Source organism: Tripterygium wilfordii, chromosome 11 (genome assembly GCF_013401445.1).
Source record: "Tripterygium wilfordii isolate XIE 37 chromosome 11, ASM1340144v1, whole genome shotgun sequence".
Taxonomy (NCBI): Eukaryota; Viridiplantae; Streptophyta; class Magnoliopsida; order Celastrales; family Celastraceae; genus Tripterygium; species Tripterygium wilfordii.
The window spans coordinates 4407026-4477694 of NC_052242.1; the positions used below are offsets into that span (position 1 = coordinate 4407026).

The following is a 70669-nucleotide window of genomic DNA, read 5'->3' on the forward strand; positions in this document are numbered from 1 at the left end:
TCATGGGTGGGGAATTCGCGAATCACCGAGAAGAGTCTTTGATGCAGTGTTGTTCAGTAATGAAGTAGACATTCTTACCCTTCGTTGGAAGGAATTGTATCCTTATATAACTCAGTTCGTGCTTTTTGAGTCAAACTCGACATTTACTGGCTTGCCCAAACCATTGCTCTTCTCGCTGAATCGTGATAAATTCAAATTCATAGAGTCACGGCTAAGTTATGGGACAATTGGGGGTAGATTTAAAAAAGGAGAAAACCCGTTTATCGAAGAGGCATATCAAAGAGTAACATTAGATAAGCTTCTTAGAAGAGCTGGAATAGAGGATGATGACTTGTTGATAATGTCTGACGTTGATGAGATTCCTTCAGCCCACACAATTAATCTCTTGAGGTGGTGCGACGACATCCCTCCCATTCTTCATCTTCAATTCAAGAACTACTTGTACTCTTTTGAGTATTACGTTGACAACAACAGTTGGAGAGCTTCAGTTCACAGATATCAGACGGGAAAGACCAGATATGCACATTATCGGCAGACAGATGTCCTCTTGTCCGATTCTGGGTGGCATTGTAGCTTTTGCTTTCGGCATATCAGTGAGTTCATATTTAAGATGAAAGCATACAGCCATTATGACCGGGTGAGGTTCTCTCATTTCTTGAAACCCTCTAGGATTCAGGAGGTGATTTGCAAAGGGGCTGATCTGTTTGATATGCTTCCTGAAGAATACACATTTCAGGAAATAATTGCAAAGATGGGACCTATCCCTCGTTCCTATTCCGCTGTGCATCTCCCTTCATATTTGTTGAATAACGCTGAGAAGTACAAGTATCTATTACCTGGTAATTGCAAAAGGGAAGGTGGCTGATTCTATTTGAAATAACAAGGTTGAGGATGCAGATTTTGCTTTGGGCTGTGTTTGAATTTTTGATGGCCATGTTGTGGCATTAATTGGTAGAGAGCTATAACTTGTCTGAAAAATTCTCGATCATTCTTTAGACACCGGAAGAGCTTGATGGGTCCTTGATTTTGGGGGAAAAATTATGTACATTCCGTTTTGGTTTCTTCCAACATGGAGGTATATATTGTTTATCTATTCAGGGATTGTATTTGAGGTTCAATAGCACCTTTGAATGCTTATGTACCACCACCTCTCGTTAGCATGTCTCGATCTCCTTAGCTCATGAGATTAGAATTGATATATCCCAGGTTTCTATGGTTGAAATTTTGTTGTGATGCTTTTGTTTTTTTGGGTAGTAATCTTATGATTTGCTTCTAACGGTGACTACAATGTCGATTTATCATCTCTTCCCATTTTGTTTTTTGTTTGCTTGATGACTGGTTTAGTTTTGGCATGTTGTATACTCATTTTTCATCCATGAAGCACCTGTTGTAGGAGGAATCTTCCTCATTTTCCACAAGACAAGGTGTGCTTTTGATTTCTTCCACCACTTGTCAGCTTCTGTGTATCTTGACCTCAAGGAGTCTTGGTCTCTTGTTAAAGTGTTGGTTTTTGCCCTTGTTTCTTCTGTATTAAGTTTTTTGTGTACAAGTTGACTTGGTCTCTCTCTTGGTGGTGGGAAGCTACCTCACCAGACACTCACTCAAAGCACGTCAGGAGATTCTCCCTCTAAATAACCCTCTCATTTTCCAACATTTGGGTTTGGCTAAGGCTGTGTTTGGATTAGCAATTGCGGCTCTGAATACTCTTGACAGAAGGGTGTTTTATCACCTGAACCAAACAGATCCCATATGACCATATGGGTTGACTGGTGATTATCTAGCCTCTGTGTGTCTGGTGGTGCTGCTACTGGTGTAGTTTGGAATAAGTTTTTAGTACTAATTTCCCCAAAATGTTAATTTATTTTCTTCCTTTGAAGTGGTTGTTGTCATGCAAGTTGGAAATTCATTGGCCCATTAATGCCATGGAAAAACACATCATGAGTCATGACTTCGGTTGAAGACTTCGCATTTTTGTGGCTCCAACTGATACACAAATAGACCAGTAAGACCTGGTCGTCGTAAGCATCCTTTGGAATAATAAATGGTTTAAGAAAGTTGATAAGTTAGTAATTATTTGGATAATAATTTAGTGTTGAATCTCTGCAAGACTAGGTTCATATGGATTCATAAGATCTTGAGTTCAATTCCGAATAAGAGCAACACTCTTGTAGTCATGTGTTGAAAGTTTAGGTTCATATTAGGTATCCAAATGATAAACATATATGGTATTCTTTTCGGTTATAAAAAAAATGATAAATTGTAAAAAAATGAAACAAATTATTGAAATTGCGTGTTTAAATTAAAAGGATGTCGTTTTATAGGAAGAGTGATGAGGGATTGACTGGTGGTGGAAGGGTCGACCAGTCTACTTTCAGGAATTTGACTTTGCCCGTGAAAGAGGGACTCAGCCTTTTTGTTGCCGTATAGAAGATAGTGGGTATTGAACGATGACGCGTGGATCATAAAAAATGACCATGACCATGACCATGACCATGACCATGACATTGTTAGTACTAATTAGTGGACGACTTTGGTCGAACCATAATATTTTATTTAACTTTTTCCCATTAACACCCTTCAAGTCGTGTGTACGAGAGAGAGGGGAGATACGAGCAACCACAACCCTAGTTTTTTTATGCGGTATGGATAATGTATGAGAATTTATATTTTGTTAATATAGTTAGGGCAACAAAATATATTGATATAATGATGTAAATTTATTGATTTGATTTTTATATAAAAATGTGAGTGTGTTAGTGGCAGGACTCATATGTAGAGCAAACATGGGGGCAATGGTTTTGCCATTCCCCCACATTGGTGCAAGCAAATTTGCCCCAACAAAAGTGCACAATTGCTATGCACTTTGAGTTAGCTGGGCCATCAAAAGTATTCCATGGGCTAACAAAAGTGTACCATTGGAAGTGATCACGGTGTAGCAAGAATTTGCAATGAGGAACAACCTTTGAAAACTCATAAATATATATAGTGAATTTTTTTTAAAAAAAATCCATGCCCCCTGTTCCCTTGGTGGTTCCATCCCTGTTAGTACATGAGAATTTAGGTGGAGTTAGAAACAGTGAAACACCGATGTAGGAGCCGATTTCTACAATAGTTGAAAGGTCAATCTTTCTTCCTGTGGGGTCCGTTTGCAGCCTTGGATCCTGCAAGCTTCACAACAAGGCAAACCGTGAAAGCTCCTTAACCGGCTTGGGGGGTGCCGGTCGTGGAGGCTCCGACGATCAAGTTAGTACTTGTCGGAGATGGAAGACCAGCTATAGTCTTAGGTGTTTTGTCTGAATAGGTTTTCTCTGGAATTGGTAGAAAATGTTTCTGTTGTGTTGTCTAGTTTGTTTAGAAAAAATGTTCTCTCCCCTCATATGAAAATAGAGGGGTCTTTATAGAGAATGAGGATCGACCTCGGGAATTGTGTGTCCATTCCAGGTATACTATTGGACCAAACTGTACGAAGGAAGTGTACAAGAAGTCCACTATCCCGGTTGTGTCAGGGTAAGCGGTAAAGTAACAATATGTCATAATTAAGACAGGTGTCGATGATAGTATGGAAGTTTTGTAGGCGGTATTTAATGAATAGATACGTATATGAAGGAAAGCCATACCTAAGGATGTGAGCCAGTCACACCTGTAAATATCGGCTGTAGATTAGACTGACAAGAACTGCTTTATGAGTGATGTAGTCCGAGTAATGGCGCTTATAGATGGTGTCGCCATTACTATGTTCTGGCGACTGTACTGGGTCGCCAACACCTGCGGATGCTTTGACACCTAGTTCCATCATGCTAAGGAAGGATCATAATAAAGTGACCAGTCTATAAAGCTATAAAGATCCTGTAGATAAGTATCAGAGAATATGACAGTAGTGGTGTCAGAATACTGTTTATATTACGTAGCAAGTAATGTAAAGATTGTATATGGACCCAAAGATTGGCTTTTAGTTTCGGGCCTAACTGCGATAGTTAACCTGGGGGGCCTAGACAATCCAGCTCATCTTGTCGATGTGGGACCAGGTGGGGCCATACCATTTTTGGCACCTACAATTGTCCCCCACTCTCTAAGCATGAAAACAAATTCATCTTGGAGAGTTTGCGTAATGAATTTCCTGCAATGAACAAGAAACAAAGGGATGAGTATAACTGAAGATGAAATGTATAGCAAAGGCGACCCAAGATGCTGGTTTCTGTGAAGATCCTGATGGAGTATGTCGTGAAAAGGCGTGTGTAACCCAGTATAATGTTATTCACTGATGCTGGTGAAATACAACTTCTTTGTTCGAAGCTGTATAGGGGACACCCTCGTTTGTTTGAGGGTGTCAAGGTATACAACCTCGTTTGTTTGAGATTGTACATAGCCAGCGTGGGCGTTAGCGTAGAAGCTAATTTGGAGTCATAGCTGTGGCCTGCATTGGCGCTAGCATGATGACTGAGGTGAAGCTATTGCTGTGGCCTGAATTGGCGCTAGCATGCTAGCCATTCGATGTAACCGATTTGTGTTCAGAAGCGATGACTAACACCTGTAAAAAGAACACTTGATGGCGACTTTGTAAGTATGAGTTTTACTCAGTGTAGTACAAGAGCCTATGTAAACGGAAAGTGAAAAGACTGAAACTATTATTCTGCGACTGCCATTTGCAATAAACCCAAAGGATATCAGATATATGAACAGTATTTATAGTGACAGTAATACTGTATGAATGCCATTATGCTAAGATCAAAATATTGCAGATAGAGGTCGTGACACGTGTCAATCGTAACGCGATAAGCATTTAATGCGTCTGACGTGCACATTGAAATTTTGAATTGCTACCGCCATCGTTCCTTGGAGAGCACGTTTCGGTAAGCGTGCACCATGATGAACACAAGGGTATTATGGATAATCGTACAAAACTAAAACTCAAAGATCGTGCTCTTAGTTTTTCAGAAAAACTTTCAACCGAAATTTACAGAAATTGCTCAGATTTGCTGAAGACGGAAGAAAGGAAGGCATCAATTGACGCTCGTACCGTACTAATTGAAGGTAATTCTCACTCTCGTGCCTTGAGTTTGTATTTAATAGAATGATGCGACCTCATGATCAAGAATCGGAGGATGAAAGAGTATCCGGCAGCGGTAGAACTCCCACCGACCAAAACAGAGATGAACAAGAAACCAGTGTAAACTACTCATGGTCTGGGTCGGGGAGTCAGGGACCTGGTGGCGATAGAGCCGGAACCAGCGCACCAGTTAATGAAGGAGAAAGATCAGAGAGGAATGGCCACATTGAAGGGCCGTTAATACCGAAAGGGTTAAACCCTAAATCGACTTTGGCAGCAAGTGATATGGACTTCTACCGAAAGAAATATAGAATCCATTCATCCATTGAGATAAGACCTGGAGCTGACACAGAGGGAGTCGATTTTCAAGTTCCTGGATGGACGCCGTTTTACCTATTGTCCTTCAGCATAGGATTGAGATTCCCCATACCAAGGTTGCTTGCCGATGCTTGTAGGATTTGGCAAATATGCCCAAGTCAATGGATGCCTAACAGCCTCAGAATTTTGTTGAGCATTCAGTGCTTGGCTGAACTAGAAAACCTCGAATTCGGGATCAACGAATTGGCGGTGGTTTATTACGCCAAAGAAAGTGGTCCAGGAAGGTATTGCCTGGTTCGTCGGAGAAACAGGGAGGAACTAATTCTTGACACCGTCTCCAACGACCATATTGTTGACTGGAAAGATAGATATATCTTTGCTAGGGGCGCCTTGGTATATGGTCTTCATAGGGATCTGCCTTTAAACTGGGTTGAAGGAAATAGTAAGTTCCGTTCCTTCTTTATCTGTTGATGCTTGTTACTGAATCTTATGCACCGTTTCTTTGCAGCATCAAAGAATTTGCTAAGCAAGTGGAAAAGCGGCCCCGAAGTGCTTCAAAGAGTGGAAGAGTTTTACAACCTTGGGGCACGTAAAAGATCCAGAAAAAACATTCTAACAGCACGTAAATTGGAGAAAACATCTCTTTGGAGATACATAAGTAAGTACATTTCAACTGTCCAAACGAACAAACAAACATGCTCAAGATATTCGTCTTACTTTATCATATGTGCAGGTGACGAAATGTTTGAGAACGTGTTTGCTGATATAACTGATGCAGACGACCTGTATGAAGCTCTGATGCAGGATGCTGAAAGAAATCAGCAGAGCCAGGAAACGGTGGGTGGAGGTTTCGAGGCAGCTATGCGTGCTGCAGAAACGTCCAAAGCCAAGAAAGCGGGAGAGAAACGAAAATCAACCGAGGAAATACCTGAAAGAAGGATGAAACAGAGAGAAGATCCTCCTAGTAAAGGAAAATCGAAAAGCACTGGGGGCAGCGGGAAGAAAGCAACTGAAAAGGCGACTGCTAACGTCAGCGATGGGACGGAAATGCCCAGAAAACTCCTTCACGACGCCATTGCCTCGGGACCCAGAGGCAGGGGAGGTGGTCTTATCAGTACCACTGCGAGTGCGTCGGCTGCCATTGTTCTGGATGATGATTCAGACAACAGTGAAAGGGACACGATGCCTTTAACTAGGAGGTTACCAAGCATTAGGACAGCCAGGGTAGAGACTGCTGAACCAGTGGAGACACGAGCTACCGAGAATCGTGGAGAATTTGACCCCACAACTGACAGCTACGTTGATGCAAACGCGGTATCAGAAGTTGCCAGGAGTGAAGCTATGGCAAGCGGATCTAGGACTGAGTTGGCGACAGCGGGTAACCAAGAAGTGGAGGACACTGCCCAAGGTGGGGAGAATATTCAGCCTAGGCTAAGGTTGAACGTCACGGGAAGTGAAATGGAAGAAATATCAATATGGATTCCCAAATCTTTGACCGTCTCTTCTGCTCCCGTACTTCCGCCCGTTGGGATTAGGAAAATGGTCTTCCCTGAGGACGCCAAAAAATTAGATGCCATGCCTCTTCCTAGTCAGTTCAACTACTCAGTGGCTCATTGCTTTACTGTAAGTGTTTCAGGAGCATATCAGTATATCGTCATTAGTTTACACGACTAATACCACCTTTGTTGTGTTCTTAACAGGCACTCCAAGGAGTACTCAGGTCTGGAGAGAATGCCATTGGCAGTTTGAGCAAAGAGAGGACTGAAAAGGAGAGACTAGAAGGCATGGTAAAGGGGCTGGAAGACAACTTGGCCAATGTCACGTCTGCACAAAAAGATTCAGAGCATCAACTGATTGGGGAGAAGAACAAGAATACTCAAATGTCTGCTCAAATCTCAAGATTGGAAGAGAAATTGAAAGAAGCAGATGAGCAGCTCCTGCAATCAACTGAATCATTGAGTGCATTGGAAAAGAAAATACATGACGATGCATATAAAGCCACTCAATTCGAGTCAAGGATCGACCAAGCAATCAGAGATGCTCAGTACTTCAAGGATTGCTGGGAAGGAGTCACCAAACAACTGGAGAGTGCCGAGGCCAAAATGAACACACTGGAATTCCAGGTACACCACCTGGCTGACCAACTTGGTGATGTTTCCAGAGAGAAAGACCTGTTAAACAAAGCGTTGGCAGCGCAGACAATGAAGACAGCAGAAAAGGTTGAAATGGCCAAGAAAATGGAGGAAAACTACCTTATCAAGATAGGGGCCATGGGAGGTGTCGGTCAAGCTGCAGAGAGGTTCAGATTGCTAACCCAGTACAAAAAGAATGAGCATCCGAAATGGGATGTGGACTTGATGCTCAAGAAGGCTGTGGTAGTACTTGAAAACTACCAGCCTAATAAAAGATGGGTTGTGAATGAAGAAGCAATTGGAGAACCTAACATCGAAAAAGACCTGGCGCCTCCAGAGAGTGATATCCCCACTGTTGAACAACTGCCCATTGAGGCCCGTGAATCGCCAATACCTGGCACTGTCACAGAAGATGCTCCATCTGAAGTTCCTCCGACTCCTAGGATTGAAAATTCAACTTCTGAGCCTGAAAATGCAGATGAGGATATCCCACGTGCGAATCCTCCCATTACGTCGGAGGCCATTGAGATTGAAGCGACAACAGAGACTATTTGAACTTGTTTGGTTTTGAATTTTGGTTTTTTTTTTTTTTTTTTTTTTTTTTAGTATTTCCAATTTCCTTTTAGTTTAAATGCCCTATCATAGCAATCTGCAATAAATAACCTTACTCTTGGTAGCAATTTAGAGTCGATAGCCTTACTCTGTCCCCCAGTTTAAGTTGGACTGTTAGAACGTAACTCTAAAAGTTCAATTGAAACTGCGAATAATGACGTGTAAAGAAACTAGAACTAACCAGGTGGGACGCGTGGCCTCAATTATTTCCATCTGGAGAGAATATGGCAGGGTGAATCTCCGAACAGAGTAACAAAATCTTGACTGAACAAACTCCAAGAACTGAATAGGTATGCCAAGTGGCAGGCAAAAATTTACAAAAATCAACACGTGTCTCAGAACACCATTGGTGGACTTGATAGAGAATTCAATCCGTGAGAATATTGCGTTCTATATAAGGAGGATAGAACAACTCGATGAGCAAAGGTTGAAGATGAGTTGGTGATATTGGTACCGATGATCAGGCTACACTGTCAGTTTCGGCTAAGCTCATATGGGTTGCCTAGTACTGACGGTGAGTCTGATCAGCCGTGCCTTGTATCATTGTTCTGGTCAGGAAACGCAGAAAGTCTTGGTGCTGCTTTGGCGACGTTACGTCTTGGCGTCGGTAATTTATACGTAGTCAATGTTTCTACATTGTTAATACTGAATGAACCTTTGTCCCCCAGTAATAAATGCGTTTTTATGACATGCGCTGATTGGGATAATCTAGGTGGTCATTTAATACCTTTTTGACTATAACAAATACAGTTTTAAGTACCTCTTATGGTTTTTTTAAGATTAACTGAATTTAGAGATTTTAGAATTTTAAATACGTTTAGACTTCTTTTCCTATCTTAAATGTTCGTGTAGATTTTTGCGGTTGTAAAGTTTATCTTGACTCTTGGGCTACCACAAAGAATTAATTGCAGAATTAATTTCGGGTGTTCTCAAGAAGATGAAAAGGTAAGGTTCGCAACTATATAAAAGCTAATTCTCTTTTGGCAATGGAATTATCCTACAGACCAGATAACTACACCCAGTCTTTACAAAAAATGGCTGCTTCTCAGAGCTCTGTAAACTCTCCTTCTGACTCTGACGACAATAGGGACGTAAGTTCGTTCCTTCCTCCTGATTGCCGAAACCCTGCACAGTATATCGTCGACCTAAAGGAGGCGATGAACGAGATGGAGAAGGGCATGAAAGAGATGAGAATAGAGATGGAGGACCAAGAGGAGCAGATCACAGATCTTACCAAAGCTCTGCAAACCGTTGGCTGTGCCATGCTCCAACTGGAAGAGCTTGCGGAATCGCAAGCTATGGAGCAGAACATAGCCAAGCTCCAAGACTCGCTCCTTAACCTTTCTGTTTTGATTAAGGAAGCGAGAAATAAAATGAACGAAAGCTTAAACATTTGGTCGTAAAGACCATATGTTTTATATGTATGTTTTTCTTTTTTCTCTCTTTTTTTTATATATAAAATCAGTATTTCTTTCTCTAATGCCTCAAATATTTTGCAAATATAGTACGCTGCAAAACTTGAAGTAGTAAAACTCGTAAAAACAGTAAAACTTGTACAAACAGTAAAATTTAAGAAAGCATGAAAACTTATCTGGTACGATGGCGTCCCCATGCCGTGGCATCCGAACAAACGACTGTCCTTAGTTTTTCGGGCCTTACAATCCCTGCGCTCAAAAGAACGATCAAAGGTAGTCGATGGGACTCCCATCGACACTCCGAAGCTTAAATTAGTTCACATAATAACACATATAATGAACTACAGAAATTTAAATATACAAAGATACTAAAGGAAATATTTAAACTACAATTATAGCGATATAAAGACAAAAAATCATGCGTGTTTAGAAATGGTACAACTTTAGATGAACGGCGTTCCAAGGATGCAAGATCGCTTCTCCATTTTCCCTGTGTAGTCTGTAGGCGCCGTTTCCTAGTACCCTGTCGATCAAATATGGGCCTTCCCAGTTCGGACCCAGCTTCCCAGCGTTTAGCTCTCTGGTATTCTCAAAGACTCTCCTGAGCACATAATCTCCCTCTCGAAATGCTCGAGTTCGAACATTTTGGTTGAAGTACTTTGAGACTTTGTCATGGTACGCAGCTGTTCTTGTTAGCGCCTGATCTCTGAGTTCATCAATAGTATCCAGCTGATCATTCAACTCCTGCCAATTCCTTTGTTCATTAGACCACTGAAACCTAGCAGATGGGAGTCCAGCTTCAACTGGTATAACGGCCTCAGACCCAAATGCAAGAGAGAAAGGAGTTTCCCCCGTAGGCGTTCGTGAAGTTGTCCTGTAAGACCACAACACTCCAGGTAATTCATCAGCCCAAGCACCTTTAGCTTTCTCCAGACGCTTCTCCAGGGTCCTGATCAAAGTTTTATTAGAAGCTTCAGCTTGGCCATTACATTGGGGATGCCTTGGCGTCGCAAAATCTACCTTGATTCCCCAATTCGCACAGAACTCCTGAAACTTATGACTTGCAAACTGTGGGCCGTTATCCGTCACGATCTCTTTAGGCACTCCAAACCTGCAGATAATATTCTTCCAGACGAACTTCTTCACATCCAGGTCTTTGATCAGTGAGTAAGACTCAGCCTCAATCCATTTGGTGAAATAGTCAGTCATGGCCAGAAAGTACTGTCGTTGCCCGGATGCCTTGGGCAAAGGACCAACTATATCCATCCCCCATTTCATGAAGGGCCAAGGTGCCACGATAGGAGTGAGTTTTTCCGGTGGCATGCGTGGAATCTGAGCGAATCTTTGGCATTTATCGCACCTCCTTACATAGTCAATTGCGTCTGATCTCATAGTCGGCCAATAATACCCCGTAGTCAGTGCTCGATGAGTTAAACTCCTTCCCCCAGAATGATTACCACACTCTCCTTCATGCAATTCTGCCAACACATACTGGGCTTGTTCTGAATTTACACATCGCAACAAAGGACCTGAATAAGATCTTCTATATAGCTGCCCATCATGTACTGCATACCGCGCAGCTTTAGCGACCAAACGTCTAGACTCATTCTTTTCTGCTGGTAGAACACCATCAACCAAGTATTGAACAAACGGTGTCATCCATGTCTGGTCTGAACTAACAGGAAGAATCTCACAATCATTCTGCTTCTCTACTTCTTTCTGATTGCTAATTGACGGCCACTTCAGGTGTACCAGAGGAATCGTCTGCTCCTGGTTAGATTGGATTGACGACCCGAGATGGGCCAGCGCATCCGCATACGAATTCTCTGCTCGTGGGATCTGAGTTACGGAGAACTCCACGAACGCCAGTTGCAGTTCCTTTACTAGCTCCAGATAACAAGTCATCTTCGGATCTTTGGCCTGATAAGAACCAATAAACTGATTTACTATCAACTGCGAATCTGAGTAAACCTTCAAACTTGTGACTCCCAGTCCTTTGGCTAGCTCTAGACCAATAATTAAGGCTTCATACTCTGCTTCGTTATTGGTCGCATGGAAACCGCATCGGACTGCCCGTTGAATTACACTCCCCTCTGGAGAGATCAGCACAATTCCCAGACCACTGCCTCTGACGTTACTAGATCCATCAACGTACAAGGTCCATACCTTTGGGGCTTGATCTACCATGCAAAGCAACTCTTTATCTGCCTCTAGCTGTGTTGACGGAGCAAAGTCAGCAACGAAATCAGCCAGGACTTGTGACTTGATTGCGGTTCTCGGTTGATATGTAATATCGTATTCACTAAGCTCCACCGCCCACTTGATCATCCTCCCCGACAATTCGGGTCTATGGAGTATGCTCCTCAACGGGAAATTTGTCACCACAGCAACCGAGTGGCATTGAAAGTACGGCCTCAGTTTTCTGGCGGCAACCACCAAAGCTAAAGCTAGCTTTTCCAGTAAACTATACCGGGTTTCCGCATCTAGCAGACTCTTACTCACATAGTATACTGGCAACTGCTTCTTATTTTCTTCTCTGACCAAAACCGCGCTTACAGCTACCCCAGAGACAGCCAAATACATGTACAGCTGCTCCCCAGTGCTGGGCTTGGACAGTAGTGGAGGGGAAGTAAGGTAGGCTTTCAACTGGTTTAAAGCGTCTTCACACTCAGGTGTCCACTTGTAGTTAACAGACTTTCTTAAGGTGGAGAAAAAATGACAACACTTGTCAGATGATCTGGAAATAAAACGACTAAGGGCCGCCACTCTCCCGTTGAGCCTCTGAACATCCTTGACACAAGTCGGAGGGGGAATGTTAAGTATGGATCGAATCTGATCGGGATTAGCCTCAATTCCTCGCTTCGTGACCATATACCCAAGGAATTTCCCAGATGCCACTCCAAAGGAACACTTGGCGGGATTCAACTTCATATTATACTTAATCAGCAAATCAAAAGCTTGCTGAAGGTGCTCGAGATGTTGATCGGCAGCTAAGGATTTTACCAGCATATCGTCAATATACACTTCCATGGTGTCCCCTAAATACTTCGAGAACATCTTATTCACCAATCGCTGGTATGTGGCTCCGGCATTCTTCAACCCGAAGGGCATCACCTTATAGCAATAAATTCCTCTATCGGTAATGAAAGCTGTTTTCTCCTGATCTCCCAAAATCTCCCTAACGCCATTATTGGTAGGATAGCGCAGGATTTGATGATATGTGGAAGGTACGGCCCGTATCGCGTGCAACCAAGGTCGTCCTAAAATAGCATTATAAGCAGAGGGTGAATCTACGATGGAAAACCGAGTCTGCTTGTTCAACCCTGGAGCATAGATAGGCAACACAACTTCTCCCACTGAATGGCTCACCTCGCCATTGAACCCGATAAGAGCCATTGACTTCCGTAATATCAAGGTCTCATCTAGGCCCATTCCTTTGTAGGCGGCCAAGAACAACACATTGGCGGAACTCCCATTGTCGATTAAAATTCGCTTCAGGTTGATGTTCGCAACCTGAAGTGTGAGCACCAAAGCATCATGGTGCGGGTGCAACAGTTGGGTAGCTTCATCATCCGTGAAGACCATCACCTGATTAGTGAAAGTTCCAAGGGAACGTGCCATTCTAGCAGCGGGGTTTGCTGCTTCCTTCTCGTGCTTCTTGGCAGAGGTGTGGGACAATCCACTGATCTCTGATCCCCCAGAAATCACACAGTAAGTTTGAGTAATTGGTGGCGGCAGGGGCAATGCTTCTGGGTCATCAACTTTTCTCTTTTCCCATATTGCTCTACCGTGCTCAGAAAGCAACTCTCTGAGGTGACCTCTTTTCAGCAGGTAATCCACTTCGTATCTAAGTCCTCTGCAATCAGGAGTAGTGTGGCCAATGTCCTGATGAAAGTCACACCACTTCTTGGGGTCTTTCCATCCTTCGGTCTCTTTCTTAGGCGGCCACTTCACCTCGCTGCCCATCTTTTTCAAGACTTGTACAGCCTCGACTTGGTGTATCTTGAGAGGGTACTCGGGACAGTTTTTTGCATAATCTGACGCTCCAGATTTGCGGGAGCGCCAGTTACTGCTGGGCTCGCCAAAGGTGGACTGATCTTTCCTAGGACGTTTGTCCTCTCGTTTCTCTTCTTTAGGAGGATTAACTGGCTTTCTCCTCGCATCCTCCTCCCAGCGAACAAATACGGTAGCTTTCATCAGAGCTTCTTCATAACTCCTAACATCACATTTCGTGAGTTCTTCATAAAACTCCCCATCTGGGAGTAAACAACTCCGGAGCGCTTGAATAGTTGTTCCTGGGTCACAATAGGGTATAGATACTTTCTCCGTGTTGAATCTTGACAGGAAGTCACGGAGAGATTCTCCCACACGTTGGGGCAGTCGGTATAAATCATCAGAGCACTTATGAATCTTCCGACTGCTCGAGAATTGCACCATGAACGTCTCGATTAGCTTCTCGAAAGAAGCAATACTGCCGTTGGGTAAGTTGATGTACCAACGCAGAGCCGGACCGGTAAGAGTCGATCCGAAACCTTTACACATGCACGTCTCGTGCATGCCGTACGGTATGGCGATAGCGCCCATCTTTAACTTGTAGTGAGCCACGTGATCCTCGGGGTCATCAGTCCCGTTATATAACTTCATGCTCGGGACGCTGAACCTGTGCGGCAGATCCGTTTGGTATATACTGTCCACAAACGGTGATCCCGTATAGCAATTGGCATTAATTTTGGCCAAAGCAGGAGGTGCTTTAGTCAATTTATCTATATCTCCCCGCAGTTCGATGATCTGCTTGGCCATCGCAGCTTGGGCGACTGAAGCGATAGTGGGTCCCGCGAAAGGTGCAGCAGGAAAACGTGGTGGCTGTGGGAGTCTACTTCTTGGAGAACCGGTCAAATCTACAGGGGCATCCCTGTCAACATTTTGCTGAATTTCTTCTGTCGCAGGTCCCTTACCCCGTGAAGTAGAAGTATCATATCCCCCGGGGGTACTCCCGGGAACAAACTGGGCACTCAAAGGATAAGGCAAAGGGTCTCTAGGAGGTGGTGTTTGTTCAAGGCGAGGAAAAGGTGGAATTCGGACTGAAGTGGGATCATGGCCTTGGGAAGTAGTTTGGCTTCTCAGCTGCGAAACCTCTTCGCGGAGTGCTGCGTTATCGACCGACATTGATTCTAACCGCGCATCCGTTTGCTGTTTATTCTTCGACATGTCTTCTCTCATGGCTTGCATGAGTTGCAACAGCTGGCTGTTAGTGACCTCACTGGTATCAGCCATAACGGGAAGTTGCCGTGAAATCTTTTCGGCCAAATACTTGCAAAATGCCCCCTATCTGGCGCGCCAAATTGTAGGAGCCGATTTCTACAATAGTTGAAAGGTCAATCTTTCTTCCTGTGGGGTCCGTTTGCAGCCTTGGATCCTGCAAGCTTCACAACAAGGCAAACCGTGAAAGCTCCTTAACCGGCTTGGGGGGTGCCGGTCGTGGAGGCTCCGACGATCAAGTTAGTACTTGTCGGAGATGGAAGACCAGCTATAGTCTTAGGTGTTTTGTCTGAATAGGTTTTCTCTGGAATTGGTAGAAAATGTTTCTGTTGTGTTGTCTAGTTTGTTTAGAAAAAATGTTCTCTCCCCTCATATGAAAATAGAGGGGTCTTTATAGAGAATGAGGATCGACCTCGGGAATTGTGTGTCCATTCCAGGTATACTATTGGACCAAATTGTACGAAGGAAGTGTACAAGAAGTCCACTATCCCGGTTGTGTCAGGGTAAGCGGTAAAGTAACAATATGTCATAATTAAGACAGGTGTCGATGATAGTATGGAAGTTTTGTAGGCGGTATTTAATGAATAGATACGTATATGAAGGAAAGCCATACCTAAGGATGTGAGCCAGTCACACCTGTAAATATCGGCTGTAGATTAGACTGACAAGAACTGCTTTATGAGTGATGTAGTCCGAGTAATGGCGCTTATAGATGGTGTCGCCATTACTATGTTCTGGCGACTGTACTGGGTCGCCAACACCTGCGGATGCTTTGACACCTAGTTCCATCATGCTAAGGAAGGATCATAATAAAGTGACCAGTCTATAAAGCTATAAAGATCCTGTAGATAAGTATCAGAGAATATGACAGTAGTGGTGTCAGAATACTGTTTATATTACGTAGCAAGTAATGTAAAGATTGTATATGGACCCAAAGATTGGCTTTTAGTTTCGGGCCTAACTGCGATAGTTAACCTGGGGGGCCTAGACAATCCAGCTCATCTTGTCGATGTGGGACCAGGTGGGGCCATACCATTTTTGGCACCTACAACCGATAATTCTGTTTTTTTTTTTTATAACACAAAAGAAAGAGAGCCAATATTTATCCAAAGGAATGAGAATGGCAGGATGAGCAGAGTGACATCTAAAGTTATGATATGTGTTATTTGTTTTATAGAAATATCCTTAATTATTTAAACAAATTTCATCTTTTCTCTCACATGACGTCAAATTCTTTTTTACCTTTTCTTTTCTTAACGAAAACTTCAAAATATTTTATCTCTCAAAATACATGTTAGATTCCGGGAAAAAATTATATATTCCGAAACCCTACATAAGATTAAATTATACATCCACTTAATTCAATGATTAACGATTAACTTATATATTGAATAGTAAAATTATACTATCCTATACGGAGCTCCAAAAAGAGCATAAGATTTTAAAATTTAGATGAATGTCAAAAGAGGATAATAATCATTGCCCATATACATGTACATAAATATACACGGACATTGATCAAACCCTAGTTAAAAATGAAATTAAGTTTCCGTTTGTGTCAAGAAAAATCAAACTTTTGGAAAATCTTTAATTTTTGCAAGGAAAAATAGTTAGTTATTTTATATTTAAAGGAAAACTACTTGAAACAAATACGAATTTTCTTAAAATAAACAAAATAGAAAGGGAAAAAAATTGCAGTGGGCTTGGTTTCACAAGCCTAGGCGACCCAATACATTGGGTATCCATCACACTCGGCAGCAACCTCATAATAGTCATCATTACTCTGAGCTGCATCGTGCTTTTCGTTTTCTTAATTATATTCCATGTAGTAAATGTTATCCATCATTTTAAGCATATATAAAACATATTTTTCAACAATATTTTAAAATAAAATCATTTTAAGCCACGTCAGTTAAATCGGTCAAAATTGAAATTCAAATACCACATAAGTAATTTTTGGTGAGTGACCGGACGGAATAGATTAATTGAAAATAATCTGAAAAATGAGTGATGAAATTGGGAACTTTTTGTGAAGTTTCCGTGTTTTGTAATTACTTTTTTTTTGTTATTGTGTTCTTGCAAAAGCAACTAAGCTAGAACTTAACCTCTAATGCTATGTTTATTGTTTAGCATCAGTTAGTTTGGCATAATAGTTGAGTTTGGTACTTAACATTTGGTATTAGACCTTTTTATGCATGGGTTCCAGTCCAGAAGAGAGAATCTATGGATCATAATGGTTTGTCATGTGCCTATGGCTATAGCATGCTTATAACCATCTACACATTACAACAAGCCAAGCTAGCCATAAATGTTGAAATATTTATAGTATGACTGTAATACAGATATCGTCAACAGAAACAGCAAAACATAGTAGAAATTATTTCCCAAGAAAAGTTGATTTCCCATTGCATTCTCTTCCTTCAAAGAAATTTAAGGGATAGTACAAACAATTAACATATCACAAGCAATCACTGTAGGATCATTGGAGACAAGATTAGAAGATAAAAAAGAAAATATGTTCTTCACATTTTTTAAGGGCTTGCCTCCCTTGTAAAATAATATACCAAGATGGGATTTAGAGATAAATTAAAATAACCTATTAGTGAATGGTTAACAATATATAGCAAAACCAACTACTTCCTCAGTAACTATATCTCCCAGCTCTTGATGTGATGGTTCTCGCCAACGGAGAAGATTTTGATCTTGCTATATATGATTCACTACATATCTTCTGAACTATAATCTTCCTCAGTAAACTCTTCCTTAGAGTGAGCATCACTCTCCAAAGCAGAACTGCTCCTGGCCCTGCCAACATTTTGCTGCTTTCCCATTGCCCTTGTAGGGTAATAATTCTCACCTTCATCGCTGCTAGTCTTGTAATTTTCTCCTATTTCTGAAATTTCTTCCTCAGTATCTGATTTCCAACTTGCATTTTCAAGATCACTAAAAGAATCTGACTCGAACTCAAATTTAGATACGCTTCTTCTCAAATTCGAATCTGCTTTGTTCCTGAAACCTTCGTTATTGATTGCTTTAGCAGTTCTTCCCCGCTTACCCTGTCCCCCTCTAGATCTTTGGAAATCAATGGGTGCTTCATCAGAATCATCATCATCACTCTCAAGATCCCTCGCATTTCGAACATCATCAGGATGCCAGTCATGCTCATCCTCAGAAGTTATATATCGATCAACATTCCTTCGCACATCACGTGCATCCTTCCCAGCCCTCGCCCCTCTACCCTCCTCATAATAATCTTCATGTCTATGCAGCTCAGACCTTCTGGATCTACCACCAATGTCTTCTCTGTTCCAATACCTAATTCTGCCAGTTTCTTCTTGTTCTGCGGCTTCCTCTGCAGCCCACTCTTGATCTGCTGCATTCTCAATATCAGCTATGAATTTGTCTAACTCCTCCTTCTCAGCATCCGACTGAGGTTCTGAAAGTTCCAATATATTATTACGCTCTGTCACAGCTTCTCTGTCCCCTTGGAATACATAAGGAGTACCTTCCCTTTTGTCAATTGCATTGAAGAATGTGGAGGCTACTCTCTGGATGCTGGCCATGGCAACTGGATCCTCAGGGTTCACACCCATCCGCCGGAGCTGCTGTTCTGTTTTCTTGATGTTTAGCTTCTGAGATTCAAGGGCTTGTTCAAATCTAGCTTTAAATAATGCCTGCAGGACAGAATGAAATTCAACACTAGAAATTCTACTAGGCTTCTATCAGAAAATTGACTTTCTACTGTTATGGAAAAAGTCATGATAAGATAAACTTTACACAGAGAAAAGGCAAGATATAACAGTGGATCACTCTCCACACGACAATGATTAACTTCACCCTAACCCAATCTTCATTATCTTGGCGTCCGACGGAAAATAGGCTTAGACTGAAGTAGAGTAGTTTCTATTTATTTTACCCTAAAGGCAGAAGGCATAAAAAAGAGAGCATTTCCTCATAGTTCAAAACTCTCTCCTTTGTTTCCTATAATCTACAATACCTAATTCAAACATAAATACAGTTCCCAACAAAAACAGGCTACCTTTCTCTTTGTGAGGGTGTTTATAGGAATCAAATTTTTTGGTTGGCGATAGTTTCTGCCCCGGAACATGATAATTGTTTTCACATTATGAACGTTTATCACAATACCACCGCTTAGTCTTGCAAGCATGGTTGCCATTTCTCTAATTTTTTCTTTGGGAAAGTTATCACAACAAACTTGTACAGTCTCATGGAACTTCCAGTGGAGATGCATATTTTGGACAACTCCCCCAAAGACTCCACGGACACCAACAGGAACATAATTTCTGTTTCTGAAGCCGATCTTCTTAAATGCCTGAACCTGCTCGGAGGTCAACAGCTCAGGATCATGCACTGGGGATGGAAGTTCGGGTAACTCATATTTCTTGAGCTTCTGTAGAAGCAATGCCACTTTCTTCTTGGCCTGCAATGGTGAAATGACAAGCAATGGTAGAGCTGATTTAATGCATACTCATCAAAAGTGCAGCAAGCAAAAGAACTAGTAAAATTGAAAGCTAATATACCAAAATAAATATTATCATATAGTTTGTGGAAGTAGAGAGTCGCTTCAAATAATAATAGCTTGCTAGAATGTGGACTTTCTTAAACAACTGTCAGCTAGCCAATATGTGGGTGGTAAAACAATGATGATGAGAAGTAGTGATGAAAACAAAGTAAAACTTGAGAAAGCCTCTTCAAATATTATAGGTTATTCTTCTTGTAAAGCCTCTTCAAATATTTCTAGCTAAGTAGCCAAGACTAAATGCATAGCTCAGTCCATGTTAACCAAACTATCAATTGGAGAAAGATGATTCCAAGATCTATGGATCTATTGACAACCTATACATCTGGCACTTTATTTAATCTCTCACTCAAAAAAGTCTCTACAGTCTACATATCTATGTTTGGCAGATTATGGTTGTTAAAGGGATTATGAACTGCGACTAAGTACAGGAAAAACAAATTTGAGACAATCAGGTGTAGCAAATTAACAATTTGTTTGTTCAATCTCATTACGGTTGGAATGTAAGATAGCCGCAGACTAAGTGAAAAGATGCATGAATAGCAAACAGAGTAGACACTACCACATACTGTTAATCCATAATTTTTCAACATCGTTTAGATGGCTCTTAGAAACTTCCAGTTACCAGTTACTCTTCCATCGAACATAGTATAATAACAAAACCAAGTGGTCAATAACAAAATTCTCCTCAAATCAACTTTATCAATAAAATACTATCATGATTCACTTAAAATGACACAAGACCATAAGGTGCAGCAAGCAAAAGAGCTATGAAAATTGAAATTGATGGATTTAATATCATAAGACATTGAAACAAACATTTCATGGGTTTTGGTAAAGGCAAGAGAACATACTCTTTTAAGGTTATAAATAAGTCTCTCCTCATCAGTCATCAATTTCTTCTTCAATTTTGAGGCTCTCCGAACCTCTTTTACCGTTTTACCTGACTCTTTCTGCATCCGCCTCTCCACCTTACTTCGCATGCTCCTTCCCCTTGAGGTTGACATTGCACGAGACCACCCATTCAATGAATGAGTACATGGTAACAAGGAAACACCACCTTCTCGAGGAATTCCAGCTTGCATCACTTTGTTCGAGACCGGGCTTTGAGAATCATGTTTTAATAAAACAAGATTCCTCTGTGAAAAACTGTAGAATATAAAATCAAATAAGAGAGACACAAAAATACCCAAACGAGAACTGTCTGGTTACAAAAACATATTAGTGATATTACATTACACCAAAATTATTATACATATCAAAAACAGGATACTCAAGAGTAAAATAACCAACATCACCTATATGGGTGCAGAGCAAACGGCGTAAAGCAAAATAATTTTCCCGGAAAGGAGTTTCATTTTTTGTGGAATTATCCATATACACAAGAACTCTTTTGTCCATCGAGCAAAGTGTCATCCAAAAATTGATTTAAGCCATCGAAGATAGATACACAGCTGTGCACTCCTTCAAATGCAAAGAAAATACGAAGGCAAACAAATGAATAGAAAAGTTGAGAGTGAAGCGTACTTGTAGAGATTGGATTGGAGAAGAGAAGAGAGAGTCTTCAAGCTCCTGCGCCTTTGAAGGCTCCTTGTAGCAAACATTCGATCAGTCAGCGCTGTCACTGCTTTCCGTCTCTCGAACTCCACACGCACAACACTCTAGCTGCACTGAAACTTCTCTAAAGAGGGTTTTGGGGTTTTTTGGCCGTCCACTTAGACACACAGAGAGAATTAGATAAATGTTGAATTTACCGATACGGGCCCAACATTATACATAATCTAAAAAGTGACCCAACTAAACGACACCGTTCTCCGATTAACAACAAAAACGGATGCGGGTTACGGATCTGCGGCTGCCAGTTCACTTTTCATTGAACACCTGAGAGTGCCAGCGACGTAAACCTCTGCGTTTCTGTCAAAATAGCTGACGCTGCACAACAAGGGGAAAAGTAGGTAATCTAGCGGAGATCCGATTCAATGGGTCGTTGCTCCGTTTTTCCCTTGTAGTTCATTGAGGAGTTTATTCTCTCTGGTGACCTAATTCCTTTTCTCTTGATTGTTATTAGTTTGCGCGATTATTTGTGCTGGTTTTTCTAAGTTTATCTGTGCGAGATGGATTTGGTGTCTGGGTACAAGGTTAGACTTGCTCAATTGATTAAATTTCACTTGTTTTCTGTTACTGATTGACGATTAATCTGACTATCGTAGTGGACGATTGTATGATACTGTTTTTACTGCGAATTGCGTGTGAATGATTATTATCCAATGTTGTTTTCTGAGAATGATGCAAATTATTCATGCTTTTAATCTTAAATAACTGGTTGGTTCTCCATTTTTTTTTTCAGCTGATATAAATGTTTCTAGTCCTATTAGCAGATAGAGTGTATTGTGAATATGGGGTCTCCGTATGGTTGGTGCTAACATTGATGTGTAACTGGTATAAATATTTGTGATGCAGGGGGTTGTGGGCCTTGTTTTTGGCAATGAGAATTCAGCTTCGAATGAAGATAGGTATGATATAGGTTACCTTTTTATGTTAGTTATCAAGCATCTTATGGGATGAAGTATTTATCTTTGTTTTATGATAAAAAATATGAAATACTTGACTCTGTAAAGCTGTCTTCAAACCCAGGACATTCAGATTTGAAGGAGTCTCTTATGGTTTTACAATAATCTTTTTTAAGTACATTATTAGAAAATTTTAGAGAAGGCTGTAGTTATGATGCTCACTAGTCTATTCTTGAATTTTGAATTTTCCCTCATATGTTAGAGTAGAAGGATATAGAAATTATTTGGGATTCTTTATTTAGGGACCCTTCCCCTTCCCCTCCCCCTCCCCTTCCCCCTTGCGATGCTGGTGTTGTGCCAGCTCAACCTAATGAAGGTTCCCATTTTGAGATTCTTTAGGGAATTATACTGTTCTTCCAAATTTTCGAGATTAACTTTTTGCAGAGTACTTCTCGTCCTTATTTTTTTAAATGCCAACTAAAGTCTTCTTTGATCGACCTTACTGGATAATTTTCAGTATACTGTAGTATTCTGGGAAATTTTTTTTTTCGCGATGTTGCTTATTTATATATTTTTAGACCTGTGTTAATTGGTATATTTGATTATGTAAAGCAAAAGGATTGGTAAAAGTGGCACATGAAGCCTTGTTAGATCCTCCTCTTGTAATAAACTAACGCCAATTGCCTTGGTGACAGAAGAATTTCTCTCTTAAAATTTCAGAGAAACTCCTCCAGAGGGTTATGTATTGTAGTTGAAGTTATGTGAATTCAACCATCTGAATCTGACAGGAGATTCCGGCTAACGATTTCGTTATTATCTAATGGATCCATGGAGTATGTAGTGAGTTTGAATTGACCCGGTTAGCTAGAAGGTTCCTTTCGCTACCGTCCTAAGGTTCAACCAATTTGCTTTAACAAGATTGAACTTCAGTGAACCCACGACGCGAAGTTGGTGAAACCTGAGCGTAATGAAATATGGATCCAGCTATAGTACAGAGTTTAAGGGGGGAATATATATATATATATATATATATATATATATATATATATATATGCTTTTCCAGGGGGACCGAGAAAAAAAAAGGAAATATGGATCCAGTGAGTGGCATTGTTGATGTATCCCCTTGCTCTATTTTCTTTGTTTCTCTTATTGTACTTGCTTTCATTTTGGCACCTTCTTGGTGTTTTGACTTTTTCATTTGAAAAAAGTAATAGTGTTGTCGTTATATTAATGAGGAAGTTTTTATAGATTTTGGAAAATTATGTGTAAGCTGGCCACACATAGGCAGTGGCTGTGTAGATAGCTAAATTTGAGAAAAATGTAATTGTCATGGAAAAATGTTTGGCAACATATTGGCTACTTTAGGTGGCCAGCAGTGTAATTGATCAATAAAACATCCTCACGATAAATGCTCCAATTGCCCCATAATTTTTTTTGAAGATTCTCCCGGAAATGTCAGTGGAAATGATTATTTTACTTCATGTTGAATTCTTTATAAAGAACCTTGTGATGGCATTCATTACTTACCTTTCATCAAGTGGGGAATATTTGATATTCTTTTTTTTGTCAAAGTTTTTAATTGAAGAACTTTGCATCATGTTTCTGACTCCGACATGCATATTATTAACCTTTGGATCCATCCTCTCTTTTAACTTTGCATTAACCGTTTATGGTCTATTTGGTTTCTCATCAATAGCTATGTTGAACGCTTGCTTGATCGAATAAGCAATGGTGTCCTGGCTGAGGACAGGAGAAATGCTCTGGTAGAGCTTCAGTCTATTGTAGCTGAAGGTCATGCTGCCCAGTTAGCTTTTGGAGCAATGGGTGGGTGCTTTTGTCATGTTTAATTGTATCCCAGTGCGCATATCTCTATGAAATTGTCAATTTAATTTTTTCCCCATAATTTCCATGTTGCAGGTTTTCCTATAATTATGGGTGTTTTAAAGGAAGAATCGGATGATGTTGAGATGGTTTGAGTTTCTCTCCTCCTTGTTTTATTTTTGTCATCTTTTCTCCTTTTTGAGTGATACCCTTATTCAAGAAAACATGTATAAGACTCTTTGTTTGTGATAGTAAAATGATGGTTGCAAATTCAAACATTCATGGTTCGGTGATTTATCTTTCTGCTTCTTTTGATGTTACTATGCCACTTATCAACTAATTCACTACCTACCAAATAAATGCATGCAACACCTGTTCACTACTGCTTTGCAGTGAGCTAAAGTGCTCTACAGATTTCTTAGAAAATCCATGATATTGAAAAATTAATTTAATAGGTGATGGAGGATGGATTCCGGAATTTCTGCAGTACAAGTGTTTTTGGGTAATTTAGGTTTTGGAGAAGGGTTTAAAGCAAAATTGTCAAGCTACAACTTGCTGGAAAACTGTGGCCATGGAGAAAAGTTGTTTTTTTTTTTTGGTGGATTCAGGTGTGAAATTTATAGGAAAGATGAAATATATTGAAGGAAAATCTAGCAGAAAACAAAAGAACTTGTGGGTTGTGTGAACAAAAAATTTGTACAAGAAAGAAAGAAAGAAAGAAAGAAAGTAGGAGTGAGAGAAAGAAATAAGAGGAACATAGAGAAATCTGTGGGTACTTTTGCCAAAATATCCGCCTCCTAATCGATAGAATGTACATGGCTATATTTTGACTCTTTAGTTTTCCGTCAAATATAACTAGGACTCTATTATAAAAGTGCTTCCTAATGGAGACTCATTAAGAGTTCGTTGACTTCAAACAAGTACCTATAGACTCAACATAGAAACTCAACCAGTTAATAAGATTCATCCTGATACCTATAACCTACTCTACCAAACTAAAGTCTGTTCATAAAAATACATAGAAATCCCCTAAATTTAACTTGTGCATTGGTTCCAGCATCTTACTCCCCATCAATAGGTGTTTGGCTGTTTGCTAGAATTTAACAAGCTCACTAATAAGAAGATGTTGAAGTCTCGTCATGAGGGTACACTGTTGCAAGTAGTATTGCACCCTCTTTAACTGTCTTTCGAACCCCAGGTTAAATTTTCACCAATGTTAACATTTCCTGAGTTGGTGTTAAACATATCTTTGAGGGGTATGTTAGTGGGTTTAAAACAAAATATTTTCCCCTTTCTTTAAGCTCCGTAATCTTCTCTCCTAATTTTTTGTCCTTTTTTTTTAAAATTCTATTTTTGTCTTTCTTTGGGTAAGATAGGAAGAGTTTTAAACTCATGCCGATATCGATGCGCAAATATAGGTGTGCATATATACACAAACATTTATTGGCAGACACATCGATATTGGCATGAGTCCAATACTCTTCTTAACAGAAATTTGTTACCCCCCCAATTGTAACTGTTTTTACACAACTTACCCTGAGAAAGTCCTTTAACAGATATACATCAAACAGAATAAAAGGTATTGCTTTTGCAAAGAGAGCTTTGACACAAATTTAAAGACCAAATGCAACTAACATTTTCACGAACCCTTCTTCCCAGAGATGTTTCAGTAAAGTGCTTCTCCTACAGTCACCTCTACCAAACGAGGCATATGTTGTTCTTTCAAATTTAGGACTTCAGAGTTTCTATTTAAATTGAAATGGTTTTTAGATATGTATCTAGTTATCTGCCATTAGGAAGACTTGGATCTAGATTTAAGACTTTTTAGGAAAGGACTTGGAGTAATTTTTCATGCAAGGTGAAGAATTGGAGGTGGTTGTAGTTGCTCCGACTACGAATGTCAAACATAGCCAAATATAAAGAAAAATAATAATTTAAAAGAGGGAATCCCTAAAATATTATTAAATGATACGATTACATAGACATTGTGGATTCAAGAAATAATCTCTATAAGAGGCAATTACTTTGTGACGAAAAAACAATATAACAAAGGCTCATAAATGAACTTGGACTATGAGAGGAGTGAGATTTCTATGACATAGCAATGTTGGACATGTTTCTAAAACTTCTAGACATGGCTACGTTTCTTAAATTTCAAGAAATTCATTGTTAACATCACATATTCACACATGATACTACAATTCACAGATAAGGCTGAATTGCTTAACTTTTTCAAGCTATGTATCTGCATCAAATTATTGCTGAACATATGACAGTTAGGCTGTTGAACAGTTAGTAAGGTCCAGTGGTTGGGTTGTCATCTTGTTGTTTGAGTAGACCTCTCTGAATTGTGTTCTGCGCCTTTTCTTTCTTTTCTTTTCTTTTTCGCTTGCTGTTTATGGCTTTTCTCGCGTGACCATGGTTGTTTCCTTAATTCAGAATTTAGCATGGCTTCCTTGTAAATTCTCTTGATGATAATTCCATTAAAGAGGTGATATCTGGCATTCTATGCTTGAGAATTTTATCAAACTAATATAAGATGATTTGAATATATGCTACCTAGTTGTTGCTGCAAAAATATTCTGCATTAATTGCTGTTTCTGGTGGCTGTATTATCAAAAAATGGTGATCATATCTGTCTCCTTCTTCAATAGATAAAATAAATCTGATGGAAATGAATGCTTCGCTTGATTTATAATGACAACGATTTGAGTCCATCCATTCATCCATTTCTGCAGGTTCGAGGAGCTTTAGAAACTCTTGTGAGTGCTTTGACTCCTATAAATCACGCAAGAGGGCAGAAGAATGAGGTTCAACCTGCTTTAATGAACACTGATCTGCTTTCCCGAGAAGCAGAAAGCATATCCCTTCTTTTAAGTTTGTTGGTATGAGTTCTATATATATGGGACATTTTTTGTTATATTTTATAAATTGGTGGATTATGCATTGCTGGATGCAAATTTTCATTTTTGGTATTTTTACAGTCAGAGGAGGATTTCTATGTGCGGTATTACACTCTTCAAATTTTGACGGCACTTCTTACAAACTCTCCAAATAGGTATGAATATTATGGTATACAGTATACTTGTTCCTCAGATTCCCCTCCCCACCAAGTTATGATGGAAGACTTGTGCTGAGTGCTTCTCCAGGTTACAGGAAGCCATTCTGGCCATTCCTCGTGGTATAACCCGGCTTATGGATATGCTTATGGATCGCGAGGTACCAAACTCTTTCACTAAATAGTATTTGCTTTGACTTATATTATATCATTAACACTATTTGATTATAATAATATGCTTAATTATATCAAAGGGTTACTTTCTGCATTCCTCTTCAGATTCTCACCCATTATGTGATATAAATTTCTGCTTGTTATCCCATTCTTTACAAATATATTGTCAAGAATCCATGAATCATTTGCATCTATGAATCATTTGCATCTTGTAGTTTCAAAGGGAATAGCTAAGCAATTGTGTGGAGGTTGCTCTTTCTTGTAAAATCACCATAACCTTTTGTTTTTTTCCCCAACAGGTGATAAGGAACGAGGCCTTATTGCTTCTTACTTACTTGACTCGTGAAGCTGAGGTGAGGGTTTTTTTTTTTTTACGTTATCTTTACAGCTCGTAATATGTATAGTTATTCATATGTCTAAATTGTGCTTGAATTACTTACTCATGAACTTATGATTGCAGGAAATTCAAAAAATTGTGGTCTTTGAAGGTGCATTTGAGAAAATTTTCAGTATTATCAGAGAGGAAGGAGGATCCGATGGTGGTGTTGTTGTGCAGGTGATTCATTTTCCATTGGTTTCAGTGAGGTTTATGTGAACTAGTTCAACCTTTCTGTTGCTTGCAATTTTTAGTTGGTTTTATATTTTAGTTTGGCATCACATATGACATGCATTGACAACAGATAATCAACTCTCAACATGTACAAGCATATAGTATTGTATGAAAGATTCTACTTCTATGGTCATGCTCGGTTATGATCTGGAATGTCAAACTATCATTGGCAGCAATGATGAAGATTATAAACTGACAAGGTGGTTTTGTTTTTGTAATCAGAACGCATAGTTGGGACCAAGGAAATAACATCTAGTAAACCTTTTCATTTTAGAACTCTATCATTTATGAACACAACTATTAAAGAAGCTTCACCAGTGAGACTTTTGGATCTCTTTTTTGGATGGTGCATAAGCAGTAACTCTTTCCAAACTAATAAGGCCGTCAAATACAATTGCAGTCTGGTCCGTTTTGTTTTTACAAGCCTCAAAAGACTATGTGAACTGGCAATGAACTGACATGTTTGCCATCGCAGGATTGTCTTGAATTGCTGAACAATCTTCTTCGTAACACTGTATCGAATCAGGTTTGTAGTGTATTTCATTGTTATTGGTAAAAAAGGTTCTTATTATTCCACTCACTTAAAATTGTGGTTTAGATACTGCTGAGGGAGACTATTGGGTTTGACTCCTTAGTCTCAATCCTGAAGCTACGAGGAAGTACTTACAAATTCACCCAACAAAAGGTTAGATACTTGAATCTTTATGTTTCCTATATTGCTGTATTTGCTGACATTTTTGCTCACAAGTCTTACTGGATAATTTTTCTTGTCCATGCCAGTAGACAACTAATTTACTCAGTGCCTTAGAAACCATTAATGTGTTAACAAATGGAGGTTCAGAGGCTGACCCTGGAAGAGATGCAAATAGGCTGACTAATAGAATGGTCCTGGTTCAGGTTAATTCAAACTCACATATACTCATATTAACAATTTAAGAAACTACTGATTCGGAACTATTTGATCCCTTATCAAGTTGGTTTGATTGTAGAAAAAAGCGTTGGATCATCTTTTGCTTCTGGGCGTGGAATCCCAATGGGCTCCAGTGCCTGTGCGTTGCATGGTAAGTGAGGCTTTTTGAACTTCTTCTTCTTCTTCTACCATTACTATTGCTACTAGTTCTTCTTCTTTTTCTTCTTCCTTCCTGCTCCTCCTCTCCCCCTTTCGCCCTCTGTCTATCTATCTCTCTTGCTTTCACATGATACTCGCACACATCCAAAAATCAGCCAATCACATTTTATATCTGGAAAGCGAGCAACTTTATCTCCCATATGAAGAAAACATCTCCAGCGGTGACTTTGACAGGTTTTAAATGATTTTGGATTTTGAAGATCTAGTTTTTGAACTTAATTACAAAGATTTATTTCGTCGGCAGGCATTGCATTGCATTGGTGATTTGATTGCTGGACATCCCAAGAATCTTGATGTCCTTGCAAGCAAAGTTCTTGGTGAAGAACAACAAGCAGAACCTGCGCTGAATTCCATTCTCCGAATCATTTTACGAACATCTAGCCCTCAAGAGTTTGTTGCTGCTGACTATGTTTTTAAAAGCTTTTGTGAGGTTGATAATATTTTCCATTTTGTTCATTGTCTGCGATGTTGTTGCACCTTTTGAGCATCTTTAGTTTAATGCTTTATTAATATACTAGGGCCAGAGATTCACCTTGTTATATGTTTTTTGATTGTCTATTCCAATGTTCTTTTAATTTTTGTTTGGTCTTTGCTCAGGGAAACATTGATGGCCAAACAATGTTAGCATCAACGTTAATTCCTCAACCACATTTAATGACTCATGCTCCAATTGAGGAGGATGTGAACATGTCATTTGGAAGGTTTGTTTCAAATATGCATATCGTTGTCTGTATCTTATCAGTCTAATTAGAGATTGCATATATTTTTGAGTTTTCGCTCCCTTAGTTGAATTATTTTTTGAGATTTTTAGCCATTTCATGGTTTTGAATGTGTATGTTATTAATGATCATATGAGAACTATTCATATCGCAGCATGCTGCTACGTGGTCTTACTTTGAGCGAAACTGATGGTGACCTTGAGGTAACACAGAAGTTCAACAGTAACTGTTGAATGTTATAAGAGAACTTCAGTGGTGCTAAAATTTCGTTGACTGTAAAATAATTGAGTTGCAAGACATAAATAAAGAACATGATTTCTCGTTGGGCGATTATCCAGCTAATACTTTGAATTGCAGAGTTGTTGCAGAGCTGCTAGTGTTCTTTCTCATATTCTAAAGGACAATATCCAGGTCAAGGAAAGGGTATGTCAACTTAGTTTCCCTCGCATTTCTTGTTTTTTTTGTGTCATGGGGTTATTCTTTTCTTTTTTATAGAGGGAGTGGGGAAATCGAACCTTGACCTTGTGCAATTGTAAGAAGCTGGCCACAAGAACTCCTTAACCACATTTCTTGTGTTGACTACAATTAATTATCTCTTATATGTCAAGGATGCCTGATTATAATTATTATGGAAGACATGGACAGCACTGTAGCTATCCAGAAATTAATGTGAGAAATGCAACCCCTTTAACCTAATAGTTGCATTTGAGAAAACAGATGGGGAAGCTTTCTATTGTAAAAGTGAAGAGCTTGTGAATGCTATATAATATGAACTTAGCGAATATTTTGTGGTTTATTTGTACTAGACATGTACTTTCAATATGTTTGAACTTTGAAGAACCTTTTTCTCATGCCTTTTAACTGGTTGAGATGTCCAATTATTCAACTCTCTAGCTGCCAGTAAGTTATCCATGCGCCTGATTCATTTTAAGTGCATACTAATTCCTATATAACCACCTAGAGAAGACAAAGTAAATTTTGAAATGTTAAGGGGCTTGGTTATTCTTTCTTACGAGCTTGGGCATGTTTGATTGAATAAAATGCATGAGGGATGGATATGTGAATGGATTGTATATTTCTAATATATACAAACATCGAAATTGAGAAAAGTGGGCCCACAAATTCTTTTAACTTCAGCTATAATGATACAACTTTTGATATCCAGTCTTTATCCCACATATTTTGGATGGATCAGCTATCCATCTGAATGTGGGCCCTTTGGATTAAATATGGATCTGGCTATAGTATATCCGCAGTATGGAAACTTTTTAATTTCCAGCCATCTCTTGATTTGTTTCCTTTTATAACTAGCCTCAAGAGAACATTTACAGGTTCTACGGATTGAACTCGAGGAACCCACACCTTCCTTTGGAGCTCCAGAGCCTCTGATGCATCGAATGATGAAATACTTGGCTCTTGCCTCTATGAAGAATAAAGATGGAAGCTCAAGTACAACATCAAACTTGTATGTTCAGCCAATTATTTTGAAGTTGCTGGTCACTTGGCTGGCCGACTTTCCTAGTGGTGTGCAGTGCCTCCTTGATTCACGACCCCATTTAACATATTTACTTGAGTTGGTGTCAAATCCATCTGCAACTGTATGCATTAGGGGGCTTGTAGCAGCTCTCTTGGGAGAGTGTGTCCTTTATAACAAGTCTAGTGACAAGGGAAAGGATGCTTATACTATAGTCGATGCTATAAGTCAGAAAGTTGGGCTTACATCATATTTTTTGAAGTTTGATGAGATGCAGAAAAGCTTTATTTTCTCATCTGCAAAGTCTTCCCAGTCCCATAAACCATTGACAAGATCTGCTGCTGCTAGCATGGAAGAGATTGAGGATGTTGATGAGAATGTTTATGATCAGAAGAACAAAGATCACCCTATTCTTTCTTCCATTTTCAATTCTCGTTTCATAGACTTTGTTAAGAGGTTGGAGGCAGATATTAGAGAAAACATTGTAGATGTATATAGTCGTCCAAAGAGTGAGGTAGCAGTTGTGCCTGCAGAATTGGAGCAGAAGAGTGGGGAAAATGACAAGGATTATATCCAGCGACTGAAATCTTTCGTGGGGAAACAGTGCTCCGAGATCCAGGTACTTTTTTCATGATCAAGTCCTTTACTTTTTCTTTTACTATCATTTCCATTCAAATTTTGTACTTCTGTAATACGGAGGAAATTGGCAATGCGGAAGATCCATTCTTCTGCACCTCCTATGGTGGGACTTGTGACCTAAGATTAATTGGGGTAGAAAATGATTAGCTGTCCCTTTTCATTCTTGCTTTGGTGAAATTAAGAGATCAAGGGACCTAGCCCTGGTCACAAGTGGAGGATTCTTAGAATCTGAGATAGCTTTTGAATGTAAATGGACTCATTGGTTTACTCATGCTACTGGTTATTAGCTACAACAGCTTTGTAAAATCGTAAACAGGTGTCAAGCCATTATAGATGTGGCTAAAACGTTCCACGGAAAGAAGAAAAAAGTTGTTGATCAGGGTAATATCATAGAAATTCACCCGATAGTAGATGTGGTGGGGAGCAAAGGAATGGAACTAAAAAATAAGTGTAGAATATATGGGTTTCTGGTACCCAGTATATGTTGAGTTTCTAAAGTCCTTTTCGGGCACGTCTATTACATGTGTATGACAGCTCAATGTTCCATGAACATTGCTAAGTTTTCAGTCAATTGCTACAATGGTGATCCTTGCTCTCCATGCAATGATAGTTTTTCTCTGCTACCTCTACCTGTTTTTTGCTGTTATTCAACTTGTCATAATTTTTAGGCAGACATTGGTATCGTGTCTTATTGTGTCAGTGGTGGCTGTCATATAAAGAATTTATCTTACAGGATAGTTCTGCGTTGTGCATGGTACAATGATATTGAATTTATATTTGATTTGTTATCCGCACCTATTTTTTCTTAGAATCTTCTGGGCCGGAATGCGTCTTTAGCTGAGGATCTGGCGAAGACTGGTGGTAATGGCTCTTCTCAACATGAGCAAAGGGTAAGCAGTGGGTCAGATAGAGTCCAGGTAGAGACACTTCGGAAGGATCTTCAAGAAGCATTGCATAGGATAGAGATACTCAAGGTAGAGAAAGCTAAAATTGAATCTGAGGCATCCATGTACCAAACATTAGCTGGGAAGATGGAAGGTGATCTCAAAAGCCTATCTGATGCATACAACAGTCTTGAACAAGCCAACTTCCATCTGGAAAAGGAGGTGAAAACACTTGCAAGTGGAGGGACTTCAACATTTCCCGATGTAGAGGCAATGAAGGCAGAAGCAAGGGAAGAAGCGCAGAGGGAGAGTGAAGCGGAACTGAATGATTTGCTCGTGTGCCTGGGGCAAGAGCAAAGTAAGGTGGAAAAGCTGAGTGAAAGGTTGATGGAGCTAGGGGAGGATGTGGACAAACTGCTTGAAGATGTTGGAGATGATATGGGGGTACCAGGAGATGGTGATGAGGAGGAAGACTAAAGGGGTGGTTGATTTGTTTGTTTGAAGTTGTTCCATTGTTGTCTTCCCATTTCTGTTCAATTATAGCTGGTGGTGCTGACTGTCCCGTTGTACATCTCTTAGTGAATTGTACAGTACTAGTATTATCAGCTGTGGACGTGTTTTGAACTTCTAAATTATCAAAGGTTGCTGCACAAGAACTGCATTACTTATCAGAAGTAAAAACATTCAGAAGTAACAGTTGCCCGGAAATAAAGCTTGAAAAATACTCGGTTCTTTTGACTTTAGATGTCTGGACCTTTTCATTAAGGTTCATGGAAACTTGATTCAAATGTCTCGACTTTTTCATTAAGTATGAATTAGGGGAGTGGGATTGTAGCAATTGTTGGAAATATATAAGGGATAACATCCAAAATGACCCCTCTATTTTGACAAAAGTGCTATTTTGGTCCCTCTATTTTTATTTGTTAAAAATAAGCCCTTATACTATGTGAATTGGAACATTTAAGTTCTTATGATGAACTTCTGTTACATCGTTGCCCACGTGGAATAATGTCACCGTTAACTTATGACGTGGACATTACAGGTGGTACACAAATTACACTTAAGGAACGGCAAAATCATACTTTATATCCCTCAAGTTTTACACGATTCTCGTTTATGTCCTTAAAGTTTAAAATCTATCGCTTTTATCCTTGACGTTTCAAAAAGGTATCCAATTTTGTCCGGAACCCCACTTCCCGATCGTAACTCGCCGGATTATGCTTATGTGGCAACCGCACGTACAGGTGGCATGAAACATCTAATTTTCGGGAAAAAAACCAATTTATATTAAATTAATGAATTTTACTTTTTAGAATAAAATAGTTTAAAAAACAAAAAATTTCTTCATCCTTCAACTTCTCTGTCCTTTTTCTCGTTCTCCCTGATCTTCTTCATCACCAAATCAAAGTACCCCAAACGTCAACTCCGTCGTCATCGCCGCAGCTGCTGCTCCTATATCTGAACAACCTTCATCGTCATCGCTCTCCTCTTCCTAATCGCTATTTGTGGCACCGTCCTCTGTGTAACCCACTGCCCTGCCTTTTGCCATCTCTGACATTAAAGTCTCTTCCCTCAACCTCATCTCATCATCAAAACTAATTTCCAACATAAATCTCAACATCACAACCCGGATTTGAGCAGCAAGAACGGAGTTCCATTGAAGATTAAGCTTAAGACTAAAGTGAAAGGGGCTGTGGTTCAAAATCTGGATTTTCTTTATGAAGTTCAAGATCTAAGAGTCGGTCAAGATTCAAGATTTGGAACTGGACTTTATGAGGTTACAAACCAAAAACAGGGGCTGTAGTTCTTTTACGAAACTCATGTTCAGTTGGTGGAAAATCTTGTTTGGTAGGTGAGAAAACATGAGCTTAAAGGGATATTGATTGCATGTCCTTCATTGCTCTTTGATCTTTGGATACTGCTGAGCTAAATCAATGGGTTTAAAGGGAAAGATCTGGAAGAAGAAAAGAAAAAGAAAAATATTGATTTTTCTTTCTTTCTTAACTAGCAAAGGTTTTTGGTTTTTTAAAGTTTTTAATTTCAATTTCTGATGTGGAATATATTATAAATATGAAAATGATTTGGCTTATCCATGTACCACTCCGATGTCCATGTAAGCAAAAACCGACACAATTTCGCCGGAATCTTGAAGCCTGGACAGAAATAGCTAGTTTTTTCAAACATTAAGGATAGATTAGATAAAATTTAAACTTTAAGGATATAAATGAGAATTCGATGAAACTTCAAGAACATGAAATATGATTTTGCCCTTAAAGAACAAATAAGTCCTTCAACTTTAAGGAAAGGAACAAATAAGTGTCTCTACTATTAAAAAAATAACATTCAAAATAGCATGAATAACATTCAAAATGACATAAATAACATCCAAATTAGTTGTCCCTTGACATCCAAAATAATATCAAAAATAACATCCAAAATAACATAAATAATATCCAAATAGCAGCCATAATCATGATGCTGACATAAGAAAGGGAAACTAAAGTTTAAACCCTCCAGCGATGATAAGACACTACAACTACTGAAAAAAACCACAAAACCCCACCATCAAACATGAAATACAAGGAATAGAAGAAAAAAAACAAAAGAAACTTTATTAAAAGCCATATAATTAGCCTTTCTAGAGGCATAATTTTAAGCTACCGACAATAATGGTGAAGATTATAGAAAAACTGGCCCGTCCAAATTAGACTCTGTACAAGGAGATTCTCTACAACTTAAAAAAAATCATGTCAATTTAAAAAGTTTAGAACAAAAGCTATCAATATAGAGAAAACAAAGGAAGCGACCGTCAGCGTAACATTATGTAACTGAAAACTGAATGAAAACAATCGAATAGATTCGCAAAGGAAATTGAAGCTCTCGCATAAAAAAAAAGACTTAGAAAACACAATGACTACACATCAAGGATGCATACCAGTAGGGGAAGAAGCAGGTGTCGAAGCAGGCTTGCTCTTTGTCTTTAGGGTTTTAAATTTTCAGAGAGTGATTTGGGTTTTTCGTTTACACTACTACCAATTCATTTTTTATGTTTTTTTTATAAATAAAATCCATTATGCCATTTCATCATCCAAGTTAACGGTTATGGATGACAATGATTTAAATGTTCCGGTTTGCATAGTATAAGAACTTATTTTTAACAAATAAAAATAAAGGGGTCAAAAGGCAATTTTACCAAAGTAGAGAGGTAATTTTGAATCTTATCCCAATATATAACTCTAAAGAAAGAATGATATGCAGTACTCTTGTTTTTCTTCTTCTCTCTATTTCTTATTTTAGGGTAGAGAGGAGTTTTGACTTTGAGAGACTCACTTCCTTAACAGCTTATTCGGCAGGTTGACATGGAAAGTACAATTTGGGACCAAGAACGTCTGACTTTTATTCGCCCGGTTGGCATGGAAAGTGCAGTTTGGGACCCACAAGGACAAAAGAAGCAAACACTACAATCTCTTAATATGTAAGCGCTTTTTTTTTTTTTTAGAAGAAAATTCATTAGAAAAACGACAACTACAAAGCAATCAATTTTCGATTTTTTGACATAAATTTATCTACCTAATAGATCGATTAAATTTATATTAAAAAATTGAAAAAAACCTGACCGAAATCGATGATAGACACGTCTATACAAAACAAAAGGCTCAGATAAAACAAAAGGAAAGGATCCTCATCTCATCGTCACTGACTCGGCTAACACGTCATGTTGATAGGATCATTAATTGACACGTCATGTTGATTTGTATTTGGTTACATATATCCATCTGATTCTGTCATTCTGATACGATGAGGACTCAGGACTGAAAATCATGGATCACGTTAACGGAGAAGCCACGACTCCATCAATTATACAACACGAGGTCTACGCCCGGGTTGGCCTTCTCGGTAATCCCAGCGACGTCTACTACGGCCGCACCATCTCCTTCACCCTCGCCAACTTCTACGCCACCGTCACTCTCCACCCCTCCGATCACCTCCTCATCAACCCCCACCCCACTCACGATCTCGTTCAATTCACCTCCCTCGATCACCTCGTAATTTTACAATCCTATCATATTCATTTTCAATTCACATTGCATTCAATAATCAATCCATTTTGGTTTTGGATGAAATCTGTATCTGATTTGATTCCTGCAGGTTGGTCGCTTGCGAACTGAAGGCTACTATGGAGGAGTACGGCTGCTTATGTCGATCTGTAAGGTGTTCTACGGTTATTGCAGAGCTAATAACATTGATCTTCACAAACGAAACTTCACGCTCTCTTACGATACCAATATTCCTCGCCAGGTATCTTAATTTCCTGGTTTCATTGATTGCTAGGTTCTGAATTCTGATACAATAATTACGTGACTGATCTGGATTACAATCCAGACAGGATTATCGGGATCTAGTGCTATTGTGACGGCTGCCTTGAACTGCCTCCTTGATTTCTACCAAGTGAGGCATCTAATCAAAGTAGAAATCAGGCCCAGCCTTGTACTTAGAGCGGAGAATGAGCTTGGAATTGTTGCAGGTCTTCAGGATCGGGTGGCTCAGGTCTATGGTGGTCTTGTATACATGGTAACGTGAATGATTTTATGTGATTTGGTGTTTGGGAAAAACAGGGCAAAGACGGAGGCTGATGACACGAGCCTAGCCTTCTTCCTGTGGCTTCTGCCCAGTCTTACTTGCTTCATGACTAAATTGGTAGTCCATTTGTGCATACGGAGTGATTATTCCGAGTTTAAAACTAGCCCATGAATCACAAAGTGACCGTTAGACTAGGACTTTCCGATAAAAAAAAATGTGTTTGGGAATTCATTAATTATGTTTGTCTACTCTTGGTGTAGGATTTCAAAAAGGACCACATGGAGAAGCTGGGACATGGAATTTATACACCCATGGATATTAATCTTCTTCCACCTCTCCATCTTATCTACGCCGAGAATCCAAGTGACTCTGGCAAGGTTTAGAAAACTGTAGCACCCTGTTGAAGAGACCTAGAGATTGTCTGTCTATCAATGCATAATTAAGATTTTAGTGATAGGCTTGTGAGATTGATTTCCCAACACAATTGTTTGACTTCAGGTACATAGCTCAGTCAGGCAAAGATGGCTTGATGGAGACAAGTTCATAATATCGTCAATGGAAGAAGTTGGAAATTTAGCTGCACAAGGACGAACTGCATTGCTGGAAAAGAACTATTCCAAATTTCTACATCTCATGAATCGTAATTTTGACCTTCGAAGGTAAGATTTTCTTCTGCACCTTTCTATTTTGCCTGTTTGGTTTCATCATGCATAACACTGTCCATATATGGCTCTGCTTTGAAGAGGGCATATGAGGAAATGTTGATTATGGTCCTGAAATGCAAGTGATTTGATGATATAGGAGCATGTTTGGAGATGATGTGGTGGGAGCTCTAAACCTAGAAATGGTGAAGGTGGCCAGAAAGGTTGGTGCTGCTTCGAAATTCACAGGTAGTGGAGGAGCTGTGGTGGTATTCTGCCCCAATGGGCCATCACAAGTGAAGCTTCTGGAGGAAGCCTGCCACAAAGCTGGGTTTATCATTCAACGGGTGAAAATTGCTCCTTCCTGCTTAAACGACGATGATTACAAAACCCTCACAAAAGTAGGACATCAGTAATACTATAGGGCAATTAACTCAGCAATGCCTTAGTTTTTTATACAGAAAAAGAAAACGCAGTTTTTGCCTCGAAATTGATTCTTTGATTTATTTATTTGTTAAGCGGAGCTTTTTTTTAGTACTACAATTCTTGCTAGGGATGCAGAGCTCTTCTAGTTTCAAAAGGATTAAGGCATACATAAAACATGGGTAAGTAACCATATATGATATATGACTGGGAGGGCGACATTAACATGAAGCATAACTTGATATAACTAATTGGAATGAATGTTGGTTATTCCACAGCTTGTGCCCTAAAATTGGTACTCCCAAATCCTACGGTACAAACCAAGACGATTAAAGGTCTGTTTGGTATACTTGTTTTTTATGCGTTTGGTTGTCCATTTTGACAAAACATAAAAGTAGTTAAAATCACTTGAAAACGGAAAAATGAAAAAATCACTTGAAAATAAAAAATGAAAACAGAAAACAAACCCGAAGGAACACAGAAAATGAAAACAGAAAACAACCACCCAAGGGACCCTAAGTTTTATTGAGAGTCTTAAAGGTCAATCCTTTGAAGCGCCAATCAGGTTGAAGATGCTGCTGTGGAGGATTTTCTACCAAAAATGAGTGGATGATATCTGCTAGCTCAAAACTGCAAGGGAAGCTGCGACGGCTTCAGCTATTAGAGAGCTAGTTGTAGAAACTTGAAATCGATCGAGCTTGGTGCAATTATATTCTTTTTGCGGTTTCTGCAAACTCACCAAACTGTAGCTGATATTGAACCAAACTCTGCAAACTGCATCTGATGTTGAACCATTAATGCAGACAGCTGCATCAATATTGAGTTGAAAGCTTCAACTCAATTAGTTGGAGGCGGCGTCCAACATTCGTTAGGAGTCCCTTGGATTTGGAGTAGAGCAGCTGCATAATCCTTGCATTTGAGGGAGACTTGCTCTGCTACTCATGCACTGTCTTTCTCTGGGTGTCCAAGATAGCTCCAATGTAGTCTCTGTCTTGCAGAACTTTTTAAATGTGTGGCAGCCCCATGGTAGCCTTCAATATGTTACTATCTTTTACATTCTCAAGGAAAAAAACAACAATATAACATAATTTCTTACCAAAAGACGCTTAAAAGTCGGCCAAGAAACCAGAGAAATGCAAAGGGATTCTAGCAGAAAACAATCATATAGATTGCTGTTGCACACCGTTAATCTACTAGACTCTGTAAAATGAACATATTGGAAGAGAAAACGATCAAATAGAGATGGATGGGCACGACTATGATACAAGGGGTACCCAATGGAGGTCTAACCAAATCTATTACATGGTCTAGTATTCATTTTCCTAACCAATCGAAATGTTGCATTTAGAGCAGTTTAACAGGACATCAATGCTGCAACTTCAACAATTCAATCTAAAAGTCGAATATTCTATTTCAGATGGTAAGTCAGTTAAAAGCCAACGTTACATCTTATTGTAAAATGCAAGTCCATAACTAAAAATCAATGAAAAACGCTCGGCACCAAATCTAGAGTAGGGAGTCTTTGTTCAGATTTCAGAAGAAATTAGGGACTTGCATTCTAGCAAGAAATACTGACCAGGCAAAAAGTAATGAAATCTATTGGCCTAGACTAAAACCAAAGTACCAAAGAAAAGAGAAAAAAAAAAACATGATCAACCTGTAAGGGGATGCATAGACTTTGATAAACTATCTTCTTCAAACTTCAAGGAATCAACCTTCCAATAACTTTTACAATGTTCAACATACTCTGCTAAGACTATACATTGAAACAACAGAAAATATTTTGAAAGCAACACATGTAGATCCTAAGCATGACAAATCAAGAACATGTACACAGCTGTAGCTCAACCAAACATTTCTACAGTCTACTCTGCTCCAACACCCTCCCTATGTCCACTTAACCCATCTCATGGCTTATTCCATGACCCAATTCCTACTTAATTACATAAACAGGAAGATAAAAACAAACAGGGAAGCCGCACCTATCACTTGGACTAGGTATTCTACATGGCAAAATTGCATCTAAGCCCTCTTCAAGCATTAACATAAAACTACAGTAAGATTCAAATTACGCCAGTGGAAAACCAAGGTTCACGTTTTCCTGTTAATTGCTTAGAGTAAACACCCTTCAAAGAAACTTACTCATCACAAAGTGATGCCATGAGCTCTTCAGGGGAAGCCCATATTGGAAGATCGAAAAACTGCTGCTTTAATCGTTCCTCATGGGCATTACACATAGCTTCCGCTACATCACATAGATTTGAAACATCATGGATTATTGCTTCCTGTGCCACCATCTGCAATTCAAAACTCAAAATTAGTCAAAATGGAGAGCTTATACATAGAGCTCATTATTCAGGAAACTTAAAATGCATGTAACATCATGGAAAGTGTATTTATGACTCAGATTTAAGATCAAAATTAATTAAACATCCATTCAGTTTGTGCCGCTAGTTTGATCAGGAAATATACCCATTAAAAATACCTAGAAATTCATTCAAATCTTAATCTTCTTCTATCATCAAACCTAAGGGAGATCATTTGGGTCAATATCACTCCTCTCCACTTTGAGACCGTAACTCTTGGAATATAAAGTGAGATGATTAATTTAATTCAAAGCATCCAAGATCCAGTACACAAAAGAAAAACAGAAAAGGCCAGCGAATTGGGGAAGAAAATTTGTGACCTGCAAAAGGAGCTCATCGACTAAAGACCCCCCACTATCCTTGCCCCCTCGAACTTCTCTGGGAGGGGAATTCGAAAGAAACACCGTATCATCCTTCTCTTGCTGTTCTAGTTGCAAATTAATCTGATGTTGCGTCTTATCCTGCATCGCGTGCAAGGTGTTCGACAAATTCTCCCACTGGTTGATCTCACTCTGGTACTCCCTCTTGAGTCTCGAAAGAGTCCTCCTCTTACGCTCTCTCCTGCTTCTCCTCTCTAACTCCGGATCCGGTGCCGTTGAGACGGGCTCTGGGTCATCGACCCACAGGCGCTTCTTGCGCTTGTATATGAAGCCGTCATCATTGCAGAGCTCCCACTCGTCATCGGCTCGCAGAACTGGCGCTGCTGATGGGGTTGAGTCCATGGAAGCTCCACAGAAGCGGGAAAATTTAGAGCAAGACAATTGAAAGTTTTTTTTTTCAATCTCGTTCGGGATCTGAATTTCGGGAGAGACGAAACGCGGGCTCCACTCCCTTCTGTAAGCTTTTTTTTGGCATTTCCTTTTGGGCAAAAAAATACTTTTCGTCCCTCAACTATGAGACGAGTTTCATTTTTGTCCCTAAACTTTTTTTTCTCCCATTTACGTCCCTTAACTATTTAAAAGTATCATTTTTGTCCTTTTAAGTGAGATTGAGGTTGGGAAAAACCTGATCTGACGAACAATATGATGCCACGTAGGATTTTTCAATGGCCGGATTTATTCGAGGGATAAATATGGCACTTTTCCATAGTTGGGGGACGAAAAAGGGCAAAAAAAAAACTAAGGGAAGAAAATGAAACCCGACCAATAGTTGAGGGATGAAAAATACTCTTTTGCCTTTCCTTTTGTAAGCTAACACAAGACGCGTTGGGCTCAAGGGCCACCCCAAAAAAAAATTGAGAAAATTTCACGCCGATACCATTTTTGAAATTTTTGGATACTTAAGTTCAATCTAAAAAATTTTATTTCTCTAAGATATCATTAATATGCTAATTACTTTTTTACCCTCTTCTTCTTCCTCCAACACCACCAACCCTTCTCTACTACATGAAAACCAATTCATTACATATGAAATCAGTTAAGCTAAAACTTCTTACCAGGTTTGACAAATTAGTGTACATTTAAAAAACTAGTAAATTTGGAATATATATTCAAAATTTACAAGTCGTTAGATATTCAAACTCACGCAAGTCTTTTACTTTTTTTTAATACTCGCAAAGTTTTATGAGCATAGGAATCTTAAGCTGCCTGCAATATTGATGTCAAGTGATCTTGCCGTCCATGACAAGCAGCTTGACTAACAATATAAAAATCAAGGTTCACATATTATGGCCAAATTGAGGACAATAGCAAGCCTCTGACCCTTGAATTTTAGTTAGCTTTCAAAACCATTGGAAATTGTTGCTTATTAGAGAGAAAGACAAGTACTTGCACCCCCACTGGAAAAAGAAGAAGAAAATAAGCAAAACAAGGTCTATGTTCCAACTCGATTGAACAAGTCACTATTCTCCTGACGTTCAGAAAACATTGGTGGGTCAATTTTACTATTTCAAAACAGTAACATTGTCGATCAGTGTTACTATTTGAAAAAAACTTCAGATCCTGTAGCTTTTGGAGGCGGTTCGTCATACTACCACTACCGTTGGACTCCCCTCATTGAGACGCACAATGCCTAGCCAGGTACTACCCAAAACGGCCACTAGATATGGCCGTTTTAAAACAGTAACATTGGTGGGTCAATGTTACTATTTCAAAACAGTAACATTGGTCGGCCAGTGTTATTATTTGGAAAAAACTTCATATCCGACTGGTGTCGACGACAATTCGCAACACCACCATCACCATTGGACTCCCTTCATAGAGAGCATAATGCCCAGCCAAATTTGGACCAAAAGGATAGCCATAAAAAGAGATGAGAGAGAGAGGGACGACATAGTAAAGAGCGATGTTGTAAAAAGAGAGAGATGCAGCAGGAGAGAGAAAGTTGTTGTGATGAGAGAGAGATGCAATAAAGAGAGAAGATGTAGTGAGATAAGAGAGATATAGCATATAAAGAAAGTAATAAGAGAAAAATCATATTAGATCTAATCATCTTTGAAAAAATGGCAAAAAAGGGATTAGATAAAATTTAAATTATTTAAATATTATAAAAAAAAGAACTTATGAGGGATAAAGTTTTTTGGAGTGGATCTAGATATCCAACAATTTTAAAAGTGGTATTAATATATAATTTTCCAAAACAATATTCGCATGAAACGGGGACCCAAACGGACCCATTGTTTGAAACATCATGTTGTTTACTTCATTCTTTTGATCTATATAAGAAGATACGAATCATCTACATCATGTGAAATAGGGATGGTTCAAGTGTAGCTGAGATGCTTATTATCAGAGTATCAATAAGATTTTTGTTTATTATTATTAGAGAGAACAAATTACTTATTTTGACAAATTTATCTGCAAACAATGCAAAACAGGCTAATAGTGACTTGTACGTTCACTTAAAAATTGATTGATGGAGTTTAATTACAGATCACATGTCAAAGTACAAATTTATTCACTCACTACTCATTGATCATACACTATTATAGTCCCAGCATCATTAATTTGGGGATGGAGATATTATTACATGTTATCTCATAATTTGCTTCCTTAAACTGCACAAGACTTGAGTACTATTTTCAGAAGACAAACCTTTCACAAGCCATGATGACCTTCAAATATTCAGTTGGATAGTAACTTAGAAACGAGTTGCATGGCCGGCCTACATTGTGGATTCACATCTATGCATGAAATGGCCACCTCTAAGATGCGGTCCAGTTTATCAAGAATCTTGTACTGTGGAGGTGAAAGGCGCTGGTCTAACAAATCATTAAGTTTAACTTGTAGAGTGGCAGAAGATGAAGATGATGCACTTGATATGATATCGCCTGGATGACTCCCTTTGAGAACTTCTAGTGTCAACACTCCAAAGCTATATACGTCACATTTTTCAGTCACCTTCATTGTATAAGCAAGCTCTGTAGATTAAAACAAAATGATGAATATGATTCTATACATTTAAAATCAATACAATAGAAGGATGTAAATTTACCTGGTGCGATGTATCCATATGTTCCAGCTAGTTTTGACCAATTAGATGAGTCCTGCTTGAGAAGCTTAGCGGTGCCAAAGTCAGAAACATGAGCTTCGTATTCCATGTCTAGTAAAATATTTTTGCTCGATATGTCTCGATGAATGATTGGCAATGACAAATCATGGTGCATGTAAGACAAGGCATGCGAGACACCTTTGATGACATTCATCCTCCTACACCAATCCAATTCTTTCGCTTCCTCGTCGTTGCTTAGAATTTTGGCCAGGCTACCTCTCTGAAGATAATCATAGACTAAGAATGTGTATTTTGAATGTGTGCAGAAGCCATGGAGTTTCACAATATTCCGATGCTTTATCTCTGTTAAGGCCTTGACCTCATTGAAAAACTCCTTTTGATCTACTGAATTGCTACTGTCAAGTAAACAGTGGAATCTCTTGACAGCTACAATATCACCTGATGGAAGGTCAACTTTATAGACAATTCCATGAACTCCTTCCCCAATGCAATACATGACATCGAAGTTGTTGGTTGCTTCCAAGATATCTTCAAATCTCATTGCGCTATCAAGAATAGATAATGTAAGTGATTGCTCGTTGTTCTCAGGGTCGCCCTTCCTTCGTGTTTGGAAATTACAAAACACAATAATTATCACAAAGGATATAGCAAGTGCTCCCAAGAGAGGAAACACAACTATAAACACAATCTTATATCTCTTCTTTGAACCATTTTTATCTTCCTTGTGTGGCAGCTGGCATGGTTGCAATCCACTCACATTGCCACACAATCCTTTGTTTTCTTGGAATGCTTCCGCCGGAAAACCTTGAAATACTTTGGTGTTTGGAATAGGACCCGAAAGATTATTGAAGGAAAGATTTAGGGTCACCAGGTCTTCCAACTTGGTGAATTGTGCTGGTATTTCTCCGATAAGCATGTTATGACTCAAATCAAGTTGAGAAAGGTGAATTATTTCTGAAATTTGAATTGGAATTCTTTGGCTGAATTTGTTGCAACTCAAATTCAAGTCATGGAGATTCGACAAGGCTCCAATGCTATCTGGCATAAAGCTCAATATGTTCCTTGATAAGTCGAGAACTTTGAGATCGGTAAGTGATCCGAGCTCAGGAGGAATATGGCCAGAAAGATGATTTCCATTCAACCTCAGATTCAACAAATTAGTCAACTTTCCCAACTCTATTGGAATCTCCCCGACCATATGATTCATAGAAAAATCAAGATCATGTAGCTGTGTCGAATTTCCAATCTCTGGAGGTATCTTACCACTAATGTTATTCCTAGTAATCCATAGAGTGGCTAATTGTGAGCATAGACCCCATTTAGGTGAGATTTCTCCAGAAAATCGATTGCGACTCATGTCAATAAAGATCAAGTTTGGATAGACTCCAAAGTCAGCATCTATATTTCCTTCTAGTTGGTTGTCTTCAAGGCGAACTCTAGTCAAGCTTGTGCAGTTTCTAATGTCTTTGGGTACGGAGCCTACCAAATGGTTGTTGCTTATGCCAAAACGCTGGAGTGATCTACCGCTACAAATAATTTCCGGTAACTGACCAGTGAGCAGATTGTCAAACAAATGAAGATTTGTCAACTTCGTCAAGTTTCCTATTTCTATAGGAATGGACCCAGAAAATAAATTTCGACTGAGCTGCAAATTATCTAACCTGCTCAACTTTCCAAGGGAAGCTGGAAGTGAACCACTAAGTTGATTACTACTCAACTGCAAGTGCAGAAGAGCCGTCAAGTTTCCAATCTCTTTAGGTATGCTGCCAGATAGATTGTTACCGTACAGGTAAAGATAATAGATGCCTTTTAGACCATCAAATGATGTTGGAATTTGACCACTGAGTTGATTATCGCTCACATCTAGAGCATAAATAGAGCTCATATTTCCCATTTCCCGAGGAATGGAACCGTTTAGCTGATTTTGTTGTAAATGAAGGATCCGAACTCGAGTCCACAAGCCAATTCCAGGTGGGATTAACCCCGAAAGTCTATTTATTGACAAATCAACAGTGTCAAGCTTGGAGGGCTTACCAAGTTCTGGTGGGATGGAACCGGATAGTGAATTATTGAAGAGAATCAAGTGAGTCAAGTTACTCATATTACCTATTTCTTGAGGAATTGAGCCATTTAGTTGATTATCAGTCAGCACAAGAAACTCAAGATGAGTTAGCTGGCCAAGTGTAGGTGGAATTGACCCGGAAAGTCTGTTCATTGACAACTGAAGGATGACAAGCTTGGAGAGCTCACCAAGTTCTGGTGGAATAGAACCGGAAAGTGAATTATTGGCGAGATTCAAATTAGTCAACTGACTCATATTTCCAAAAGAAGTTGGAATGGATCCATCTAGAAAGTTGTTGTCCATGACAACCCCTTTGAGGGACTTTAGCTCATGACCTATTTCTTGAGGAATTGAGCCATTTAGTTGATTGGTACTGAGCGCAAGGGACTCGAGATGAGTTAGCTTGCCAAATATAGGCGGGATTTGCCCTGACAACTGATTCTCTCTGAGCCAAAGAATCACCAGATTAGTTAGCTGGCCAAGTGTAGGTGGGATTTGCCCTGACAACTGATTTTGGTGTAATTGAAGGGCCTTCAGATTAGTCAACAAGCCAATTGCGGGTGGAATTAACCCAGAAAGTCTATTGAATGACAACTGAAGGATGACAAGCTTGGAGAGCTGACCAAGTTCTGGTGGGATGGAACCGGATAGGGAATTATTGTAGAGATTCAAATTAGTCAAGTGACTCATATTACCCAAAGAAGTTGGAATGGATCCACCTAGAAAATTATTGTGCAGGTGAAGCTCAATGAGGGACTTTAGCTCATGACCAATTTCTTGAGGAATTGAGCCATTTAGTTTATTATCATTGAGCACAAGAGCCTCAAGATGAGTTAGCTGGCCAAGTGAAGGTGAGATTTGTCCTGAAAACTGATTGCTTGACAAATCAAGACGGATGAGGTTGGAGAGATGATTGAAATCAGGAGGGATGGAACCATGGAGTGCATTCATGCTAAGATTAAAATATGAGAGGTTGGAAAAAGCTGAGAATGAAAAGTTATAAAGCGTACCAAGAATGCCACAACTCGTAAGGTTAATCATAGTGATACTTCCAGCAGTGTTGCAAGAAACACCGAACCAAGTGCAATGGGTTGAATTGAGAACGGACCATGAAGATAAGAGAGGCTGAGTATGATTTTGAAAACTGGCTTTCCATCTGAGAAGAGCATGTGCTTCCTCTGTAGAATCAGAAGCAACAATCAGAAACAAAGTAGTGAAAAGGAAAATGGAGAAGGCAATAGACTTCATTGTGTATGTCATTGAGCAACTTAAGTATGTGATATTGCTACTTCATTATGTACACATATAAATAGGATGTGTTAGCACTAAAAATCATAAAGATTTGGAAAAGGATGCCCACCTAATTACAATTGCCCATAATTTCCTTGCAGAAATTCCCCTGCCACTTGCACTCTGAATTGACAGGATTGGTAGTCGTCAAGATGTATAATTCTTGGGGATCACTGTAGATGGTTACGGTTATTATCCATGATCATGTAGAGCATGTATGGAATTTCATACCCTTTTGACAATATATTTACAAAATCAAAATTATAATTATTTTATAATTAGTTGAGGTTTAAAATGGGAATAAGAAATAAATATTTTCATATTAATAGTTTCCCTCTAAATAAGTTTGGTGGTTCTAATGAGGGATTTAAGTATATAGTTTTATTTTTACCAAATGAAGCTAAAGATCCTCTAAAAAAAGGGTCGTAATTTTTATTAAAAGTCAACAAATTTTAGTCTTCTTACGCGCAACGTTCAATGAAGTGTCTGAATAAGCATTTTTGCCGGATTTAATGTCCATTTATGTCATTTATAGGGTGGGATTGAAGAAATTTCCAACTCCACTATTAATGGAACGATTGGATGTGTGATGTTTTGTTTGTTTCAAAGAAAATTGATGTTTATGTTTTAAGGTTTAGGATTTAGGATTTATGGCTTATTTTTAGTGTTTAGGGTTTATGGTTTAGAATTTAATTTTTAAATTCTTTTTCACTATCTACTATATTTTAATATTATGAACAATTGAATACGAAAATACTCAATTATACATTTTAATTCATAATTTAATGTAATTTTAGGGTATAATTGGAGTCAAAATTAGAGTTAGGAATTGGAGCCCTATCTTCTTCTTTTTTTCTTTATTGACTTGCCACATTTATGTAGCAGTAAATGACATTATGTTTTTTTTTTTTTTTGAAATTTTTTTCCCATTTAGAAAGCTGGGTTCTTGTCTTGAATTGGCTTTCTCATTTTGGTTCTTTAGATATGCATAAATCATAAAGTTAATATTTGTTTTGTAATTTGATCCGTAGTTAGTGGAATTAACTGCTTCACTATCTTATCCTTGATAGTTAATATTGTTAAAAAAACATTTCTTAAGAGAATTTTGTTTACAGTCGCCTTAGATTAAAAACATGGAATGGAGAAAATGAAGCAGAGGAATTCTAGGAGTAAGCAAGTTTGATGGACTGTTTGTTACTTCAAGTTCTGCCATGGAAGCAAGGTAAGAAAATAAACCATCTAATACTTTTAAACATGATTCATTGGTAAAAATAATTCTCAACGAGTTTAATGTTGAATGCGAGTTCGTTGAGAACCATCTAGAAACAATAAAGAAAAACATAAACATGGATTATTAGTATCACATCTTTGAGAGAATGCTAATTTGAAGAATGAAGCATATGATGAGGAAGTTTCCCGCAAGATCTCATCGAAAGTGGAGTCACCCTTCACACTTGTAATACTCCCTCTCTTTTCAAGGTCTTGGTCTAGGCAAAGACATTAGCGCTAAAAGCCATAGTCAACATAACGTTATTTACGGGCTATTGTACGGGTCAATTTCTTTAAAGTATTAATAGACTTCATTATGTTCACATATATAAATATGATGAGTAAGCACTCTTGGTCTTGAGCCTAGTTACGGTTCTCATATATACAACATCATCTAGACTCTAGCGCATGTATGGAATTCCACACCCCTTTGACAATGTTTACACAAAAACAAAATTACAATTAGAATCTTGTTAACCAATGCCCTAAGAAAAATGTTTAAGGATTCATCAAAGTATGTCATATTTGATCAACACTTCTCACCTGATTTTTTAAACTTAAAATACAAATTCCAATAGAATATTTTTTTAGACTCCGTACCACTTTTACGTCATTTATCCAATGCCTTAATGACACTAGATAGCATTTCCCTTATAATTATTAAGTAGAATGTGTAATAACTAAGACTATTTAGTATTATTGGGCTGTCATTTAATTTTATCTTGTTTTTTTAATGAAAAATGTAAAGTAAGGATAATCCAATAATTCCTTTTGAATACTAAGTTTCAAAAGCTTTCATTTTTTTGGGAGCAACCTCCAACTTAGCTGATAATTTATTCCCACGTCTAGATATTAGGTTTAGGGTTCGATCCCCCTTCCCCTCCAATGTACCCAAAAAAGCTTTATTTTTTTCATTCATTTCATGAGGAAAAAAGGTTGTGTTTGATGTGAATTTTAAAAAGGATTAAATATGTGTTTCAAATTTTAATTCTTTGATTTTTTATATTCATTAGAAAGTATAGTATAAAAATAAATAATTATTTTTAGATTTTACATATTCATTAAAAATGCTTAAGAATAGACATCATATATGTTTTTCGTGTCACTTAAGTATGTGATATTGATACTTCATTGTGTACACATTTAATTAGAATTTGTTAGCACTAAAGATCATAAAAATTTTGGAAAAGTCGCCATCTAACTTAAGCCACTTGCACTCTCTGGATTGACAGGACGGGTAATGTCACGTCCCAAAAACAGAAGCTTTTGGAGAGTTTTTTTCCGTACTAGGACTCTGCCAAGTTTTAAATACCTAAATAGGACTCACTTTCATTTTTTTTACCAAAATGATATTTGACGTTGTTCTCAACAGCGTCATTGAAAAAAAATACACTAAAGATGTTGGTTAAAACAACATCGTTGACTTAAAATTAAAAAAACAATATTGACGTTGGAAACAGCGTCTTTGTGAATCACAAAATATTTTTTATAAAGACGCTCATTCAAATAGCGTCAATTGAATTTTTAGAAAAAAAATTCATAAAATTGAAAATGAAAATCAAATTTAAGAAGACGATTTCCAGGAGTTCGACAAGTTCATCCCTTTTGCAATGATAATTGGATCTCCACTCTTTTTATGGTCCCAAATCCAAGCCGGATCTCCACCTGTGCTCGACCTACGCACGTATGACATGCACAACCGGATCTGACAAACACATGGTAAGGATTTCCTTCTAGAGAGGAGATTTAAATTCATAGACAAGGGGGGAGAGAGGAGAGCAGGCTACAAGCCGATTTCGATTCGACTTGATGCTGCTCGAGTGTCCCTTATTGCAATTGACATGAAATATTCTCGATTTGAACTCGTCAAACTGCATCTTCTCCCCTGTTATTGAATCTTGCAAACTACCCTGTTTTGGTTGATATTTGATTGTTTACAAGTTATTTTTCTCAATTTGTGTTGTGGGTTTCTCTGATCTGGCTTTGGAATCACATGATTCGTGATGAAGGAGGTAGATCAAAAACACTATCCAAAGATCTATGGAGTGCGAGTTCGTCCTATTGAGAAGTTCCCTCAAGAACATGTTTTTTCTTAAAAAATTAATTATTATTTAAGAAAATTGAGTGACGCTGTCTCACACAGCGTCATTGTGTTTTATAAAAATTTAAGGATAATGACGTTGTTGCAAACAACGTCATTGTTAATGACGCTGTTTGCAACAGCGTCAAATACCATTTTGGTGAAAAAATGAAAGTGAGTCCTATTTAGGTATTTAAAACTTGGCAGAGTCCTAGTACGAAAAAAAAAAAAAAACTCGCTTTTGGAGGTACCTGTCCTGGTCTAGCCAAAGTCATTAGTATTTAAAAAACAAAGATAATGGTTGTCTAAATCAATTTCTTGAACATATTAGGCCTAGTTTGATAAACAATTTTCAAAATAGTAAATATGCTAGTAGAAATGGTGGTAGTAGAAATGTTGAACAATTTTAGTAGCAGATCGATATGCTGCATGAATGTTTGTTAGTGTTTGGTTTAACTTTTGTTGGTAAGATATATGTTGTGTAATATTTTGTGACAAATTACATATAGGGATATTACGCATTTTAATAGGTAACATATACAAATAAATAACAATTAATTTCTAAAATAAAGATAATTAATTACAATAATTATAAATATAAAAAAAACAGTTGCATATTTTTCATTTTACAAGTTACAAATGTTCAATATCTAAATAATGATAATGTGATTTTTATTTCTTATAATTAATCTATGTCATTATATCCAATTTATATAATTAATTAATTAAAACCTTAAAGCTGCACTTGTGTCCAAAAACGAAGAAAAAACGGTGGATATCTCTGCCTTTGGCTTCTCCCGACCAACACAACCAGGATGCGATGCCGATCCAGGCCTGAAATGAGACAAAAGGGTGCATCCAAGGAGGTGTATGCCTCTTTAGTGTCGATGAGGACGGTTACATCGAACTCATTCAAGCATTACAAGGTCGACGAGGCAACGGTACATCTGCGGCCTGCCGGACGTTGGTGATGAAAGAATCACGAACGGAAGACAGTGCGACGGAGAGTCATCAATGGAGAGAGAATGACCTTTTAGGGGTAAAATAAGAATAACAATGAAATATTGAGGACATTAAGGGAATAAAACGAAAAATGCTAGTAAAATTATTCAAATGGATAGTTTGGTAGAGCATTTGTAAAGTAGCAGATATGTCAATAGAAATGGTGGTAGCAGAAATGTTGGACAATTTTAGTAGCAGATATACTGCTTGAATGCTGAGTATGTGTTTGGTTGAACTTTTGCTATTAAAATTTGTGTTGTGTAGCATTCTGCAAGTGTATTTATATCACTTCTCTAACCAAACAATGAAACAAAAAAAAGAAGCTATAGGACCTACTAATCCCAAATACGTTATGCATACTGATAGTGTAGTTAACTATATTTTCCAAACAAACATGAAACAAAATAAATTACTAAATCATACAATGAGACAACACAAGCAAAATTTCCCAAACTGGTAGTGTAGTTAACTATATTTTTCAAACAAACCATGAAACAAAATAATCACACTTTTCATTATAACAATGCAATAACCCACTATCAAGCTTCACAAGTAATCCATAAGATGTTCAATCAACAGAAAAAGCTAAATACACTGCCAAATGTATAGTGTAATAACTCAATGGAGCATACCTTCGACGTGGGTTAGCGTTTTCCGGTGGCCGTTTCAGTCGACGAAGGGCTGGGCTAGGTGCTCCTCACATAGGGGAGTCCATTGGTGGTGTCGGGTTGCCAAATCGACATCGGAATTAGCTGGATCTGTTATTTTTTGTCCGGTGGATACCCATGGCTTCATGGTGGATTCTCGACAAAATCAACAACTGGTGATGACAAGTGGTGGTTGGGTGTCGCTCTTGGGGGCTTCTTTTGGTGGCAGTGGAGGTCATATCGGTGGCAGAACGACAGAGGTCCGGTTATGGCCGTGAGAGAAGAAGAGGGAATCGCGTGAGAGAGAGGAGAGGGAGAGATAGATGAAAGAGAAATGTTAAATCTGAGGAGAGATCAAAGTGATTTGTAGGGTTTGATTTTTGATTTTTGAAATTTGAAATTTGAAATTACTTAGTCACTTGCTTACATGGCATGCCATGTCATTATATATACTTATGTATACCAATTTTATGTATGTATATGATAACCTTTCCAACTCCAATATTAATGGAATGACATATTGTGTTGGTCCATTTATGTCATTTCACAATAACTCGTTTGATTTCCATTTTTGAACTTATCACGGTCATATTCCGTTGCCCTAAAGTCTAAAAATTTGACCAGCAAATTTGACTTTTACCGTCCCATCTTTTTTTTTTTTTTTTTTTTTTTTGAAAAACCAGGAGCATCCCTGGGACTAAACCATCCCATCTATTATTGTTACGTGGGATTGAAGAAATTTCCAATTCCTATTAATGTTTAGTGGTGGAAAAAATGGAGCGATTGGATGTTTGACGTTTTGTTTGTTTCAAGAAAATTAATTTCTTGGAAAATGCACAAAAATCAACATCAATAACATAATTTAATTGAAGGAAAACATTAGCCTCTTCCCAATTGTTGTTTTGATTATTTTTTTTTTGTACAATTGTGCTTCTTGGATAGGAGGGGCTCCAATTCATAACTCTAATTTTTTGCTTCAATTCTACCCGAAAACTATGTTAAGTCATGATTTTTTTTTTATGAAAACGACATATTAGAGTTTAAGGGTTAGGAATTAGTGCTTAGGGTTTATATATGATCGGCCCTGAACTGAAATTGGTAAAGATCGATTGTACATATATGATCGACACTAAATAGGCTTATACATATATATATATATACACACACACACACTATCGGCACCCAAATTGGGTTTAACGTGTAAAAATACTGTCGGCACCTAAACTGAGTTTAATATGTAAAAACACTATTGACACCAAAATCGAGTTAAGTACGCAAACGCATTGTGTTAGGAGGTTCCTGAGGTGTCTTTGTTAGTTCACGTGTTAGTCTCACGTGACTTGCTTTTTAGGAGTGTATTAGTTGTGGGAGTTATATTACCCCTCTTTGTCTTTTGTGGTGTAAGCAAAAAACTTATTGTACTATTTTACTTTCACTGGCTTGTATTTGAGAGAGATCTTGAATCCAAGAAGCAGTTTCGTATCATCTGGTATCAGAGGCAGGTTCGTGCCGTCGCATGGTTTTAACTCGCAAACAGAGGAGGAACATGGAACATGGAACAAGATCTAGTCAGGATGATGGAGACAACCGATCAGCGCTTTCACAAGTTGGAGCAACAAGTCGATTTGCGCTTCCAAAAGTCGGAACAACAGATCCAGCAGTTGATTAACCTGGTTTCGGGGCTAGATGCCAAACTAGGTAAGGATTCGGTGGGTTCTCAGGAGTTTCAAGCAGAGGAGGACGTGAAGAAGTCGGTGTTCAACCGGGACCGCCCTTCGAACTCAGGGCCTGATTGGAACCGTCGCTCAGATGGTGTTACAATTCCAAAGGGAACTCATATGGATTTCCCGAAGTTTGAGACTGGCGATCCATCAGAGTGGATCTATTGTGCAGAGCAATACTTTGATTTCAACTTAACACCAGAAGATCTTCGGATAAGGTTCTCGTCCTTCAATCTTCGAGGAGACCCTACAGTGGTTTAAGTGGATGAGCAAGGTGGTTAAATGGAAAGATTGGGGAGACTTCACACAGGCGATTTTGACTCGTTTCGGTCCCAGTCAATACGAAGATTATGCTGAAATCTTGGCAAAGCTGCAGCAGACAGGCTCAGTGAGGGATTATCAAAAGGAATTTGAGAAGTACTCAAACATGGTGGAAGGTTTGCCTGAGGCATTTCTAATAAGTTGTTTTGTAGGAGGACTCGTGGATGAAATAAGGGTTGAGGTCAAGGTGTTGAGACCTACCACCTTAATTTCCGCCATTGGGTTGGCTCGATTGATAGAAGACAAGCTCAACTCGAAGAAAGGGAAGCCATTTTCGGCGAGGCCTTTGCGGAAAGCAAGCTCCAAGATGCCAGAAGGAAAGAACCCAACAGCACTGCCTCCGATCAAGCTCTTATCACCGGCAGAAATGGCTGAAAGAAAGAAGAAGCAATTGTGTTATAACCGTGATGAGAAATGGGTAGCAGGACACAAATGTAAGCAAAAAACATTGTTCTTGTTGGAGGAATGCAGTCAGGGAGTGGGGGTAGATAGTCAAGGGCCTTTGCCGCTGATAGTACTGGAAGAGTTTACTCAGGAAGGTATTCCAGAGGCGCTGCACATATCAGTTGCCGCATTAGGGGGTTCTGTGACTCCACAAACCATGCGAGTCACAATCCTTATAAAAAATCAACCTTTTACAGCCTTAATTGATTCTGGCAGTACGCATAATTTCCTTCATCCGCACTGGTTGAACCGGCTGGGTTGCAAGTTGGAGAAGGCTACTAACATGGAAGTTCGGATTGCTAATGGTGGAAATATGCTCAGTTCGGGGTATTGCCCGGCCTTATCATTGTGCATACAACAGTATGAGTGTACTGCTGATTTTTATCTTCTGAAACTAGGAGGTTGTGATGCTATTTTAGGGATGGCATGGTTGAGAACTCTTGGACCAGTGTTGTGGGATTTTGATAATCTTCAGATGCAGTTCACATGTGAAGGGAGAAAGGTGAGTATCACAGGTCTCAATTCTAAACCGATGAAGTTGATAGAGTCTCACCAGATGGAACGAATCCTAAGGGGTCCTGAACCTTTGGGTTTCATGGTAGCACCGGTCCTTACAAGCTGGCAGACCACGAGTCAGTTCAATGGTGCTCAGCAATTTCAGTTGGAAACTGTCGATTCACTGGAGCCTTCTCTTCAAAGCCTGATCCAGAGATTCCAGGGGATTTTTGAAGAACCAACAGAGTTGCCACCAGTAAGAGCTATTAACCATCCGATTTCTACCGTATCGGGGAGTTCACCGGTGAATGTGTGCCCATATCGTTATGCTCACTTTCAAAAGGCAGAGATAAAGTGTTTGGTTAGTGAAATGCTCAAATCAGGGATCATTCGATCTTCTAGCAGTCCCTTCTCGTCTCCAGCACTCTTGGTGCGTAAGAAGGATGGTACGTGGCGATTTTGTGTCGACTATAGAGCTCTTAACAGCATTACGATCAAAGATAAATATCCCATTCCAGTTATTGATGAGTTATTAGATGAATTACATGGAGCTTCTGTGTTTTCTAAACTGGATCTCCGGGCGGGTTACCACCAAATCAGGGTGGATGAAACAGACATTCATAAAACAGCTTTTCGAACTCATGATGGTGACTTTGAATTTCTGGTCATGCCTTTTGGCTTGACAAATGTTCCGGGTACCTTTCAACATCTCATGAATTCAGTTTTCTTGCCTTATCTTACACACTTTGTGGTTGTGTTTCTGGATGACATTTTGATATATAGTTCCTCATGGGAGCAACATATGCATCACTTGGAATTGGTGTTCATGAGATTGCAGGAGCATAAATTGTTTGTGAAGGCTTCCAAATGTTGTTTTGGGGTTACTCGGGTGGAGTATTTGGGCCATGTGATTTCGGAGGAAGGGGTTGCTGCGGACCCAGCAAAAATACAAAACATGATAGATTGGCCAACTCCAAAGTCTTTAATTGCGTTGCGCGGCTTTCTCGGACTCACTGGGTACTATAGAAAATTTGTGAACAACTATGGTAAGATTAGTGCCCCTCTCAATGCCCTGCTGAAGAAAGGGGGTTTTAGCTGGTCTGAGGAGGCGGATCACGCCTTTGAGGCCTTGAAACAGGCAGTGAGCACTACCCCAGTGTCGGCTTTGCCCGACTTTACGAAGCCCTTTGTTTTGGAAACAGATGCTAGTGGGCAGGGTTTAGGTGCTGTTTTGTCTTAAGGCGAGAAACCAATTGCCTTTGCCAGCAAACATCTAGCCCCGAAGCACTTGGGACTGTCTACGTATGAGAAGGAACTTATGGCAGTGGTCTTTGCAGTTAACAAGTGGAGGCTATACCTGATTGGGCACACGTTCATTATCAAGACAGATCATGAAAGCATTAAACACCTTCTGGGGCCCCGAGCTCACACTTCACTTCAGCAAAAGTGGATCACTAAACTGTTAGGGTATGATTTTGAAATTGTGTATCGAAGGGGAGTGGAAAATGTAGCAGCGAATGCGTTATCTCGAAAAATGGACTCTAACGTCACCTTAAACGCTTTGTCTTGTGCTTTACCTGCGTGGTTGGAGGAACTGAAGAGAGACCTTGATACAGATCCGTGGATTATAGAAAGGAAAAATAAGCTACAATAGTCTACCTTTTTGGATAAAAATTACTCAGTCAAAGATGGGTTCTTGAGGTACAATGGACGTCTGGTGCTCAGCCCTAATTCTACATGGCGAGAAAAATTGCTATACTAGCTGCATGATAGCCCAACTGCTGGTCATGAGGGTTACAACAAGACCTTTACCAGGGTGCTCCAAACTTTTTATTGGTCGGGGGTTCGATCATTTGTGAAACAGTACATAGCTGAATGTGATGTTTGTCAGAGACAGAAGTATGAAACTCTCAATTCTCCTGGGCTGTTGCAGCCTCTACCCGTACCTGATCAGATATGGACAGAGCTCACTATGGATTTTGTGGAGGCCTTGCCAAATTCTCATGGTTACACAGTTATAATGGTAGTGGTTGATCGTCTCTCAAAGGCAGCTCATTTTGCAACAATGAGACACCTTTTTACTGCGGTATCCGTAGCACAGGCATTTACATATACTGTCATTAAACTCCATGGAATGCCCAAGTCTATTATCAGCGACCGGGACAAGGTATTTGTGAGCGAATTTTGGGCGGAACTTTTCAGGTTACAATGCACCCAGTTGAAGTTGAGTTCAGGGTATCATCCGCAAACTGACGGTCAATCGGAGGTGGTTAATCGCTGTCTTGAAACATATCTACGATGTTTTTCTGGTCAATACCCAAAGAAATGGATTAGTTGGTTGTCGTGGGCGGAGTACTGGTTTAATACCTCGTTTCACAGCGGTACTAAGATGACTCCTTACGAGGCTATGTACGGAAGGCCTCCTCCCACCTTATTGTCCTATGAACCTGGTACTGCTAAGGTAGCAGCTGTGGAGAGTGAGTTGAAGGATCGGGATCAGTTGTTAAGGCAGCTGAAGTCTAATTTAGTGGAGGCCCAAAACAGGATGAAACAACTGGCCGACAAACACCGTACGGAGAGGAGTTTTGAAGTGGGGGATTTTGTATTGCTCAAGTTACAACCTTACCGACAGCAGACAGTAGTTCGACGTGGCAACATGAAGTTGGCTCCAAGGTATTATGGGCCCTATGAAGTGTTAAGCAAAATTGGTGCTGTAGCTTACAAACTCAAGCTGCCCTCTGGTTCTTGAGTACATCCAGTGTTCCATGTCTCTTGTTTGAAGAAGATGGTTGGCCAGAAGGTTCTCAAAATGCAAGACCTGCCCAAGTTCAGTGAAGAGGGCGAACTGACGCTTGAACCTGTGCGCATTTTGGAACAACGGAAGGTCAAGGAAAAAGGGCGAGAGCTGACAGAGTGGTTAGTTCAGTGGCAAGGCTTGGCTGTGGAGGATGCTACTTGGGAAAAACCAAGCAAGGTGGGTGAGTTATTTCCCCATACACAATCTTGGGGACAAGATTGCTCGTCCAAGGAGGTGGGAATGTTAGGAGGTTCCTGAGGTGTCTTTGTTAGTTCACGTGTTAGTCTCACGTGACTTGCTTTTTAGGAGTGTATTAGTTGTGGGAGTTATATTACCCCTTTTTGTCTTTTGTGGTGTAAGCAAAAAACTTATTGTACTATTTTACTTTCACTGGCTTGTATTTGAGAGAGATCTTGAATCCAAGAAGCAGTTTTGTATCACATTGTTGGCATCTAAACCAAAGGTAGTCGTATAGGATAATCACTTTCTTAATAAACATAGAACCAAAAACAGGCACACGTTCTCCACAAAGCTACTCTCTAACTTGAAATGTCGTCAACTCAGAGAGTGAGGGGAAAACTATTAGGACCAAAAATCGTCGTCCACATTAAATCAATGTTGATCATAAATCAATAGCAGGTATCATCAAGACCAACAATAATTATTTCTCTATTTGTTATTAATCTCAAATACCCCATACGAGGCCTGTGAAGACCAAGGCCATAAAACAAGAAATTACTGCCAAATAGTCTACCAATGCCATCGACATCATACCTTCATGTTGACGACATCGAGCACCACACCTGTGACACAAACTCCCATACCCTCAAAAATAAACCACGACATCTCCCCTACTTCGACCTCATCCTGAACCTATCTACATTTCACGCAACCCGACATCACTAGTTTACTTAGTAAACATCCCTTAATTTATACCTCTATCCCATCAATCACATCATAATCTTCTCGAGACACTCACTATTTATGATAATAGATCTGAAACAGCTCATCTCTCTCTGTAAAAGAATGCAATTCCATGGATTCACACTGACAAACGCCTAAAATATTATGAACCCAAGCAAATTCTCAAGATCCTTATATTGGGTGTTACGAACCTACCTCCATTATAAAGGGAGGCTCAACCATCTGGTAAGATTATCCTTTTTGTACTCCAAACATTGTATATTTCTCTCTCAAAAGTGGATGACAGACTTGATCATCAGAACTTCCTTGGTCGGAATCCCTCCGGTCAAGGAACCTCTAATGTTGATTGTGAATTTTGTAGGATTGTCGGTGACCCCCTGTTGTAAATCTTTGATTGTACAAAAAGTTTCCCACAACTATGTATTCACACATTGATAAATATATGTATAAACACATTATCATCACAAAAAAAATAATATTGTACTATTAATTTACGTTTTCCACCAAACAAACAATGAAAAATATTAACAACTTTTTTGTCCAAACACTATAAATTAGTTGTTTTTCCATGAGAGGTTAGTTTTACATATCATAAGAATCATTTGCCATCAATATGAGCAGGGCCGGCCCTAGCCACTTTGGTTTCCAAAGCCGCACGGTATAGCAGTGCCCTATTGAAAAAAAAACACAAAGTGAGACATAATCAAACAATTTTTATATCAAAAGCGAGACGGTACCCACACAATTCATTGTTGAGAAGACATTACAACGGCTAGAAGCCATTAAACATGCAAGTGTACTGTTGAATTAACGGTACAATGATTTTACAATAAAAATAATAAATAAACTATTTGGTTTAAGATAAGAGATGGGCTGATTACTTATTTGAGCTTATAAATTGAGTAAGATATACAAGCCCACAACTAAGTTAGGATAAAAAAAATGCAAGCAAAATGCAAACGGTACAATGATTTTACAATAAAAATAATAAATAAACGGTGTAATAGCATTTTTTTGTATTGAATAATTTGATCCAGTTTAACTCGGAAACTCATTTGCCCCATAAATAAACTATTTGGTTTAAGATACGAGCTGGGCTGATTACTTATTTGGGCTTATAAATTGAGTAAGATATACAAGCCCACAACTAAGTTAAGATATTAAAAAAAAATTGTAAGCAAAATGCAACGTAGTAGATTCAAACTCGAGCTGAGTGACGAGGAAACAATCATGTAACCACCAAACCAGTTGTATCTTTTCGTAATCTATGTAAACTAAAAAAAATATATATAAATTTTTTCAAAATAATATGGTGCCCCTTGGGGGCTTGGTGCCCAAAGGCCTAGTTTTGGGGATTTGGGCTTGGCCCGACCCTGAATATGAGCCTTTACTTTTCTCATTGGTGCTCAAAAATTGAATCCTCAAAACAAAATTGCAATAAAAAAGAAACAAATAATTAAACATTTATGTTATGTTTGTTTAGTGAAAAATCAATCTCTCATGAAAAATATATCTCAAGGAAAACAACTAATTTCTAATGTTTTGACAAAAGATGGCTAGTAATTTTCACTATTTGTGTAGTACCCGGTTTTCGTCCGGCCAAACCAAACAAAACAAAAAAAGAAGAATAATAATAATGCAGAAATTCAAAATTCAAGAGCCTGTTTCATAGGCCCACATGCTTACAAAAAATTCAAGACTTGTTTCTTGGACCCATAAGCATACAAAAATCCTAAGGCCCACCTCTTGGACCGTAAGCCCATAAAAATTCAAATCTAAACCCTATAAAATATCTAAAAAATAGGATAATTAAATAAATAATAAACAAAAGAAAATCCTTAAGAGGGAAAGGTGGTTCCTTTATTAGGGTTTCACAAAAATAAGGAAAAGACAAAAATGTAAGTCTTTAGGGTTGTAGAGAAGGAGAGAAAAATAGGGTTTTTGGGGGCATTTTGAGATTTTTTGAAATAAATGATAAGTTAAAAGGACTAGGGGAGCCGCACAAGAAAAGAAAGGGGGAACAAAAAAGGGTTTTAGAGGTTGGGAGAGAAAAAGCAATAGGAGGCGACACAATTGAAGAAAGAGCCGCACAATTGGGAGAGAGAGCAAGCCGTGAGAGAAGAAAAGGGGGGCGGAAAGAGATAGAACAGAAAGGGGAGAAAAAAAAACAGAGGTTTTGGGTGTGAAAGAAAAGAAGAGAGGGAGCTTGTGAGAAAATGGAAGAGATATTGAAGTGTAAGGCCGCTGCAGAAGCTGACGCTCAAAAGAGAGGAGAGAAGCAACAATCACCGCCGCACAATCAGGAACAGAAAATCGGAAGCTGCCGCACAGCCAGGAATCAGGAAGAAAGGAGAAAGAACCGAGAAGGTAGTGATTCCTTCATCTGAATATGATTTTATTTTTCTTTGATTATTCAAATTCTGTTTTGCAACCGCTGGCTTTCATAGTTGAGATGACATAGACTTGTATAGGTTGTTAAATTTTCTTCACTGGTGCCTTAAATCTGATTCACAGTGTTGGTTGTGTTGATGATAAACAACCGAGGGTTTATATGTTAGTTGTTTAGGTTCTGAGGATGTGTTTAATGGCATTGTGGGAAATGTGTTGGTGTCCCATTTGTTGTCCTTTACTGAAGATGATATTCCGCATGAAGGGATGTGGCACAACAAAGCTTCGCATATTTCAGTCATGTGTCGTGGAAAGGAATTAGCAAGTATCTTGGTGGATAATGGGTCATCCCTCAATATTTTACCAAAGGAGACTTTTGAAAAGCTGCCGATTGACAAATCTTATTTAAGACCAGTGCCGATGGTAGTAAGGGCATTCGACGAAACACGTAGAGAGATTATGGGAGAAATTGAAATACCTTTACAGGTTGCAAGTGTAACTTTCAATGTACCATTTGTGATAATGGATATCTCACCAACTTACAGTTGCCTGTTGGGACGACCTTGGATTCACACTGCAGGAGTCGTTCCCTCATCATTGCATCAGATGCTCAAGTTTGTTCATGATGGAAGGGTTTATATAGTAAAGGGCCAGTCAGAATGGATGGTTGCTAGTTTGTCTAATAATTCTCCTATTGATGCTTCGACAGAAGGGATTGAGAGTTCATTCCAATCTTTTGAAATTGCTAGTACTAGCTATGTGAAGGAAGGACTTTCTCCCCTAATGCCACAAGTATCCAAGGTTATGAAGAATGTGGCAAGATTTATGTTGAAAAAGGGGTTTCGCCCGGGAGAAGGACTTGGTAAGAATCGACAAGGAATTAAGAAGCCAGTAGAAATGGTGAAACATCCAGAACGTTGGGGTTTGGGTTATAAGCCAACTAGGGTTGACAGGAACCGTGCACAAGCAGAAAAGCAGGCGAAGAGGTTTGCTCGTCTGGAAGGAAAGGAGCTGGAAGTTGAAAAGAAACCGATTCCTTGGCTTTATGACAGTTTTGTGTATGGAGGGATGCAGAACAAGATAAGTTTGGCTGATACTGGGGCAGTTTTTAGAAAACTGCCATTTGGAAACTCGACAGATAAAACTGGGGCAATTTTGGCAAATATATGTGTTCAGTTTGAAGAGTTCCAAGTTGCTATGGTGGAAGAGGAACAGAGTTCGACTGCTAGACCTTGCTTTGTCATCTCCCAGTATCTCTCAAGAACCTGCAAGAGTACTCTCGAGTGCACTACCATCGTGGGCCCAGCTCACGACTTTCGTTTGGGTCTTTTGTAATGAGCATGCTTTACTTTGCTTTCAATAAATCTTATAGTATGGCGATTGCATGTTCAATCTTTGTACATATTCCCTTTTCCATGAAATGAAAGTCTTTTGACAGTCATCCATATTCATGCTTCTCCATTTCCATTTAAGGTTTGTTCTCCATTCTCAAAACCATTTTTTATTCATTTCTTTCACAGGATTGAAAATGATGATAACGAAGATGACGAACTTAATGAACCAGATTTTGATGCACCCATTAGTAATGTTGAATCTGACTATGAAATAGAGGAAGAAATTGAGATTTTATCGGAAATGTTAAGACAAGTCAATCAGGAAGAGAAACTAATACAGCCGCACCAAGAGATAACTGAAGTTGTTAATTTGGGAACTGAAACGGAGAAAAAGGAGGTTAAGGTAGGAGCTGCCTTCGAATGAGGGAATAAGAAGAAATTGATAGATTTATTACATAGTTACCAGGATGTCTTTGCATGGTCTTATCAGGATATGCCGGTCTTGATACAAGTATTGTTGTTCACAAGTTGCCATTGATTCCAGAATGTACCCCAGTGAAACAAAAGCTAAGGAGATTGAAAGCAGATATGCTTTTGAAAATAAGAGATGAAGTGAAGAAACAGTTTGATCCTGGTTTCTTAGCGGTGGCTAGATACCCTGAATGGGTGGCAAATATTGTACCTGTTCCCAAGAAGGATGGAAAAGTGCGGATGTGTGTCGATTATAGAGATCTCAATCGTGCAAGCTCGAAGGATAATTTTCCATTTCCCCATATTGATGTTTTAGTGGATAATACAGCTAGACATTCAACTTTCTCTTTCATGGATGGATTTTCGGGTTACAATCAGATCAAGATGGCACCAGAAAATCGTGAGAAAATGATTTTTATTACCCTATGGGGAACTTTTTGCTATAAAGTCATGTCGTTTGGTCTGAAGAATGTTGGTGCTACTTATCAACGGGCCATGGTCACTTTGTTTCGTGACATGATGCATAGAGAAATTGAAGTATATGTCGATGATATGATAGCAAAATCCAAAGAAAGTGAAGATCATATTGTGAATCTCCAGAAGATGTTTGATCGATTAAGGAGGCATCAATTGAAGTTGAATCCAGTTAAGTGCACATTTGGGGCAACCTCGGGGAAGTTGTTAGGTTTCATTGTAAGCAGGAAAGGAATTGAGGTAGATCTTGATAAAGTGAAGGCGATCTTGGAGATGCCACCCCCTCGGACAGAAAAGGAAGTTAGGGGTTTCTTGGGAAGGTTGAATTACATTGCCAGATTCATTTCACAGTTGACGGCTACTTATGAACATATCTTTAAATTGTTGCGTAAGAGTAACTCTACTGAGTGGAACGAAGATTGTCAGATAGCATTCGAAAAGATTAAGCAATATTTGAAATGTCCTCCAGTGTTGATGCCTCATATGGCTGGCAGGCCGCTTATTCTCTATTTGACTATCTCAGATAGTTCGATGGGATGTGTGCTTGGACAGCATGATTCATCGGGAAGATAGAGCATGCCATTTATTACTTGAGCAAGAAGTTTACTAGTTGTGAAGCAAATTATTCGATGTTGGAGAAAACGTGTTGCTTTTTGGTTTGGGCTGCACATCGGCTTAGACAATATATGCTTTATCATACGACGTGGTTGATTTCCAGGATGGATCCTATCAATTACATTTTTGAGAAACCTTCTCTTTCAGGGAGGATAGCTAAATGGCAGATGTTACTATCAGAATATGATATTTTGTATGTCACACAGAAGGCAATCAAAGGGAGTGCAATAGCAGATTATTTGGCAGATGGAGCAATTGATGATACTCAGTCTATGGATTTGAAGTTTCCAGATATTGATGTCATGACTGTGGTGATAGAAGAGGAGAATCAGAAGGATTTGGCAAAATGGACTATGTTGTTTGATGGTGCTTCTAATATCATGGGATGTGGAATTGGTGCAGTGTTAATATCACCTGATGAGAACATTATCCCGTTTACAGCTAAGTTGTATTTCGAATGTACTAACAATGTGGCTGAGTATGAAGCATGTACGATGGGAATTCAAGCTGCTATCGATATGGGGATTAAGAGGCTACAGGTTTATGGTGATTCACAGTTGGTGATTAGGCAATTGAATGATGAGTGGGAAACCAAAGATGACAAGCTCATTCCATATTACCAACATATCAAAAAGTTAGTCAAGTTTTTTGATTGGGTTGAGTTTGATCATATCTCAAGAGAGGAGAATCAAATAACGGATGCTCTGGCAACTTTGGCGGCAATGTTTGATGTAGACCCAAAAGGGGAGGTGCAACTAATTAAACTTGAGAAACGAGAAGTTCGAGGTTACTGTTCAAATTTGGAGGGAGAGCCTGATGGTAAACCGTGGTATCATGATATCCAACAGTATATTGAAAAGAAAGAATATTCATCAGGGGCATCAGAGAATGATAAGCGCACCATCAGGAGATTGGCGGGATCCTTCTTCTTAGTGGAAATGTTCTTTATAAAAGGCATGATGGGATAGTTTTCTTGCGTTGTGTTGATATGGCTGAGGCTAAACAAATAATGGAGGAAATTCATGAAGGAATATGTGGGACTCATTCCAGTGGATATGCAATGGCAAGGAAAATTATTCGTGCAGGGTATTATTGGTTAACCATGGAGAGGGATTGTATAAATTATGCAAACAGATGCCATAAATGCCAGATTTATGCAGACAGAACACATGTTCCTGTGAATCCATTGCATGTGTTGACATCACCATGGCCTTTCTCGATGTGGGGATTAGATGTCATCGGTCCAATTGAGCCGAAGGCTTCTAATGGGCATCGTTTCATTTTGGTTGCTATTGATTATTTTACCAAATGGGTGGAGGCTGCTTTGTATTCTAATGTGACGAGTAGTGTGGTTGTTCGGTTCTTGAGAAAAGAGATTGTTTGTCGATATGGAGTTCCAGAAAGAATTATTATTGACAATGGCACGAATTTCAACAGTAAAATGGTGAAGGATTTTTGTGACCAGTTTAGAATTCATCACCATAATTCAACTCCATACCGTCCAAAGATGAATGGGGCTGTCGAAGCGGCGAATAAGAATATCAAGAAGATTATCGGGAAGATGACAGAGAATTACAAAGATTGGCATGAGAAGATCCCTTTTGCTTTATATGGTTATCGGACATCAATACGCACATCTACCGGGGAAACTCCTTTCTCTTTGGTGTATGGTATGGAAGCGGTTTTGCCTATAGAAGTGGAGATTCCATCCCTTCGAGTAGTTCTGGAGGCTGGTTTGGAAGAATCAGAATGGACTCGAATGCGATATGAACAATTGAATTTGATTGAAGAACGAAGATTACGAGCAATTTGTAAAGGGCAATTGTATCAAAGAAGATTGATGAAAGCACATAATAAGAAAGTTCGACCTCGCAGTTTCAGGGAGGGAGAGTTAGTGTTGAAGATGATTTTGCCACCTCAAAAGGATCACCGAGGGAAGTGGACACCGAATTATGAGGGACCATATGTGGTGAAAAAAGCTTTTGAAGGAGGGGCATTAATTTTGACAAGAATGGATAGAGAAGAACTGCCTAATCCGGTGAATGCAGACGCCATCAAAAAATATTACCCATAGCAAAAAAAAAAGCAAAAAAAAAAAAAAAAAAAAACTCGCTAGATTGAAAACCCGAAAGGGCGATCTAGGCAAAAATTAGAGTTAAAACGCTCGCTAGATTGAAAATCCGAAAGGGCGGTCTAGGCAAAAATTAGAGCAATAAAAATCCCGCTGGAGTGAAAACCCCTCGTGGGCGCTTCAGGCAAAAATTAGGGAAAAAAGAAAAGTCTCTAATATAGTGAAAACCCTTCATGGGAGCTTCAAATAATATTGAGATCAGAAAGGTGTGGAGAAAGCAACTAAGGGGAATGAGGTAGAGGCCTTTTTGAGGATTTGAGATGAATATAAGGAAATACAATGAATGACAGATAGCAAGGCTGTACACAGGTGAATTGGTTATGCTCAGGGGTATGCATGACGAGGCTGCGAAGGAGACAATTGATATGGAAGCAGTCAGATTCAATAATTGCACAATGGGGACACACAAAACTGGGGCAGTTTTGTGCGGAATCAAAGTTATCTCATTTTATATCCTTGTAGTACCCGGTTTTCGTCCGGCCCAAAAAAAAAATAGAAAAAATAGAAAAATTAAAAAATACAATAATAATAATAATAATTCAAAAGCCCGTTCTGGAGCCCGTAAGCTCACAAAAAATTCAAAGCCTGTTTCTTGGACCCACAAGCATGCAAAAATTCCTAAAGTCTATTTCTTGGACCATAAGCCCATAAAAACTCCAACCCAAACCCAATATAACTAAACCCTAGAAAATATCTAAAAAATAGGAAAATTAAATAAATAATAAAGAAAATCCTTAAGAGGGAAAGGTGTTTCCTTTATTAGGGTTTCACAAAAATAAGGAAAAGACAAAAATGTAAGTCTTGAAGGTTTTAGAGAAGGAGAGAAAAATAGGGTTTTTGTGGGCATTTTGGGATTTTTTGAAATAAAGATAAGTTAAAAGAGGACTAGGGAGCCGCATAACAAAAAAAAAAGGGGGCCAACAATAGGAGGGATCGGCGGCACAAGAGAGAAGAGGGGAAAAGGGAAAAAGAGAGAAAAGAGTGTGAAAGCAGCCGCACAAAGGAAAACAAAAAAAAAATTGTGAGAGAGCAAAGAAGGAGGGAGCCGCACGGCACAACGGAGAAGAGGAAAGAAAGAAAGAAAGAAAAAAAAGGGGAAGAAAATTGTGTGAGAGGGAGAGGAAAATAGGAGAGGATCGGCGGCACAAAGGAAAACCAAGGGAGCAAAAGGGAACCAGTTGCAGAAAAGAGGAAGAGGCCAAGGAGAAGAGCGGCTGCACCAGAGGAAGGGAGAAAGGCAGACGCAAACTAGAGAAGAAATCAAGAGACGAGGGTTTCACGCAATCCGAATCTAGCCATCAAAAGTAATAATCTGTTAATACTTGTGTTTCCGGTTCTTTTCTCTGATTTTCTTGTTTTGATTCGATTCTTGTGCCAAAAACATGTTCGATTTTGATATATGAGTTTCTGTTTGTTTTGAGTTGGTGTTGGGCCATTCTTTGGTTTTGATACTTGAGTCTTGATGCTGAGAAGGATATTTGATTTTGCTGGTTGTATTTCTGAAATTTCTCTAATTTATGTTGGGTTCTATTCTTGATGCTTCTTGGCTGTTTATCTTAATATTTGATTTTTCTGCTAACTTCTGGGTATTATTTGATTTCCCTGCTATTATGGTACAATATGCTGGTTGGAATCTGTGTGGTGTTGGTGGTGTCTGCTGGTGTTGGCGTTTGAGAAAAGGAATTTGTATTGGACCTCCTTACGTTCGTCCGCTTCTAATTGTTCTGGATTGATGGATTTGTTTGTTATTGGAAAATAAATCTGAATATTAAAACTGGTTTGGACATGTTGGAAGATTTGTATGTGAATCTATGTATCGGCTATATTGTTGGTTTGCATATAAATTTGTTTATCGATTAGTATGTTGATTTGTTAGACAAATAGTTCTTCCTTAAAGTTGGTTCAAATCTGATTTAGAGACTTTGTATATATAATATGAGATTTCATATGTATGTGTGAATCTTGATTGTAATTGAGCATCTACTTTTGCTCATTCCTTCCTTGTATTTGATGTTGGGCTTGGACTGGGATTGACTCTACTTGGGCCGGACTTGACTTCGTTTGGGGCCGGAGAGTTCATTTGGAGATTGGACCGGGTTTGAGCAATTAATGGGCTCCATGGGCCATATTTATATTTGTATTTTTATCTTTATATTTCATTATCTGTATACAGTTTTATCTTGTTTTTATTTGAATATGTCTATCCTTGTAAATATAAGCCATGTAATAGGGTAGTGGAAATAATGAAAAGTAGTGTAGTGTAGCAGAAATAATGAAAAGTAGATTAGTGTAGTTTAGTTTTATTTATGTTTAACGTAATTAGTATGTATGTTTAGAGATTTAGTTTTACCAATCCATCAATTCAATAATCACGTTTTTACCAACTCTTCATAAAAACAAATTAATGGATACTACATTAAAGTCAACTAGGAGGAGGACTTGATGACATTCAGCTCCTACCTAGACTTTAATTGTGCTATCCTTATTTAAACAAAATGTAAATGGTAATTTAATTTATTAGATACCTAAATTAAAGTTCATTAGGAGGAGGACTTGATGACATTCAGCTCCTGCCTAAGCTTTAATTATGTTATCTTTTCAAATTAAAGTGTCATTTGTATTTCTAAACATAATGATAAATTAATTTACTGGATACCTAAACTAAAGTTCATAAGGAGGAGGACTTGATGACATTCAGCTCCTGCCTAGGTTTTAATTATGTTATCTTTTCAAATTAAAGTGTCATTTGTATTTCTAAACATAATGATAAATTAATTTACTAGATACCTAAATTAAAGTTCATTAGGAGGAGGATTTGATTACATTCAGCTTTTGCCTAGACTTTAATTATGTTATCTTTTCAAATTAAAGTGTCATTTGTATTTCTAAACACAATGATAAATTAATTTACTAGATACCTAAATTAAAGTTCATTAGGAGGAGGACTTGATGACATTCAGCTCTTGCCTAGGCTTTAATTATGTTATCTCTTCAAATTAAGGTATCATTTGTACTCGAAAAAATAATGGTAACTAAATTAAAGTTAATTAGGAGGAGGACTTGATGACATTCAGCTCCTGTCTATGCTTTAATTATGTTGTCTTTTCAAATCAAAATATCATTTATATTGGACAATCAACTTTTCAAGAAAAAGCAAATAGATCAATCTAGGTAACCTTTTAGGGAGTTGTGGGGTGCCTAACACCTTCCCCACACTCAATAGACCCCCTTACCTATTCTCTGGTTCGTAGACCATTTTTTAGTGTCCAATTGCACTTAAATCAATTGGTGGCGACTCTAAACATTTTTCATCCTTTCATCGCCGATCCGCGTCGTGACCCCGGTTGCGACAAATGGTGAATCTACTGGGGATATTGGTTTTTATACCAAAGGGGTTGGGCCTGTATGATTGATTTTTGTGCTTTTCTTGTATAGTTTTTATGTTAGTTCCTATTTGTATTTGTATATTAAATTTGAAGACTTTGATGGATTTGTTCAATGTTGTAGATTTCTTCATCGGATATGGGCCTTCTGAGATTTAAATGTTAGGGATATTGGTTTGTATGCCCCCCGCACACACATTCACTTATCATTGCACACACATAACCCTATACTCGGGTTACTTAGTGATTAGTGAAGGTTGACCTACCACTTTCATGGGATTCACTTCCCTGTATGGGTGGGGGAAGACACATTCCTGGATTGACGTCCTCTTATGACATTAAGGGATGGGCTTTTGTGATCCAATGGAGCAAAAGCCACCTGATCCAGAGACCTCGTAATTAGTTAGTTAAACCACCCGTATGCACTATAGATAAACCGTAGTCATGGTTCTAAACCTCCAGACATTTTTTAGGTGGTATTACCCATCTTAGGAACAAAGGGGGCGTCTCTATCCCTAACTATTTATTTCGCATGTCCATACTATGTTATATTCCTTGTTATATGCCTTAATCATGCTCATTATTTTTGGTGTAACCTATTCCCTCTTGTATATATTGTTTTGCTTGTATCCTAACCTAACCTGTGCAGGTTAATATCCATGATTGTTTTTCTTTTTCTTTCTTTATCATTGATCATGCATACACGTTAGAGCACATCTTTGCAATCTAACTAGATAATATTGGCAGAATGATCAAGCCCATAGGAACAAGCACGGTGGAGTTGGGTGATCCAGTAGAAATCAGAGACAAGTTAGATAAGCTACAAGAAGAGTTGGGAGATAGTTTGAAAGAAGATCAGTCGTTGAGACCAGTGAAGAAGGTTTCATTCCAGACTCGAGCACCGGAAGCTTTGTCTGAGTTTTGGCAGAAGCAGGATATGAATACAAAGAAAGCGTTTAGGAGTATGTTTGGGAGAATTGATCATTTGTTGACTATCCAGACGCCAGTAACTCTCCTGA

General features: G+C 38.8%; 6 protein-coding genes across 11 annotated transcripts in view; 3 read left to right on the top strand and 3 right to left on the bottom strand.

The window, feature by feature from the left end:
- The window catches only part of LOC120009514, a 2792-nt gene extending 1491 nt beyond the window's left edge, over positions 1–1301 (top strand). For both annotated transcript variants that reach the window (XM_038860134.1, XM_038860135.1), the window contains exon 2: positions 1–1301. This exon is cut by the window's left edge. In XM_038860134.1, the coding sequence (XP_038716062.1) occupies positions 1–865 (865 nt within the window). In that variant the 3' untranslated portion in view covers positions 866–1301.
- Positions 1302–17277: 15976 nt separating this feature from the next.
- Positions 17278–21044, bottom strand: LOC120009038 (CRM-domain containing factor CFM9, mitochondrial). Of its 2 annotated transcripts, none has more exons than XM_038859478.1 (4): positions 20851–21044; positions 20178–20472; positions 18823–19224; positions 17278–18457 (listed from the first exon to the last, which is right to left on the bottom strand). In XM_038859478.1, exons 1-4 carry the CDS (start codon positions 20925–20927, stop codon positions 17504–17506), a joined length of 1728 nt encoding a protein of 575 aa, XP_038715406.1. In that variant the 5' UTR covers positions 20928–21044; the 3' UTR covers positions 17278–17503. The 2 variants fall into 2 exon arrangements, with proteins under 2 accessions (XP_038715406.1, XP_038715407.1); XM_038859479.1 differs by lacking the exon at positions 20851–21044 and adding an exon at positions 20622–20836.
- A 122-nt stretch (positions 21045–21166) lies between these two features.
- LOC120009037 (golgin candidate 6) lies at positions 21167–33079 on the top strand. Its single transcript, XM_038859477.1, has 20 exons — positions 21167–21278; positions 21392–21461; positions 21784–21836; positions 23530–23657; positions 23751–23803; positions 26393–26539; positions 26639–26712; positions 26804–26873; positions 27186–27239; positions 27347–27442; positions 27972–28022; positions 28095–28181; positions 28280–28393; positions 28486–28557; positions 28870–29055; positions 29223–29326; positions 29499–29547; positions 29702–29767; positions 30676–31437; positions 32267–33079. The coding sequence occupies exons 2-20, from the start codon at positions 21438–21440 to the stop codon at positions 32816–32818; spliced, it is 2742 nt and encodes a 913-aa protein (XP_038715405.1). The 5' UTR covers positions 21167–21278; positions 21392–21437; the 3' UTR covers positions 32819–33079.
- A 3042-nt stretch (positions 33080–36121) lies between these two features.
- LOC120009808 (glucuronokinase 1-like) lies at positions 36122–38095 on the top strand. Its single transcript, XM_038860516.1, has 6 exons — positions 36122–36387; positions 36491–36640; positions 36725–36913; positions 37183–37299; positions 37421–37581; positions 37724–38095. Exons 1-6 carry the CDS (start codon positions 36163–36165, stop codon positions 37977–37979), a joined length of 1098 nt encoding a protein of 365 aa, XP_038716444.1. The 5' UTR covers positions 36122–36162; the 3' UTR covers positions 37980–38095.
- A 299-nt stretch (positions 38096–38394) lies between these two features.
- On the bottom strand, positions 38395–41596 carry LOC120009809. 4 transcript variants are annotated; one of them, XM_038860520.1, is made up of 4 exons: positions 41533–41596; positions 40673–41210; positions 40129–40283; positions 38395–39017 (listed from the first exon to the last, which is right to left on the bottom strand). In XM_038860520.1, exons 2-4 carry the CDS (start codon positions 41072–41074, stop codon positions 38855–38857), a joined length of 720 nt encoding a protein of 239 aa, XP_038716448.1. In that variant the 5' UTR covers positions 41075–41210; positions 41533–41596; the 3' UTR covers positions 38395–38854. The 4 variants fall into 4 exon arrangements, with proteins under 4 accessions (XP_038716448.1, XP_038716447.1, XP_038716445.1 ...); XM_038860519.1 differs by lacking the exon at positions 41533–41596 and having other exon boundaries at positions 39016–39034; XM_038860517.1 differs by lacking the exons at positions 38395–39017; positions 41533–41596 and adding an exon at positions 39165–39186.
- A 1579-nt stretch (positions 41597–43175) lies between these two features.
- LOC120008695 (MDIS1-interacting receptor like kinase 2-like) lies at positions 43176–47112 on the bottom strand. Its single transcript, XM_038859077.1, has 3 exons — positions 45464–47112; positions 43785–45328; positions 43176–43713 (listed from the first exon to the last, which is right to left on the bottom strand). The coding sequence occupies exons 1-3, from the start codon at positions 47110–47112 to the stop codon at positions 43415–43417; spliced, it is 3492 nt and encodes a 1163-aa protein (XP_038715005.1). The 3' UTR covers positions 43176–43414.
- Between the last annotated feature and the right edge of the window lie 23557 nt (positions 47113–70669).

Coding starts and splice junctions, on each gene's coding strand:
- LOC120009038 (XM_038859478.1), bottom strand. CDS start 20,927: ATGTTTGCTACAAGGAGCCTTCAAAGGCGCAGGAGCTTGAAGACTCTC. Junction 19,225..20,177: donor TTATTTATAACCTTAAAAGA/GTATGTTCTCTT, acceptor TCACCATTGCAG/GCCAAGAAGAAAGTGGCATT. Junction 18,458..18,822: donor ACACCCTCACAAAGAGAAAG/GTAGCCTGTTTT, acceptor TCTGTCCTGCAG/GCATTATTTAAAGCTAGATT.
- LOC120009037 (XM_038859477.1), top strand. CDS start 21,438: ATGGATTTGGTGTCTGGGTACAAG. Junction 28,023..28,094: donor GTAACACTGTATCGAATCAG/GTTTGTAGTGTA, acceptor ATTGTGGTTTAG/ATACTGCTGAGGGAGACTAT. Junction 29,548..29,701: donor AAACTGATGGTGACCTTGAG/GTAACACAGAAG, acceptor TTTGAATTGCAG/AGTTGTTGCAGAGCTGCTAG.
- LOC120009808 (XM_038860516.1), top strand. CDS start 36,163: ATGGATCACGTTAACGGAGAAGCCACGACTCCATCAATTATACAACAC. Junction 36,388..36,490: donor TCACCTCCCTCGATCACCTC/GTAATTTTACAA, acceptor TGATTCCTGCAG/GTTGGTCGCTTGCGAACTGA. Junction 37,300..37,420: donor ATCCAAGTGACTCTGGCAAG/GTTTAGAAAACT, acceptor GTTTGACTTCAG/GTACATAGCTCAGTCAGGCA.
- LOC120009809 (XM_038860520.1), bottom strand. CDS start 41,074: ATGGACTCAACCCCATCAGCAGCGCCAGTTCTGCGAGCCGATGACGAG. Junction 40,284..40,672: donor TCGATGAGCTCCTTTTGCAG/GTCACAAATTTT, acceptor TTTGAATTGCAG/ATGGTGGCACAGGAAGCAAT. Junction 39,018..40,128: donor ATGGCATCACTTTGTGATGA/GTAAGTTTCTTT, acceptor AACATATTGAAG/GCTACCATGGGGCTGCCACA.
- LOC120008695 (XM_038859077.1), bottom strand. CDS start 47,112: ATGAAGTCTATTGCCTTCTCCATTTTCCTTTTCACTACTTTGTTTCTG. Junction 45,329..45,463: donor TCCCTTGGAAAGTTGAGCAG/GTTAGATAATTT, acceptor AATTATTTGTAG/CGGTAGATCACTCCAGCGTT. Junction 43,714..43,784: donor ATATGGATACATCGCACCAG/GTAAATTTACAT, acceptor TGTTTTAATCTA/CAGAGCTTGCTTATACAATG.